This window comes from Amia ocellicauda, chromosome 9 (assembly GCF_036373705.1).
Source record: "Amia ocellicauda isolate fAmiCal2 chromosome 9, fAmiCal2.hap1, whole genome shotgun sequence".
In the NCBI taxonomy this organism is placed as follows: domain Eukaryota; kingdom Metazoa; phylum Chordata; class Actinopteri; order Amiiformes; family Amiidae; genus Amia; species Amia ocellicauda.
In genome coordinates, this window is record NC_089858.1 from 37,967,367 (window position 1) to 38,039,220 (window position 71,854).

At 41.5% G+C, this 71,854-nt stretch overlaps 3 protein-coding genes across 4 annotated transcripts in view; 1 reads left to right on the plus strand and 2 right to left on the minus strand.

Moving 5' to 3' along the window:
* The first annotated feature begins 4,477 nt into the window (after positions 1 to 4,477).
* Positions 4,478 to 21,236, plus strand: LOC136759418 (tumor necrosis factor receptor superfamily member 10B). Of its 2 annotated transcripts, none has more exons than XM_066714408.1 (10): positions 4,478 to 4,687; positions 13,398 to 13,548; positions 13,900 to 14,031; positions 14,299 to 14,410; positions 14,512 to 14,645; positions 14,775 to 14,876; positions 15,280 to 15,317; positions 17,245 to 17,487; positions 18,369 to 18,405; positions 18,753 to 21,236. In XM_066714408.1, the coding sequence occupies exons 1-10, from the start codon at positions 4,664 to 4,666 to the stop codon at positions 19,055 to 19,057; spliced, it is 1,278 nt and encodes a 425-aa protein (XP_066570505.1). In that variant the 5' UTR covers positions 4,478 to 4,663; the 3' UTR covers positions 19,058 to 21,236. The 2 variants fall into 2 exon arrangements, with proteins under 2 accessions (XP_066570505.1, XP_066570506.1); XM_066714409.1 differs by having other exon boundaries at positions 14,512 to 14,609.
* Positions 21,237 to 23,150: 1,914 nt separating this feature from the next.
* LOC136758297 (QRFP-like peptide receptor) lies at positions 23,151 to 31,883 on the minus strand. Its single transcript, XM_066712544.1, has 6 exons — positions 31,553 to 31,883; positions 28,624 to 28,782; positions 27,720 to 27,781; positions 26,749 to 26,981; positions 25,873 to 25,970; positions 23,151 to 25,091 (listed from the first exon to the last, which is right to left on the minus strand). Exons 1-6 carry the CDS (start codon positions 31,881 to 31,883, stop codon positions 24,673 to 24,675), a joined length of 1,302 nt encoding a protein of 433 aa, XP_066568641.1. The 3' UTR covers positions 23,151 to 24,672.
* A 38,112-nt stretch (positions 31,884 to 69,995) lies between these two features.
* The window catches only part of LOC136759419 (uncharacterized), a 6,757-nt gene continuing 4,898 nt past the window's right edge, over positions 69,996 to 71,854 (minus strand). The window contains exon 8 of the mRNA XM_066714410.1: positions 69,996 to 71,854. This exon is cut by the window's right edge and continues 672 nt beyond it. The gene's annotated coding sequence lies outside the window, so the exon portion shown is untranslated.

A 71,854-nucleotide genomic window follows, 5' to 3' on the forward strand; every position in this document is an offset into this window, starting at 1 on the left:
TGCATGTGTCTGGCACTGTCTTTGTATGTATTCAGATATTAAGCGGCCAGTAATTGTGCTATTAGCAGTCCTGCGTAGGAGGGAGGGCCATCCTGTGTCATTCAACGCAACACAGGTGTGCGCTGTCCTAATTAGTTACAGGTGACGTATTTAACAGCCCCCACCCCTCTGCGCCAGCAGTCAGCACCAGCAGCCTCAGTGCCCCCCTGCTGAAGGGCCCCTGCTTACAAAGGTCAGGGACTCTAGCTGTGGGGACTCCAGCGAGGAGGAGACGCCGCACAGCAACAACAGGCAACCATGACGATCTCTCCAATTCCTGTCCTGCTCTCTCCTTCCTCTCGGCGTGCAGCTGTGCGTCATTGTTTCCCTAATCCCTCTAACCTCCTCTCTTTGCCTCTCCCCTCCTCCTCCCTCTCCTCTACTCCACTCTCTGGAGGCCTGTGGAACTGCCACTCCGCTTCCAACAAGGCCGACTTCATCTCTGCCTTCGCCTCCCACCAGTCTCTGGATTTCCTCGCTCTCACTGAGACATGGATCTCCCCAGACAACTCAACCACCCCTGCTGCCTTATCGTCTCTTTGTCCTGTCCCACTCCCCTCGTCTTACTGGGCGGGGAGGAGGAACAGGCCACCTGCTCTCCCCTTCTCTCCTCTTCTCTGTCCCCCCCTCTCTGTACTCTATCTCGACCCACAGCTTTGAATTCCATGCAGTGGAAATCACCTCTCCCTCTCACCTCTTCCTTCTAGTTCTCTACCGTCTACCCGGTCCACTCAACTCCTTCCTGGATGAACTCGACTTTCTTCTCTCCTCTCTCCCCTCGCTTTCCTCACCTACCATCCTCCTGGGAGACTTCAACATCCACCTCTCCAACCCTTCCCACTGTGCTGGATTTCGTCCTCTTCACTCTTTAACTTCTCTCTCTCTCCCCACCTCCCCCCACTCACAGGGCTGGCCACCAGCTAGACCTCATCTTCTCAAGGGGCTGCTCCCCTTCGACACTCTCCGTAACACCCATGGACATCTCGGACCACCACTTCATTTCCTTCTCCCTTTCCCTTCCCTCCCTCCCCTCTCCACCCACTCCCTCTGTCACCTTCCGCCGTAATCTCCGCTCTGTCTCTCCCTCCACCCTTGCCTCCACTGCCCTCACTCTCTTGCCTTCCATTGATTGTTTTTCAAATCTATCTGTCAACTGTGCTACCTCCTCTTTGTTCTCCTCCCTCACCTCCTCCCTTGACTCTCTCTGTCCTCTTACGTTTCGTCCTGCCCGTCCCTCCCCTCCTCAGCCTTGGCTCTCTGCTGTTCTCTGTGCAACCCGAACTAGTCTGCGTACCGCCGAACAAAAATGGAAAAGGACCAAACTCCCAGCTGCCCTCGAACTCTACCGCTCTCTACTGTCCACATTCTCGTCCTCACTCACCTCAGCCAAGAAGTCTTGCTTCCAATATCTCTTCGAATCCACTATCAACAACCCTCGCAAACTCTTCTCCTCCCCCATCTCTCACTGATGATTTCGCCTCCTTCTTCTCCAAGATTGCAGACATCCGCAGGCTCTTCAATACTCCACCCTCCTCTCCCATCACACCGAAACCTCCCACCGATCAAGCTTCCTTTTTCTTCATTCTCACCTCTCTCAGATGCTGAAGTTTCTGCTCTCCTCCTACATCACAAACCCACAACATGCGACCTGGACCCTCTCCCTTCTTGTCTCTTCCAAGCAACCGCTCCTGATCTTCTCCCCTTCTTCTCCTTCCTCCTCAACTCCTCACTCCTCTCTGGCTGTTTCCCCTCTGCATTTAAACAAGCTGCTGTCATCCCACTGCTCAAGAAACCAACCCTTGATGCCACCTCTCCTCAGAACTACCGCCCTGTCTCCCTACTTCCCTTCCTCTCCAAGACTCTCGAGCGGGCGGTCCACCGTCAGCTCTCGGACTTTGTCCCAACACTCGCTCCTTGATCCTCTGCAATATGGCTTCCGGACATCTCACTCCACTGAGACGGCTCTCCTGGCTCAGCCGTGATCGGGCGGCCTCCCTCTCCTCAGTCCTCATCCTCCTTTTCCTCTCCACAGCATTTGACACCGTCGATCACTCCATCCTCCTCTCCTGCCTCGCTGACCTTGGGATCTCTGGGACTGCTCTCACCTGGTTCTCCTCCTACCTCAGCGACCGGTCCTACCAAGTGACATGGCCAGGCTCCTCATCCACCCCCCAACCTCTCCTCACAGGCGTACCCCAAGGCTCCGTCCTGGGCCCGCTCCTGTTCTCTCTCTACACTCGCTCCCTGGGCCCCCTCATCGCATCCCATGGTTTCTCCTACCACTTCTACGCTGATGATGCCCAGATCTTCCTGTCTTTTCCCTCTTCTGACCCTCTCATCCCCTCACGCATCTCTTCCTGCTTGTCTGCCATTTCCGCCTGGATGCACTCGCACCACCTCAAGCTCAACCTCTCCAAATCAGATCTCCTCTTTTACCCCCACTCTTCCTCACCTTCTGCTGACCTCCCCATCTCGATCCCCTTGGAATCCACCACACTCTCTCCTTCTTCCGCTAAAAATCTAGGAGTCACCCTCGATCCTGCGCTCTCCTTCTCCCAGCACATCACCACGCTGACACGCACCTGTAGATTCTTCCTGAGCAACATACGCCGGATCCGTCACTTCCTCACCAACTACTCGACTCCGCTGCTCGTCCAGTCACTGGTCCTCTCCCGGCCGGACTACTGCAACTCCCTCCTGGCCGGCCTGCCTGCAACTACTACCCACCCGCTCCAGCTCATCCAGAACTCTGCGGCTCATCTGGTATTCTCTCTGCCACGATTCGCACACGCTACTCCACTGCTCCGCTCCCTCCACTGGCTCCCGATTAGCGGCACGCATTCAGTTCAAGACTTTAACCCTCACCTACCACTGTCTTGACCACACTGCACCAAGCTACCTTCAGACCCTCGTCTCCCCATACATCCCCTCCAGACCACTGCGCTCCTCCAGTGCCAGAAGGCTAACTCTGCCTCCTCTCCACTCTCCCTCCTCCAGAGCCGCTCCTTCTCATCCCTGACCTCTAAATGGTGGAATGACCTGCCCACCGAAGTCAAAACAGCAGAGTCCTTGACCTCATTCCGGCGCTTACTCAAGACACATCTCTTCCGACAGCACTTGTAATATTAGTCCTCTATCTCTGCTAGATAGCACTTCAGCTTATTATGCTCCTCGCGTTCTTGATTGTTTTCCTCCTTGCTCCCTTTCCCGTAGCCCTCGTCTGTAACCCTACATCTTGACAGCACTTAGCTTTCACCGTCCAGGATGTAGGAAGTCTCTTACTGTACTTGTGTAAATTGTAAATTGGAATCTGTAAAATGTATTTTGAATTGCTATGTTTTAGCCAAATTGAATTTGTAATGATTGATGCCTTGTACTTCTCTGTATTTTTGCACTTATGTTGTAAGTCGCCCTGGATAAGGGTGTCTGCCAAGAAATAAAAATAATAATAATAATCAGTTTGGTGCAACTGAACAGTAATCTGATCTCCAGTTTACTGACTGATGTGTTTGAGTGATGCAAGCCCCCCTCAGGACCTCATTAAGGACACCCTGTTTGTTGAAGTGAACTGTGGAGATTGTGCAGGCCACAGTGAACAGCTGTGCAAATACTTGTGTTTGAACTGGGCTATAGCAGGGAATAGTCTCACTTCATAGAAACAACAGGGGGGCGGCCAAACGTTTCACACCAGCGTCTTAAGTCATTTCAATCACCTGTGGGATCTTCATTTTACTCCCAGCTGAATCGCAGTCCAACAAACCCCGAGTACATAGATCAACACGCGTGATTTAATCCGCATGATTTGATCCCAGCCTTAAATAAAGCCTGCATCGATTTCGGAAATGGGATCTATTTCAGATGTTAGATTGGTACCCAGTTACTGATGTGACGTTGCTGAAACGTCTTGCACAACTCGAAGTCTAATCCACTGAAAGGACTGAACCCAAATCCGGCTTTATATTACGGGCTGCAATATAAACCAGTGGAAGTGTATAGCTTTCCAAAAGTAACCAACATTGAACAATCGGCATGCAGAGCCGCTCTGTGTTTAACTTTACGACGGACATGTTTGTGATTTGGTGGTTTGCCACTGACGGGACGCTGACACACGTCTGCGCAGCCCCGCTCTCTCTCCTCTAAAACTTTCCCGCAACAAGAAAGTTAACCGGTATGATCTGGAGTTAGGTGACGCATTGGTGGGAGAAACCAAACGCACGGGAGGGGGGAGTTAGAATCATTGTGCTTTAATTTTGTAATCAATATAGAAACAAAACTGGTGGAGCAAACAGGTGTAAATGTTTTACGTGTATTATATTATGATGCTTCATCCCGGGGGGGGTACAGTGTCTACAAAGTGAAAATGCGCATTGATGCTATTGCGATCCACACCCTCTATTAAAACGCTGTACGTATCGTCTCTTGAGAAAAGCTGAAAGTTTGGGGACCGGCCGGTTATTTCACGGCAGTCACCAGTGGAGGAAAGGCTTGGATAAAAAAAAAAGCATCTGACATATGTATATTATATGATTATTTAATGTAGAAATAATGGGACAATAACGTTTGTTGTATTTATTTAATTTGTATTATTAAAATAAAATATTGTGTTGTGGAATTACCGGGAAAGATGCAGTTGAGTTGCAGTTTGAGGGTAAGTTTTTTTTTCTTTAACTTCTTTATCTTTTCATGGCGAGTTCAGCACAGTGTGATTGGGGGCTGAATGACGCCGGTTCTGGCGGGGTGAAAGGAAAGCACTGCAGGCGAAGTCCGGGATGAATGAGCCAGTTCGGGAGTTTGGCTTTCGAGACAGCGGCTAGACGGTGTCAGAACTGGGACTGAACTCTGGCGCGCAGGTCTGCGCAGATCTGCGCAGATCTGCACAATCCCCGCGGTCCCATTGGTGGAGCCGCGCAGACCTGCGGGAGTCTCACTGCAAGAGCGCCACTGCAGATCCGTCCGTGCGGGGATCGTGTGCGCAGAAGTGCGTGAGTCGCTCATTAAAACGCTTCCAAATGTATATACAGCGGCCTCGGCGGCGAAAAGCTCCTCGTTTAAATTAATTTATTTAGACAGTAATGCCAGTATGACGCTTGTTTTACACATACAGTATTGACACTGTACTCTCACAATACTGTTTTACAATGCCCGTGTGTTGTAACGGATTGATTAATAGTTTTCCCTTTAAATGTGGTTACTTCATGGATGGGCAATTTTCTGCATAGAGACTAGGCTATGAAACTGGAATGTCATTCGGAAAAACGCTCAATATTTAATTGTTTCCCACGTCCACACCTGCACTTGTTCTGTATTGCCAGTTATGCGCTTTTTATGAATGAAGTGGGAAACGGAGAGAAATCGCCTCCCCGAGTCGGACACGAAGCTAAACGCCTGACAGGAGGCTATTTTCTATGACTGCGAGTGTCAAGCATGATCTAATCGTGTGAGCCTAGTTTCAATTACATTTGATCGATTTGCTGGATTAAAAAAACAATCCAGTCTATTTCAGGCATGTCCTAACATATTCTTAGCAGTGTCCACAGAGGGTTCAACTGTGTCGTTTTATTATTGCGACCGGTAACCCCTGAAATAACCTTTTACCCTTGTTGAGTAGTAAAGAAGGTCGCACGGTATTGAATGCCGACAGGAGCATATTTAAACTAAATGCAAAATCAGGACACCTTACCGACTGTTTTACCCGGACTTGAACCAAAATGGCTGACTTTCCCCCAGTTGCAACATTCCGATGAGCGCAGTTCTTGCATATTTTCTATTTGACGGATTACAAATAAAACCAGCTTTTTGTAGCGTTTCTCATAAGCGTAATGTATGACACGAACAATCAACTCGTTTACGGTCCTATGCAGCGTCAAGACGAGGTTGCATTCAAGTACTTAAACTTGTTTTTTGTTAAAAATATGAAGCATATTAGTGTTTCTGATTAATGCACAATGTAAAAGGACCGACTTGTATTAATATCTTGCTGATGGTAATTGTTGGTTGAATTTGACAGTGCTGTTTTAATTGGGTTTCATGTTTTTAGCCGCAGCTCGCAGTGAAAGGTATGGAGATGACGGAGTGTGCGGTGGACGCATTGGTTACATGTGAAATGGGGAGGTCAAAGTATCTTGTGGTTCGCTAGTGTTCAAATGAAACCACCCACAACGTCCGCTCTATTGCTCTGATTGCTATGCATTGGTAATCTAGATGAAGGGAAATATTTATGTGTAAGATATTTCAGTACTGTTCAACAAACCCTCATATTTCAGATATTTCAGCCACAGCGGTGGCTGAGCCTGTTTCATGGCAAACATAAATATGTTTAGTTAGATAAAAAAAAAAAAAAGTTAGACCTGGAAGTGATCTGACTTGCATTACTTCACAAAAGCTGCTGCTTGGGTTCCTAGAAACCTGTTGATCACATTTCCTCCCGCTCAGTCAGTGCCCACAGTGTTACAAACCTGCTCATTTCTCATCCCAAATCCAGTTTCACTTCAGTTCTGTTCTGTTTCTATTTTCCTTCTGGGTCTTGAATCAATTGTTAGAAGCTGCGGAGATATTATCAGCCTGTGTAGAAGGTACTATTGCCATTCTCGGGTGTTTGGGTGGATCAGTCGATGAGTTATTGTACTGTTTTGGTTATTTATTAGCAGATGTCATCACCCAGGGCAACTTAGTTCTCAAAAGAAATACATTTCCAAAACATTACAAAGTGCAGTAAATACAATCAGTGCAAAGTGCAATAGCATACGTAAATCCTTAAAAAGCTATTGTAATTTGATGTGTAAAACAAAAACTGAAAGATCTGAATGGCAATATATGAAAGAATAACAAGAAACAAAAATTGTATTCTATACCATCAAGGACTGACTGAGCAATCAATTTCACCTCTCGTTCAATTTTTTTCACCAAGGAAGTGCGTAGAACTATTACTGAAGTTGGAATTGGAAATGTACTATATATGGGTGGGAACAATTTTAAATTGATAAAATCCTAAGTTTTTAGTTCTTCAAAGTGCATGTTTACAAAGTCTTGATTTAAGCTCCTAGAGTTCCTGTATGAAACATGATAAGGAACTGAGGAGTCGAGCGTATCGATGGAAAACCACTTAAAAGGTTAAACAAAAAAGATGACCGAATAGGTTGTTCACTTTTGCTGGTGGTGTTTTGCAGCAATCAATTATGAATAAGAAAATGTTCTTAGTTTTGTTCTAAGCTAGTACTTTTTAAATAATTTTTAAAAGTGACTTACTCTTGATATCTTGCTCCAGAATGTTGTTGGAGGTGGGGGTGGGGTGGCTCATTGTCAATTGAATGCAGTTAATCACCACTGATTAAACTGCAGTTTAGTTCACTGTTGGTTGCATTGTTTTTGCATTTTAATTAGGGGCAAAACAATTACACACCTCTAGCCTTGCAGGGGAGTGCAATATTGTCCTAGTGTGAATACAGATAATGCATCAAGAGAAGAGTTGGTATTGGCTGCTGGGTTTCCCAGGTGAACCTTGGCTGACCAGGCCGCTCACCTCACTGATTCAAGACCTCTGTGGTGTGTGGTTAAACCTCAGGGCTTCCCCCTCCAACCCTAGCTGAAGTTTTCTTTGCCGTAACCATTTTAGAACAACTGGAACGTGCAATGTGGCATACAGCTTATTAGCATCATGGCCTGGTAAGTCTTTGTGAGGATGTTTTTGGGCTTGTTTCACAAATCTAGTTTAGCACTTGTACTACTCGGTGTTCTTTTAGGTAGAGTAATCAGCGGTTTGTCTGTCTTTGCAGGATCTCTAGTTAACGGGAAACAGAATTTAAAACTAAAATAACATGGTGTAACCCATAAAAAGTACCACTGTATGCAGTTGAAACATGGAGATAGTTAAAATAAACAGTGACAGTACTCTCTTGTTTTACTTTAAATACACTGTAACTTGTTTTTAACGGCATTCGTTATGGTTTTACTGCACTGAATCTGCATTGTTGGCTTTACTGCCTGTATCGGCCCAAGCTCTGTTAATCTACCCATGCTTTTTTCTAAATTGAAGCGATTCATTCAGAAATGATACAAATTGCTTTTAAACCTCAAGGCGAAGTTTATTTAATGGAGGGGAGTTTCCAACACGCATTCCTGCAGAAATCTCGCTTCTTAATCCCTTGGATTTTGAATAGATTTTTGAACATTTTTTCTTCCCCTCTTTGGAAGCATATCTGGTTCTCTTCTACTTCTTGCATCATCCAGGGAAAGTTTTTCAGTGCAGGATTGAGTGCGGATGGCTAGGCAGCAAAGATGCAAGACAACCCCCACGAATGGGGTGTGGACCAACATTAACAAATTCTTCGTTAGAACTGAAAAAGGAATTGCCAGGACATCTGCGTTCACTTACCAGAACGTTCAATTGAAACCCTACTGTGCAAAGATTAACTCCATTGTTAAAGAATTTCCTGTCTCTCTTAAAAACCGGAATTTGTTTCCCTGTTTTTTGATGGCATGTGGGATCACTGAAGATTACGCTGCACTCACGTCAGATTTTCAGCAGTGCCTGTATTCCCTCCTCCCAATCTTTCCAACCGCCTCCCTGGTCTTCCTACAGTAATCTTTCAGTGTGAAAGTAGAACAGATTTGACCCACCTTGGCTTCCACATCCTGTTGACATTAAATGCTTGCATCACCCAGACTATGTAATATCCCAAAAAGAGTAGCTAACAAGTAGTTTTGCTTTCGTCAGCCTATGCCTGCGCATGATCTCATTGACGTAAACGAGGCATTAATGTGCGTAAATGAGGCCTAATTCTCTGGGAGTCTTTGCTTAAGTGGAAATGTGTAGATACCAAGAGTTTTAAAGGTTATAACTACCTAAGGGGAAACTAGTGCAGTGCTGAGAAGACTAGTTTACTTATACTTTACCCCAGGGATTCCCAAAGTGCAGCTTGGGGGCCAAATGCGACCCTCGAGGATGTTTGATGCAGCCCTCCAATGCCAAATCAACCCCACCTTTTCTGAACCTTTACTATATTTTTACACTTTCCAAACATCTTCTGTTACAAAATGCACATGGAATTTGGGGCAAAATAATAAAACCAATTAAAGTTTATAAATGTTCCCAAATAGAAATGTATAGGAAATAAAAAGGTATGATTTAGGACATTTCGTTTTCATCGGTGGTTAATTTTCTTCTGTGGGCCCCCCCATTCCATGCAACCTGCGGACATTGGCCCTCCATCACCAGACATTGAGAACCCCTGCTTTACACTTGTTAGTAAGAGTGTATCTGTAATGTCTGTCCCATTCAATCTTTTTAGTTACTTTTAAAACTTTTAAAAGTATACATTTAATCTCAATCATGGCTACTGCGTTTTTAAAGGAAGTAAGGAAACCTAGTTGTCTCAAAATATACTTCTCAAAAGTATGTAATACAGTAAATGTACAATTGTTCATTGGGTACATCAGGAAAAATGAATTACACGGTTTAAAATTTATTAATTCATGAGAAGTTAACGTCTCATAATGGCAAACCGTTAAAGACTAATGCCAATGCTTTTTGTAGTAATTCCAATGCATTGTAACTCAATTTGGAAATGGTGTAAATAATGTGATTTAAAAATGTTCACCCTGGGTTTTTAGAATAATCTTTTCTGCTATGCGGTAAGTGTTGCGACATCACATCCTTTAAACACGAGCTCTCCTGGGAAATTATTGGCTGTGATTTGGTTATACTCTTAAAAATGATACAACGGAACAGATATCATGGGTACTTTAATTTTAAAACTCCTAACACATGAGTACATTTGAAACTTTTACTGAGTGCACTAGTTTACCTTTAAGGCAAAGTGACCTACTGAAATGGGATGAGTTTAATGATTTTAGGGGACTTCAAGCTTACTTTTGAGGTCTTGAGGTTCCTTTCAGAGATCTGCTAGTCAGTCCACTTCATTAGACTTGGTTTATGGTAGCAGAATGGGGTTAATTGTACTTCTACTCTGGCCTTTTCAAGTGCTGTGATCTAGGTGAACTTGTTTGGTTTCCTGTGCACAGGGTGTGTGAGGCAAGGCTCGTGACTCATGCTTCATTCTTGTGGAATGCATTAGAAGGAGGGGGTTGACGTCATGGGCACTGTGTCTGATGAAACCTAGCTAATCCCCACTGTTCTACAGCGGCACTCTTGGACTCTCTAATCTATATTGATAATGGTTAATTTGGTCAACAATAATAACCCAAATGTAAGTCAAAGGAACAAACCGGCATAATGGCAGATTCTTTTCTTTAGCTAGAAATGTGAGCGAACTGCTTTTTGTAAGGGTACAATCTGAAAGTGTGTGGGTGGGAATTTGGAAGGAAATGAGTTGAATTCTGTCATTTTTGTCTAAAGGCATCAACATTGTTGATAAATAGTGGACCTTATTATCTAGGCCTTACCGGAAGTGCTGTGGAATTTGAAATGTTCGTAATGTGTACAGGACTTTGTATTGACATCTTGTGCAAAAAGGCCTTTCTACAGTGGAGTTGGTAGAGAATGCCAACTAATTCAATTTACTTTTGTGTCGATACCGATGTTCTGACATTTCTGTAACTTTCTACCCTGTGATAAATTAAATAAAAATGCTGCTTCTGATGAGGCTTCTAATTTCAGCTCATTTTAATTATACAAGTTATTTTTCCATATATTTGAATAAGAAAAGACTTCTACCCCATTCAAACATAGGATAAAAGGCCACCAATTTGACATGGTGTATTTTTTTTTAAATAGACAGTATGCAAGGGGTAACCCGTCTACAAAGCCGATACATTTCTTTCCTGCAATGGAGGTAGTCTATTTTACCTCGGATTTGTATGAATGGGTTACAAGCGTTGGTGGCATTTTGTAATTTATACCGTGATTTCTTTACAGATTATTGTATGTTATTAAATACACTATAGGCTAATGCAGTAGGCATAATTAAATGTGCACTTATTAAAATTCTTAAGATTATTATTCACTGCTATAGTAGCTGGCTTCATACATTATGCATATGTTATCTGAAATGAGTGGGTAAGGAACATTTTATATATATATATATATATATATATATATATATATATATATATATATATATATATATATATCGGCACTTGAGATTATATCTTCCAACATAATGTAGCTGATCTCTTCCCTGTCTGTCTCAAGTCCAGCGCACATCTCGCTTCTGAAAGGTAAGTATTTCCTCAGTGGGGTGATGGGCACTGACGGCACATCTGGCAGCAGATAGTTAATTGGCCACAAAACCTAGACGTGTCCGGACGCTTAAGCCAGTGGAAACGGAACATGAGTGTGAAAGCTCTCACCTATATACAACAAAGCAGCCTGGCACTATATTATCTGTCATTGACACATGACTGGAGAAAAAAATGTTAGGCTATTATAAAAATTAGGTAAGCATGATTTTTTTTTTTTTTTTTTTTCAGACGCCACAATTGGTCCGATTAACATTTTTTGCCTATGATCTGCCGATACCGATTGCTGGCAGATTAATTGGTGCACCCCTACTGTCGACCTAAGAAAAATATATGTAATTTAATAAAAAAAAAAAAAAAATCTATATACATCACTCCACAAGTACTCAGATTTTATAAACAAACCAACATTATGTAAATGAATACCAACATAATTGTTTACATTATAATTGCTACCACAAACACTTCCTATAAACAATATTAACCATTTCATTATCAGTTTGTTTTGGTTAGTCATCATTCTGGGGGCACAGAGCTACACTGAGCCAATAGTAGATTTGCATTTAGTCACACAACGGCAACATTTTTAATACTAAAGAGATTTTCAATTGGGAATTCTTACAATAGAATGGCTGATCAGATTCCACAGCCAGGCAGAAAAAAGGGACCTGCAGAAAAAAGTTAGTATTCAGTGTAACTGCTTATCACCAAACATACGTGTAAGCATAGTTTTTTCTTTACAAATCTATCGGGTCAAAACTTACATCCGAAGTAAACTTGGAGAAGTCAAAGCTTCAGAACTTCTGCCTTTGTCTTTTAAACTTTAAGAGCAAATATTTTTCAGTATTCTACAGTTTGCTTCTTTTGGAGTTTGTCAGATTTAATGAACCCCAGGAGTGTCCATCTTACATGCTAGCTTCTCAGCAGCAGGGTCCAATCCTACTCCAAAAAAAAAAGACGTCAACTTGCCTGGAGGGATCAAAGTGGGGTGATCACATGAGGTGCAATTTCATTGGTTCCTTCCATTGTTAATTTTGCTTGGAAACTGTGATGCCACTTGGCTGTATGTTGTACAGACGGCAGGAAATCCCCATACAAGATCTGTGGCTGGAGTCCAAACGAGGGGTCTTGGCAGTGAAAGGCATTCTTTCCATGGCCATGCACTCATTTTAAGAATGCCTTTGTTGGATTATACTTCACTTTAGGGATGCGAGTAATTTCATGTTAGTGTTTTGCCATTTCATTTTGCCATTTTAAAAACTTGTTCAGACTCTGGCTCATTTAGTTAATTTGTTTGATGGTAAATGATAAAGATGACATAAATGCAATGGGCATATTTTACAGGCCTTGACACATTACTCTGGTCTTCATTGATCTCTCTTAAAAATCAGGGCTATCGGGTTATTTTACGAGAATTAAATGAGAATGAAATGTCTAAAACTTGTTCCACAGTGCACTGGCTGTTGTGTTTCTTGGTGGGGATCACTTATGCTGTCCTTCTTTCCAATTTCTTTCATTAAGACAGTGTGGAAAGCAACTGAATCACTTATGTATTCTTTAATTAATCTTGTCTTGTTAGAAAACAAAGCTGAAACTTTTTTCTGTTATTTTCCCTCCCCTTTCCCCTTATCTTGCTTCCTTGCATTTAACATTTACTGGAAAGGGTTTTGCTTTCAATTCCAGAAAGTTTTTCAAACTAAAGCAAGAGAAAAAAAAACTGATCCTCTTCAACCACTGTAGCCCCCTTCTGTGAAGTGTTTTGACTGAACACTGAACAGAACTGCAGATCCATGGTATTAAGGAGTTGCACAGGAGTCACATACAACATCAATGTAATTGTATCTTAAATACTCCTTTCCTGTCTTAGTAATTAGTGCTGCTACTTTCATTTTAAATGCTTTAATATGAAAATGTACTATTGTGAAAAGACAACTTTCTTGCAATCAAGATATTGTTTAACTTTCTTGAAGTAATTCCAGACTCTTGAGCTTTTGTTTGGGTTTGTTTTGTGCGGAGTAACTTGTGCTTATTCACCTGCCATTTAGAAAATCTAGTGAATATATACTAGACACATTTGTTACTGTAATTGAATTGTATTGAATGCTTTGAATAAGCCTAATCTTTTCAGCACTAGTAATAAAGATTGAACCTTTTGTTTTTAGTTGTGCCTTGCCTGTATCTGCTACATTTTGAGCGCTGCAGTGGTGAAAAACGAACCATTGGGCCCAGAAAGCAATCGGACGGCTCATCAGGTCTCATGTGCCTCAGGACAATACTGGCACAATGGCATTTGCTGTATAGAATGTGAAACTGGTAAGGCAATCAAGTTCCCAATAGAAAAGATCAGTGTTTGCTTAGATACAAATGAGTGCATGTGTAGACTAGCACCTTCACTAAACCTAGGTCTTGAATCAAGTCATTACACATTGTATTAGAATTTGATGTAGTTGTAAGATCTGACTCATAGTCTGAGAGCCTTAAAGAGGTCAAACATTTGAATACTGCTGTGCTAGTGTATGTTTTTTTAAATACTACAATGTGTTTTTTGTTTATTTTCTTGTTCGTTTGTTTTTGGAAAGCTCTATGAGATATGTCACCTCTGAGCTTTACTGTGCTTGTTTTGGCCAACTGGTACTCTTTTCAACTCACTGTTTCTCTGCACAGGCTCGTATGCGAAGTCTCATTGCACTGAGAACGCAAAGCAAGGAGTCTGCGAGAAGTGCGTGGATGGAACGGATTATACGGAGCACCCGAATGGACTGGACAGGTGCTTTCAGTGCAAGCGCTGTCGTACAGGTAAGGAGGGACTGTCGAAGGCTTGGGGGACTGCAAGACCTGTTGAGGAAGGAACTGAATTTCTTCAGAAAAATTGAACTGATGCTTTTTGACTTCTGATATCAACAGTCACTGATGCATTGCTCTCTAACTAAGGAGGTTGAACACTGAACACTAAATGCTGAGAGGAATGTGTAGCTTAGAGCTAGCAGTGGGATCCTAAGCTTGCCTCTCATAACTCCTCTCCACTTCATACATTCATACGTTGTTGCTGTTTTTGTTCCACAGATCAAGAGGAGGTGGTTCCCTGCACCAGAACTCATGCCAGCCAGTGTCAGTGCAGGACTGGTACCTTTTGCCACCACAATGAAGCCTGTGAGGTGTGCAAGAGGTGTAAAAAGTAAGACCAGCATTCCACTCTGTGTTCAGAAATCTTTCTGCTTTCATTTCCAAGAAACTTTAAATTCGATTGTTTATTTTTTGTATGGCTTTCCTTTCCAGGTGTAAAGATGGCATGAAGGTGGTGCACAGCTGTAACGCCACCTCGGATGTCGTGTGTGAGAAGGACACTGCAGTCGACCCAGAGAACCCAAGCCGAGGTAACGCTGACCAAGACAAAAGCAGCGTAGGCCCAGGTATAGTTTGACCATTATAGTAATAATAAAAATAGTTTATTTAGTAAGGGTTGTGTTGATGTAATTAAGTTTTAAAGTATTTACCGAATGGCAACTCTGCAGTTTAATTTAATTCATTTTTTAATACAGGTGTTGCTATCGGCATTGGGTGTTTTGTTCTTGTGTTGATTGGGATTGGGATTGGGATTTACTGGCGGTGGAAGAAGAAGGAACCGGAGAGAGAAACTGCAGGTGAGTAATCGCATGGAAATGACACTAATCAGAAAGCAGCGGTCCCAGCTCAACCTGCCTGCCTTTCACCCTTCTTCACAAGTTCAAATCGCAAGTTCAAACCTGTGGCAGATTTAATAACTTCCATTTGCTTTAGAGGAAAGGAAAGCAGTGTGTCATTTTTAATGACATCTGATTTCAATAGCACTGATAAGAGTGACTGAACAGGGTGAGGCAGGAAAGCATTGAACTTTCTTAGATGCTTTCAAGTGTTCATTGAAATGTACCCATGAGGGCTTGCAAAGGAGGTTTATTTTCAATGCCTGAACACAAGGATCCTCATCTGTATAAATGGAAAACTGGATCACCATGTAACCAATTTTCAAAAATTCTTTGATAATCAAACTGTCATTCTCACTTGTAGGTAACATCCAGCCTACTGAAGATGTGATTATACCAATCGTAAGTGCCTTTTGTCTTATCAGGCTTCTAACTCCCTTACTTAATCGCATATTTGATATTCCATGAGTATGAGTCTAATTTGGAATAAGTGTCTGTTCTTGCTGCAGTGTTGGGGGGTGAAAAAACAAATCCATTAAAAAATGAACCTGAAAATACTTCATTATATAAGAGTTCACCTGCTTTACCATGACACTCCTAAATAAGCTTGGGTGTAATCTAAGTCATGCAATCGGTTGAATGGCGTGCAATAAATGTGGTTTGCATTATTTCAGTTTACATACTCCTGTCTCTGAGGTTCCACAGTTGGGTAGTGCATTCAAAGCAAGAGATCCTAGTGTGAAGATCAATGAGCTTTCAAAACAACTCCAGGAATAAGTTGTGGAAAGGCATAAATTAGGGGAGGGGTATACAAATATTTTAAATGCTGTGAATATCCCTTGGAGCACAGTCGTGTCAGTCACTAAGAAGTGGATGCAATAAGACGCCACCCAGAACCTTCCAAGAGCAACCCGTCCTCTCCAACTGAGCAGCCAGATAAGAAGGGCATCGGACTGAGAAGCCACCAAGAGACTAATGACAACTTTGAAAGACCTACAGTGTTTTCATTGCCGAGATGGGAGAAACTGTCCATGTGTCAACAATAGGTTGCATACTCCACATCTCTGGCCTGTATGGAAGAATAGCAAGAAGGAAGCTGGAAAAAAAAAAAAAAAAAAAAAAAACTTACTTTACTTTCTGAAAAAAGCGCATGTAAAACATAGCTCGGAATTTACAAAGGCGAGGGTTTGGCGCAAACCCAACACCGTGTGCCACCCAGGTAACAATCCTTACTGTGACGCATGCTGGTGGCAGCATCATGCAATAGGAATGCTGTGCATCGACATGGACTAAGAAGCATGTCTGGGTGGGTTGCAAAATGGATGGAGCTAAATATAGGCAAATCCTTGAGGAAAACCTGCTTAAAGTCTTAAGATTTACCTTTCAGCAAGACAATGACCACAAGCACACAGCCAAAATGACACTGGAGTGGCTTAAAATCAAAGTGATTATCAAAGCCTGATTTGAGAATCTGTGGCAAGATCATCCAACTTTAGAGCTTGATCAGTTTTGCCAAAAAAGGGTGAATATTGCACAATCCAGATGTGAAAAACCTGGTACAGACTTACCAGCTGTCATTGCTGCCAAAGCTGATTCTACCAAGTATGTACTCTGGGGGTGAATACTTCTCTAACAGACTTCAGTTTTTCTTTTGTATTTTGTCCCCCATTAACTGTTATTTCCCATAGAAATTCTCTGGCCTCTGCAAAGTGAGTAACTGGTATAAATCAAAGGGTGGAAATCCCATTTAACAGCAATACTAGCAGCCCTGTACTTCTCAGTTTAAATGCATCTGATATTTAATTTCAAAGATTTACGCATAGTCTTAAACAAAACAAACTGATAAGATCACTCATCTGTTTTCATTGTTAATGTTAACTTTCCTTTTCTGAGTAGATGTTGCATAGTTTATAATGCTCATCCATTGTATTCTCACGATGCAGCAATTTGTAACAGTTTCTTGCAGCCAGGTCACAGAATCAGTTTCTAGCAGTGAACTGCCCTAGTTTAACCTTCACTTCCAGTTTAGCCTAGAAGGAATCGATTGACTTTTGAACTGGAAACCTGGCAAGGTGCTCATCAGAACTTTAAGGCCTACCAATCCAGTCCAATTATGTAACGCTGGGCATGGGGTCGCTGAGGAAAACCTGCAACACTAGCAGTGCTGCTCCAAACCGAATGGAAAGCGGCCAGCAAACCATTCACACCAATTTGTATTCGGGAGTGGGTGTTTGTATTTCGTCGATATTGGTAATGCCCAGCCAAAATAAAAGCCAGGAAGGGCGGTGTCTGTTTCAGAGGTAAACTGAAGGTGCCCTTCTCTCGTCAGGAGACCGTGAATGGGGGGTCTGTGGAAGAGGAGCAGAACTCCCAGAATGCTGGGACGGAACAGCAGCGTAGAGCCAGCGAGGGAGAACCTTTGCTCAGACCCAAGACTCCTGGCGAAGAAGATGACGACGGAGGGCTGGGTAGGAGCCTCTCGAACACGGCCACCTCCTCGCAGGCCAGCCTGCCAGGCCTCAGCAGCACCCCTCGACCGAGTCCCGTGGCGCAGAGGGCCCAATGCTCTGGGGTGAGAGCTTCTATATTAATCTAACACAAGATCCCCACCTGCTATAGTAAGTTCAGGGAATTCATGACAATGGCATGTTCAGATCAGGGCTCATGTATGCATGTTAGTATGACTTTTGTATCTTTTTAATGGTGTTTTTATATTAATACTGGGATTACCTGAAAAGTAAACTAGGATTCATCATTCCAGCAGCTGCATCCTTAACTCGCTTTTAAATGGATTTAAGTTTGGAGGAAAAACCTCCAGTTACCCATGATTGCTTATACTCAGTTTCTTAGAAGACCTACTTATGCACTTCTTAAATTTCCATCTCGTTGCCTTATGGAGCCAAGCTGTGGCTGACTGGGAACAATAATGAGGTTGAATGGATACGTGGATGAGCCGGGGAGAGCGGATTGTTGAACAGGAAGATCAGCCAGAAGAGATTTGCAATAAATCAGTCTAGGAAGACCTGAAATCTGGGCTGGGAACTAAGTAAAGTAGATTACTGTGGATCCATAGAGTTTACTTGGAAATTGCTGGCACAAGCTTAATGTGGAAGGGCTGCCTAGGGTGAGAGGAAGAGATGGAGAAATACAAACCCAATTGGTAGTCACTGCTGGAAATGGATGACAAACATGCTATTGTGACATGTACATGCACATGAAATACACGAGTCTGTAGGACCTTTTAAACTGGATTTTAATCCACTATGGGCACTTGTAGGGAGATTTTAAGAGTCCTGTGTGGATCATCGGGGAAGTGTGGATTGAAATTACTATGTGGTCCCGGCCTTCACTACATCCAAGACTTTTATTATATTTTATATGCTGCAAAGAGCCCAAGAGGAGTGAGTTGAGTGGTTGAATTAAACCTTGATGTTTTTTTTTTTTTCTCTGCAGATTACGACACGGAAAAAACATCTCATTCCTTTAAATGGTAAGCTGGTTATTTTTCATTCCAGTCATTCCAAAGATTTAATAGTTTGGTCTAATTCTGTGCTGATCGAACTAATAAACTGGGTACATGGAATTTGTGTAATTTTGATAGTGTCCTCTCAACCTGAGATCAGCGATCCCAATATTATGCAATGGTGCGAGAGTTCAAGTTTACATTGAGAGTACTTGCCTAAAAAAAAGTCCTCACTGATGACGTAGGTGAAAACTAATGACTGATTTGTCTTATTTAACCGTACACCTCATCACCTACTTTAACATTTGAGCAGTAGCTAAACATTACTGTAAAACCTGCAACCTGCTAAATGTTTTTTTCTCTTCTCCACCCAGGGCCAGATACACTTAATTCAGCCTTGCACCTGTTTTCTGGGAATGTGGAATGTAAAATTCATAAGAAGTTTCTGAGGAATATAGGTGTGACTGACAACGCCATAGAAAAGGCTAAAGTTGAACACCCAGAAGGGGTTGAAGAACAATTTTATCAGCTTCTACGAGTCTGGGTACAAGATAAGGGCCTGGACGCCTCTATTGACGACTTGCTGAATGCTTTAATTGATTTAAATCACAAGCGGGACGCTGAAAATATTATGTATCAAGCCGTTGAAAAAAAATATTATCAGCGTGCCGATGATTGATGGACTTGGAGTACTGGCTTCTCTGCCTTGGCCTTTTTGAAATGTTGCTTCAAAAACGATCGACTCCGAATGTGAGCCGCAGAGCAGACCCATCTTTCTCGTGTATCCTGCATCACTTGGTGGTTTTGTAAAGATGGGTCATCTGACTTACTGCCTTTCCTTTATGGATGAATTTGGAAGGGAAAATGAGACGTTCATTTAAAAAAAAAGAGAAAAAAGTGCAGAATGTGTTCAAAAATGAACTGGATTGGCAAACGCACTTTCTTCCAGAACTGGAATTTCCCTGGAGGTCCTTGACGAAACGAAAGTACCTATTCACCTTCATCAAGAACAAAAGGTGATCTCTTCAGGGTGTGGTGCAGTTGCTTTGAATGAGTCACTGTACGTGTTTATTTTTATTTGTAACTTCGAGAACTCATTCAGAACATGGGGACATGGATCTCTGATACAGGTGATGTCAGCGACTGACTACATTGTCTCATCACTTTGATTCTCAGGGAACCTCTGAATCCATTCCTTGTTGTCCAGATCCTGCAATACTGACTCATGGATGTGTACATTTGTGATTTTCTAAATAAAGTAAATATGCAACCATTTTGTAAGGTTCCTGTTGACAGTTGACTGCTGTATTTATATGTAATAAAGTAAACCAGAGTAGTTGGCTAATTGTCTAAGGACATAGTTTGCATCATAGGAATGTACGAGTGCTACTGCAATTGTTCAGATCGCTCTATGACAGAAGCTTTGAGAATCCATATGAATGCCGCCAATTTGTTTTTCTTGCCAGAGTTTGGGCTTCCATTGCCTTTCAGAAAACCAAAACAAATGTAGATGCATATACAATTTGTGTACATGATTTTTAAAGCCAAATGGATTCTTAAGCATCTTTAGGTGCCTTGAAACTTTTTCTAACTGCATCAAATGTTTACAATCCATTCAATGCTTTCGAGGCGTCGGTCAGCTCTCGTTGTTTTAAGTGTTCTGGTCCTGTCAGTGTGAATGAACCAGGGCCAGCAGTGAGATGTGATGCTTACACTAGATGGTGTAGGTTAACTGGAAAAGTGAAACCTTGCTATCTCCCAAAGGATTTCTTTTTCTAGCAGGGCATTCTAGACTAATCTTGTGCACATTGGTAGGTTTGCCTTGCGCACCGTGGGTTACATTCAGAGGTTACCCACATAATTGAAACTTCAACAGAAAGTTTATGCTCTCTGGAAGAGCCATGTGCGGGCTGGGTTTGAGAGCTGAGTGTACCACAGTTTCTCCCAGAGTTGCTCAGCATCTGCCTCTTCACAGATTAAGCAAAAGTGAAAACATAGGACCATGTAATTCAGATGCTTTCACAAGCCACAGTCCTCTGCACCTTCTTATGGAGAGCCTTTAACTCCCTTGACATGTTACTGAATGATTCCTTGTTTCTAGGTGAAAAAGAAATCTGATGGGTTTAAGAAGGATAAATGCACATCCTGAAAAAGTTACTTGGAGCAAGTTTATTGGAGAAGCAGTCGTATACTCTGACTTAAAAGGGATAGTGTTGACAAATTGCAAGTAAATCTAATGAAACCAAAATGCAGTGGCAGTTTGTCCAGAAAGGGACCATGCTCCACCTAGTGGATATAATGGGATTTGTTGAAATTGTAATGCACTGCAGAACTGATTGATTTGCTATACAGTCCATGAAATATATATTTATTTTTATTCATGGAATGTGTTCAGTTTACCCTTGCTCTATAACTTAATTTTTTTAGTTATATATTATTTATGCTGTCTTAGGTCCTGCAGAGAATGCAACACTACCTTGGATCAGGACTGAGGTCTTGATTACTTTTCAGAAGTTTTGAGTTTTTATTTGTATATGTTCCGTCTTAAATTTTTAAAGCTTTTTTGTAACGTATTTTCTACTCGCTGTATGAATGATTCTGTTTTGCACTGTACAAAAAACAAAAAACACCCCCCCAAAAAATAATTGGTTGTAAATTATTGGTATAACAGAAAGGGTAACTGGATTTAACCCCTTCTCCAAACTGTGAAGTATTTAATGACTTTATTTACCCTGTAAATTATGTTTATTATGGAGTTTGTTGAACATTTAAAGTTTAATTTATGTTTAGAAATTTCACCTTTTAAGAATATAGTATTTTTTAAATCCAGCTTTGAAATAAAAATTACTTTTACTGCTTTTGGCATATTGCTGTGTTTTTCAAAGTGAAATGTTATCTCTGTGGAAGTTGAATTTTAATATCCTAAAACAGTGTTTCCCAATTCTGCTCCTGGGGACCCGATGTCAATCAATTCAGGGTGCGGTTGGATTGAACTTAAATTGAACTAATTTGCTTTACTTGATTTTGCTTTACTACATTTTACTTTGGGTGCCTTATATACTTTTATATTCAGTCTGGCACCTCCAATGGTTTAAAAGTATGAATAAACTCTAATTAGGCCAATTATTAGTTCAGTTAAGGAATTAAGTTAAGGAACCAACATTCAGTTCCTAGGACCACCACTGGGAACAACGGTCACAGAAGCACATCAAATTAGAGCGATCACCTAAATGTTCAAAGTGCTGGTCAAGGCAGTGAACGGCGTCCATATATAGAAGCGCAGCATTATATTCTGAAAATGCTAACAACTGGCTCAGTACGAAGAAATAGGTGACCTGCAGTACTATGGCTTTAGTTCTTATACTGAGCCTATGTCTGTAAGACGCAGTACACATTTTATTTGAACTTTATTCACTTTTTCAGTTTAATTAAATGAATCTGATGATTTAACTGCATTTACAGGAGACCTTTTTCAGTACATTCATAATCAAGAAGCTGAAAACGCTTCTAAATAGGTCACAGCTTTTCTCTGCAGGAGGACTGTTTAAGATAAGCAGGTAGTTTGGACAACCCCAATAGACAAACACCGTTGAAGGTAAATGGAGATATTTTGTCCGTGATTTAGTTGATGACCTGGCCTTGTGGGTTAGGCCTTCTGAACCCCCCCACCGCCCAAGTGGATGAAGTCAAGGAGATGCTGCAAAAGTGGTGGTGGTGCTGGAGGAGGAAGGTACAAAGCAAACCATTCTGTGAAAGTCTTTGTTGGAGACGTTAGCTTGGGTAGGAAGAGGTCATGGTTGTGCTCTGAAACTTCAGCTAAGAAATCCATTAAGTAATGCTTGTTAAATGCAATCTCTTATGTGTAAAAGCAACCGAGGCTAAGAATAGTATGTCTACTTCACTTCTCACCAGCTTGAACAAAAGACGTGACAAATGCTACCATACATCAAATGCACTTGGCTATTCATGAAAGTGGGAAAGAATGTACAAAAGTTTTCTAAACATTAAAATATGTCTGTGAGGGGGAATATATAAGGAATCAACTATGCAAAATAGCTCCAAGAACCGCAGTAAATATGAGGGTTTCTGACTGTCAAGCAAGTAACAAGCCAATCTTATCAAAGGGTCAAATGTCCTTTCCTCTCTCTCGCTCTTGGTGTCTTCCTATTGTAATAAACTATAGAACTGAAGGTCAATGAACAGAAAGGTTCACATTAACAGATTATATTAACCTTGAGAGGCCCAATGCAAACCTATAGGCTAGCCTTGCTTCTCAGAAACAATAAAGCAACACAAAAGGCTTCCTGATCAAAATATTTCACATTTCACTGTCCATCCCATCCAGACTATCCTTACTGTGTTCAGATTGGAGATGGATTGGCTATGGGTTTTGTCTCGTCACTGTGCAAGCAACAATGGAAAGTCTTGTGAAATTCATGATTGTTTTTTTTTTGGGGGGGGGGTTGGTTATGAAGCTACAGCCTTAATTCTAGCTGCCCTAGAGTGGCATCTGTGAATGTCCCTGCCAGTGCTGTCTAAATTAGGAGTCCTACAAGCTGCTCTCACTTTGAATCCCATTGCCTGTGTCTAAGCCAGATAAACTGGCAATCTTATTCACACTGTGCATCAATTAGGCAAGGATAACTTTAATCTCTGTGGGGCGGGGGGGGGGGGGAGTCAGCAAATGTATTCAATGACACGCAAAGCTTGGACACACTTTAAACAGTTTTTATTTTTGTTTTGGTAATGCTGTCAACAGCTGGGAAGTAAACAGCAGCCGCCAGAAATGTCTGAGCTGCAGCATTTTAACCCGTTTGGAAGTTCAGTTAGTGAATCGGATGCTGTCCTGCTCTCTGCTTTTATAAAGGGGTATTTTTGCTGGGTCCTTAAGTGAAGTATTGTATTACAGCTGTCTATCAGACATTTGCTTCTTAAGGACAGAGACACAGTTATGCTTCTACAAAAGGCAGCATCTACTCCAATTTAATTGTAATACAATGTAATAATTCTCTGCATAGATCTTCACTCTCCAAACTACAGTTCAGTCTAAATTCTGCCCGTACCTGCACTGCTGTGGGTTCTAGTTTCTATTCAATCTGATTTGAAAGGCCTTTCATTGAAATCAAAATTTCCAAATGAAGATCAAAATGTGTGGGATAACTGTACCTAAAATCAGTTAAATATATCTATTTGTTTTTTTCATGATAGTTTATTTGTGGAATTATGAATTATCATAAGCTTTTACAAGAAAACTTAATTCCACTTTTGTTTTTCATCTCACCTTTATCAAAAGGTAAAACACTGTGAAAATGTCCCACTTGTAAACAAAGAATATTAACAACATACAAAATACATCAATTATATACTTCTTCATGTACAGTGTCTGACAATTTTGATACACCGGTTGTACATATCATTGATATTTTTTCCCACATTACAAGATTATGAGTTTTGGGCCGTTCACTCCTAATTATTGCTAGAGCACTTTTATGCAGTTGCAGTCTTCATTTTCACTCCTCTGTCAAGACAATTTTGCTCGGTACAGTGTTAAATAAACTCGTGTCTCATAGCAACATATCTTGATATTCAGTAGTGAGTGTAGCAATCACATTATTCTCCCATCAGGCTTTTGGAATAAGTGTGTAACACTACAAACAATATCACTTCACAACAGATAATGTAATCACAGTTCACTGTCGTATAATGTCCCTTTTAAGCATGCATGTAAACCTTCTTTCAGAACTACTGAGTGCTGCATTTCAATCAGTGGGAGTGCCAGCCTTCACTAAACTGAAGCACATTCTGTTCAGTGAAGGACAGAGCTGCATCTGCACTTGCTAGTCCCACTTTTTCACGACTCACGGCATTCACAAATCTGTGGCAGCATCTTGTAGAAGGATAGAGAGGTTCAGAAATGGAGAAAGGCTGGCTTCTATAGACTGAAGCCTTCAAAATGAAAGCCAGGTCAAACCACAGCTTTGCAAGTCTACATTGATCAATGTGGTACATTGGCTTGCTTGCTCATCTCCAGTAGGGGGCAAACAAATGATCACTGTTCACAACCACACTGGGCAACTGTGAGGTTATCTGGTATCTCAAGCAAATTTCCTGAACATTTTCTAGTCTCCTTCTAAAGCTGCCACACTGTGTTACATATTTGCCAACCAGGTAGGTTAACAGTCTTGCTTGAAATCTCAATACTGAACCAAAGCTGGCCAATTTGCCCTTAGGAATAATGCAGTTGTTGACAACCTCATCAAAGCTTTATTTTCTGTCAGTCTCTGATTAAAGAGATTAGTTGGAGGAGGTGGTTGTGTGCAGTGGGTCCGTGACACTCACAAGCAAGGGGCTGCTGTTCTGCTTGGAGACGCCTCTGAAGAGATGGACCTGAGGCAAAGAATTGAAGTTGTGGGGCTCCGACTCCCAGGCCACCCTGCTCCACTGGTGTGCCTGAGCTCCCAGCATGCCCTGCTCGGTGTGCTCCCGGAGGCGGAGCATCTCCACTGCAGAGATGCCGACGCGAGCGCGGCCTCCCAGTCTCGGGCCTGGCCAGCGCTGCCGGCGCCTCTGCTGAAGGATAGCCAGCAGACCCTTCTTGAAGTTCTCGTTGAGGACGGCGTACACCACCGGATTGCACACCGAGTTGCTGAACCCCAAGAGTTGAACTGTCGTGAAGACCACAAACTCCTGATCTGACCCCAAATTCAGCTTTCCTGTGAATCACAAGGATGTTATGGTATGTTATCTTATCTTATCTTATGTTAAGTTATGTGTGAATGCTAAGGAGGGGTTGGCTGCTACTTTCAAATTGGAACTGCAAAGTTGGTCTTGTTTTTGCTGACCGACACAATGCTACAGAAAATTGTTTATTGTGTTTGACAATTTCTCAACAGCAATGTTTGACATGAGAACATGAATAAAGTCTTTGTTTTGGACATTGCTTTTGATGGGAACATAGCTTTACTCTGTGTGATGATTCTGGAAAGTTTAATTTTGACTTAACTGGATTGAAAACGGTTGTGTGCAGTCAGATCAGGGTTAAAATAAAATGGCCGCAGTCAAGTGCCTGTCAAAACTGTTCATCCAAGATATACACTGTATGATATTAAAATGTTCCACTTCACTTGAAATGTAATTTCATATCGGTTAACAGTTAAACCCACTGAAATGCCTACAGCTGTTGATTTGTCTTCTGCCGAGGGGAAAACAATCCTTGCATTTTATTCTCAAACTAATGTATTTTAAATTATACAGAGCTGAACATGAAAAATATTGAAACATTTGCGGATACATTTTTTTGTATTTGCACACAGGATTGATAAAATAAATGAAAATCCAAAATGTTGACCAACTAACCCAGCCCAGCTTTTGCTGGTTTACAATTCCAATTTCCTTTGGTTTCCTTTAATATATAATCCTGAACACATCATCAAAGTGTAATGAAATTCATAGTAGAGCAACTCAACATACTAAGTGATTTCAAAATATGCTTACCATAGTCAGAGAGCAGAGAAACCAAATGAAAGGGCATCCAGCAGATAGCAAACAGAAGAACCACAATGGCCATCAATTTTACAGCATGCCTCTTCTTCCTGTAATTGAAAGTAAACATGATTTCAAGGGTCAGTGTGATGCAAAAATGGCAGTTTCCACATCTCTTAGTTTTATTTATACCTTAAACATGAACAGCATAATATCCTGCATATTTTGAGTTGTTTGTTTGCTTTTTTAAATCAAAGGTTAAACTTTTAACATCTTTAAGTCCAACCTTGCTAACATGACACAGAAATGCAAATACATTGATATATATATGGCAGAGGACATCAGAGGACACGTATCCATCTCTGCCAATTCATTTAGGAAAAGGCTACTCGTAATATCATGACAAGAGCTTTGTATATTGTCTTAATGGGTCCAGTATTCGTTTTAGTTCTTCGGTGTTTCAATGCAGCTATTGTGCTGTGAAATGATGTGAGATTACTCTCCAAGTAAACTCAGTCTTGAATACTAAAATCTCATGAGATCCTTGCCCGGTTTACATGGCATTTTAAGTGTGAGAAATCGATTGACCTGAGGGATGTGATTTTGCTTCATCTTGAGAGAACGGGATATGTACATGTACATAAAGACACGACTGTGGAGGCTCTCGGCGCAGTGGTTAGCGCTGCTGCCTCACAGCTCCTGGGACCTGTGGCTCCATTCCAGCCTTGGGTGTCTGTCTGCGTGGATCTTGCATGTTTTCCCTGTGGCCCTGTAGGTTTTTGCCCACCGGTTTAGGCTCCGGCCCACCGTGACCCTGTACTGGCTAAAGTGGTTATTGAAAATGGAATCATGGATTGACAGACTATCCTACAATATTTACACTCTTACCTGGTGATCTTGTTGATCTCAGAGCCTGGCAGGGCCTGAAACATGATGTCATGGACACGGTGTTTGCCCCACAGCTCACGTATGATCCTGCCGTACAACACACCCATGGTAATCATGGGAACCAAGAAGACCAGCACCAACAGGAAAGTGGTATAGGCTTGTCGCTGCTGGGAGTGAGGCCACACTTCCTGGCAACAGGTGTAATGAACATCGAACAGGAAGTCGTACATCACCTACAGGAAATAGAGCCCACCATCACAGAAAAGTAAAAGAAGTAACACCTTGTAACTTAAACGCTTTATTGCAAACATTTAACCGCTTTTAAATAGAATAAGTAGTAAAATAAACATGTGGTACTTATATATGGAGTATTTATGCTTAATCAAAAGGCAAGAGATATGAGTTCACCTGGAATACACCTATGAAAGGAACATTTTTGGATTAATATGGGAATTTATCTTTCTCAAGGTGCAGCTCTCCCCACTAGACTTCCCAAAGATGTATTTTTAGTGTTTCCTTTTAGATAAGATTTGATGGGGACTTGAAAACAGCTGTAGACTACATGCTGAACAGGAAACAAATAGCCTTCCGCTTAGGTACAATCAGTCTTTCTTTTCGATTTTCTTTTTCTACCTACTCTGGCCACTTACACTAACAACAGCTAAAGAAAAATACTCTGTACTCCATTAAGTAAAAGCGGTTAATAATGTCTGTCCTTCCAAAGGGTTACTATGGATACAAAACCATCATGGAAACTCACCAACCAATCCTAAAACAGTGACACATTTCTTAAATTGTCAGTAAACATTTGCATAGACCAATGATTCATCTTGTGTTCTTACTGGAATTTCAGTAAGATTCCCTTCTGACACCTTAATTTTGACTGCCTGGTTTGAATGAACAGATGCATATGTATGTGTATTGTAAGCACTCTTATTAAAGGGTGTTTTTTTCTATCAGTAGAATTGTACCTCAACTTCGTGGGCATACCACATCGGGGAAGCAATCACTACAGCAGCTAACCAGACAGCAGCTGGGAAAGAAAATTAGACACATTTAAGAAACAGTTATGGAGGGTTAATCTTAATTCTAATTAACCCATTGTGAGAAAATTATCTGTCTTGATTTATTTCAACTGTTATTTTTGGTACACACACACACAAATCAGGAATTTGCTAAACCAAAAAATAAATATAATTAAAAAAATCAAGTTCAAATTACTGCATTTGTAATAAACAACATATTTTGTACCTTTTCAAATGTCACAATTGGTTTTACACAGAAGAGTGTATTGTCGTTTTTTTTTCCATCATGGAGGTTAAAAATGACATTCCTCTACACAGAGGTATTCTCAGAGTATTGTGGTGTATTGTGACGCTGTTAAAACACATATTTTAGACCTGCAGTAGACTTCATTCCAGGGATTTTTCATGGGAAATTAGTTTCTTGAGTGTGACTGTAGAAGAGCGGTGAATGGAAGGCTAATTCAGACACTCTTTCATTTCCATTAATGCACAGAACGTGTAATTCACATTAGTAAAGCAAAAACAAACACCAACAAAATCCCTTTTATGCAGTATGTCTTTTCTCAATTTTTTACAAATATTGCATTTGGCCTTGTGTTGCCTAGTGTGTGAACACAGTCTTATTTGGACGTTGTGTTTGGTGATCTGCCCTTCTAACTTTGCAGATGAGCAATTCTATTGTACTGCACATTTATAGGCTAGTGGGGTTCAATTTAACTTAAATTGTGCCTGTAGCTGAGTAATAGTTCATACATTGGTATCTCCAGTCACTTGCAAACAAATGCATCTAAGTTTGTAAAGTGTGGAAGCCCGTTTCTCTATCTGATGCCAGCAGACGTTTGCCCCTTACCCAGCATCTTGATGGCATGGCACGGGGAGTACACCTTGCGTAGCTGCAGGGGGTACAGTATTCCCTGAAAGCGCTCCACTGCAATGCAGGTCATGGTGAGGATGCTGGTGGAGACGGCAGTCACTTGCAGAAATGCCACCAGCTTGCACAGGAACTGCCCTGAAACATAGTAAGCATCATCTGTTTCCTGTGTTTGTTTTTGTTCATATTGGTCACACCAATTGCATGCCACATTGGCACTATTGTTTAAGGTATACTTCTTATTAGTCATGCTTTGAACTTATCTAAAAGTGAGCGAAGAGAGAGACAGAGTAAGAGAGTGAGAGAGAGCGAAAGAGCGCACTGTTGAACTGAGGCTAATTAGTAATGTCTACCTCCTTTTCTATAAAGGTAATTAAGGAAGTAATGCTCCACACACATTATATATATATATATATATATATATATATATATATATATATAGGAAAAAAGACACATTCAACTCAGTAACCACAGCCATTTCAGTCTTCTTTGGAAATGCTAATTGGATCTTTGTATCCAGCAGTCGGAGGGCAAGGCTGCTTGAAATGTAATAAGCCAAGGGCAGCTTCCTTCATTGTTTTATTTGATAGTTGGAAGCAAAAGCTCAACTTTAACTGCAGAGGACAGAAATGTGAACCTTTAATTCACATTGACAGGTAGAAGTAGCTGACAGCAAAAAAAATAAAAATACCTTGACAAAGGTATGAGTGATGAGTGATGAGTTTGCGTGCGTCAGTGTTACATAGAAAAACGATGGACGGAGTGTGTGGTAGAAGAGAAGAAGAGAGGGAGAGAGAGCAAGGTCATCTCCCAACTCCCAAGTGCACGTTGAGGAGACAGAGAGGTGGTCACAAAGGATGGCATAACAGGGAAAGAGAGATCAGGGAAGAGCACGGTAGACAAAATATGGAATATGGTGTTACAGGGAGATGTTGATTTTGCATGGGATTGAGAGTACAGGTGGGAGAAGATAGCTGATTGGTCAAACAGCCTCTGCGCAGACAGGCTATGGTATCAGTACAGGAAGGAGATGAGGAAATGATGCTGTTGTGTCAGTTTTTGATATACAAGGTTCCAATTCCTTCCCTGTCCTTTTTCTTTGTTTTCTAAATACAAAAATGTTTACTATATTCCACCCTATCAATAGAGTCTAACAATTAAGCCATTGTTCAACTGGCACTCATCTGTTTTTGTTTTCAATGCTGGCAGCATTTACACATCGGTGCCTTAGGTTTCTGCACTGCCTGATCCCCTTTTTTGCCCCAGGTTGACTGACTGAAAGACTGGAAAAGACTTTCCTCAAGCTTGCTATCACGTCTCCATTTGCCCTAAATACATGAATGCGCAAACAGATCAGGACTGGAAGGAACCCTGTCCACTGATGTGGTTGTTGTTTTTTCAGTTCGGCCTTGGAGCTGAATAGCAATAATTATAACCCACCCACCCCATCCTATGACACAGGCAACAAATGCTATTAGAAGATCAAATCCCGGAGTAGCTAATACCTCTACTTTCAATCGCTCCAAGCAGAAGCCTGGCTCGGAGAGTGCTCATATGTCTATGTGAGAGACAATTTGCCTAGAGTAGGAGTGGAAGCCCATTTAAACTCCATAATATGTCAATTAAATATTTGTCCATAAAAAAACAAATGTTAATATAAATCACTCCATTAGCCACGTTTTCCACAACCTCTGTTAACCTTAACGCCTTGAGGCACAATATTACCCTGGTGTAAAAGCAGCTGCGCATTCGGCCTTGCAGATCGATCAGCCCACTGTACTCTTAGAAGGTCCCCTGTGTTCAAATTTCCCGGACAGATGAAATTAAGTACATTCACATGCTTCCTTCATTTAAAACAACATTAAAAAAGTTCCCATTCTCAGCGGGTAGGATTTATTCTCCCTCTATCGTGCCTAAAGCCGAACAACATAAAACGTCTCGTATTGTGCCGAAGAAAATCTAAATGAAGTGAAATACAAAAGTCTTCCATAAGTAATTTGCAGGCCATTCTGTGAGTTCCTTCTGTGAGGCAATCATAGTGTCTTTTTTCTTTTTGGATTGCAAGCATAAAAGAAGCAAGCATGGTGCTTTGTGATCCAATATAAGCATTTTAGTTCCATAACATGTGGAATAAAGACCTTGTGCAATGGATGACCTGACCGCTTCGTTCTATTCCTTATAGAGAAGACTTGTGACAGCAGACCGCTTCAAAAATGACAAATGGGAATTACAGTACTTAACATCACAAAAGGAAAGTGTTTCAGTGTGAATGAAGGTTTTGAGGGTCGGTTAGAGAGCAGAAAATATGTTCTCAATTGGGAGAGCTGTTCTTGTATTATTCTTTTCTTCTTCTTTTAAACGGGCAAAAACCGTAACAGATTTATATTTATGTTTAATCCGGAAAAAAATTAATTGCGGGTAAAGTAGGAAATAAACACATCCACTTATTTTGGATGATTATGTGTGTACATTATATTTTATAATAATTTGAATTATATAGTTATTTTTTTATCTAAATGTTGGCATATTTTTTATTTTTTTATTTGACTTATAAACTGAAAATATGAGGCTGTCAAGTTTTGTTTTTCCTCCTGTCTTTGTATGACTCCAGTGCCTCCAGGACAATATACTGGCCGTCTCCTAATTCATGACCCTCACTCCGTGGTTGTGGATAGCCACAGGGTCCCCTGAGGTTCCACTCTATTACAGCGATTTATCAATAACATAATTAATCTGAATCACTGCCTGTTGCCAGATTTTGAAATTGCCTGTTAAACCTACGGGGCAGTGTGCTGTGGCTCTCCACCGCCATGGGCGAACAACAAGTGAAGTGGACAGCTGATAAATGAGAGAGAGGAGACAAACACAGCCGAGACAACTATACCCAGTTGCTGTCCAAGATACCGACCTGCAAGCCAGTTGGTGAAGAAGTGCTGGAGGAAGGTGGTTGGGATGCAGAAAATGGAGATCAGGAGATCGCTCAGCGCCAGGGAGCAGACGAAGAACGTAGTGGGGGATTGAAGAGCCTTTCTTCGACAAAGCAGCACCATCACGACTGTGTTGCCACCCAGCGCTAGTATGAAGATCACCACGTACAGGATGCCAAAGATGGGTTGGAGGGCGGGGGGCAGCCGGGGCACATACACAAGTGGCTGGAGCCCAAACTGCTGGATAAACTGCTGCCTAGATAGGTTGGAAGCGTCCAGCCAGAAGTTAAGCATCTCGGGTGTGAAATTCATTCTCGAAGCCAGGTCTCCCTCACGCCCAAGAGCTCCACAGAAGACTTGATGTAAAGGGCTCTTGGAGATCTTCCTGAGGGTACCTGAGAGAGTGTGCTCCTCTTCTACTGCAAATTCTCAATGGCAGGGTCTTGGAAATTGGTTGAGTTGCACCTCTAAATAAGACAGAAAAATCGTTACTGAAGTGGTTCGCAGGGACAGCTGTGGCTGGCCAAAAACAACTATGACCCAAATGCGCAGTAATATGAAATGAATGTCCAGATGGCCTGGTTGGCTCAACTGCATTCAAATCAGTGCCTTACCAGTGCAGTCTTTCACCACTATCTATGATGCTTCTAATCTGTCTGAATACAGTAAAAAGAAAAGGACCAACATGAATAATATCAAATATAAGACCCTAATACACCGAACATGAAAGGCACACACAGTATTAGTAGGACTGATACATTATGACATGGAGTGTTTGAACTACCACACACAAGCACCCTGCAGTGAAGATATGTTTTAGTAATAATATACAGTAATGGGGACATGAGTTATATTATTCATTTTGAAAGTTTTTGTTCTATTTTAAGCCCAGCGGACCTTAATGAAATGCATGTTCACTAGGCAATTGATCTCTGTATTCCCGAGAGAGAATATCTGAGGTGCCAACACATGACGGCAACACCTTATGGCATTTGTGCCTCTCGATATTGATCACCTGGTGTGGTGATTGCTTTCAAATGACACCAAATTACACTAAAATTGAAGGAAAATGTCTTTAATGACAGCAGTTAGTCCTATATGTTGGCTGGCCAGCAGAATTGAAAGAGAATATGGGGCTTGGGCAGGTGTGGGGGTGTGGGTTTTGTAAAGGGCACATGCCAATCGAAAGCAGCTATACAAAAATGGTAACCTTGTGTTAAGACTGAAAACATGGCCTTTTGCATTGCTCAGTTATTAGAGTTATTACTTTAGGGTTTGCCCTCGGGATATAGCACTTCCGAGTCTGTTATTTCCATTCTGTCATCATCGTGCACTTTGTATTTGTTGGTAGACAGGTGCCATCGCAGTCTGGGTATTGTGTGCAGTTCTCAGTGTGCTGCTTATGGACAGATAACTCTGCCTCAGAGGTGTTTTTTAATGACCCTGCACTGCTGGTAATGCATCTGCTAATCTTGACAGCATGAAATGGGAAAGATGTTGTTATGATGTACACTGAATGTTGTGGGTAGGTGACACTTGACACATTGGCTTACAGGTCTATCAGGCGGCATTATGGCAAAGCAGAACAATATTAACATTGACTCGAGTGTTTCCTTTTTTATAGTGCTGGTATTAAGATTATGCTTTTTGATATGTCGGGATGATAACTATAACAATTCTCTCTCCCTCCCTCCCTCTCTCTCTCTCACGCCATATTAAAAGTGACTCACAGTCAAGAAAGTGTGGGACATTTGAATGATTAACAATTCCATAAACAAATGACACATAATCATAAATCACATATTCAGGAAATAGGATGGTCAGTATGAAATTAATAATACAAAAACATTTTTTTTAATATAATTTAATTATTGACCATTATTTTAAGTACCCTCTTCCATTGTATTACTTGCTCATCCTTCACGTTCCCATGCATTGTACTTAATTGGTAATGGTAGATTATTGATAATTAAGAGTATATAAAAACATACATTTACTTTTTTATTCCAAACTTCATATTTGGAGCAAACAGTTAAAGTAAGTTTTGCAATCATATTTCATTTCAAGAAACGGTTGACATATTTTTGTTTTAATATAGTAAAAGTGCAATTAACTTTCTCGAATACGATACAATACGAGCAAAAAATCTGAAGACAAAAAACAAATCCACCAGAAATAAAATGAAACAGCGCAGCCCCTCCACACACACACGCACACGCACACACAGGCGTTTTAAACCCCCCCTCGACCACCAACTGGAAAGTCGAGAATGAGAATGATCTTAATTGAGATGAGATTCGCCTTAATGAACTCATGAACAATTAAGATGAATCGCAGCTGAAACAGCCCTCTGTCTGCACCACTGCAAGAAGCGACTCACGTCTTTGTCTGCAACTTCAGAGAGGGCTTTTCTTTTTCTTTCTCCTTTCTTCACTCGGGTCACACACACACACACACACACGTCGCAGGATTTTCGTTTTGTCTGGTTTGATCCGGTGAAGCGGAGTGAAGTCCGAGAGATGCTGTCGCCAGATCCAAGGGATTCACATGTGAGAGTCGTTTGCGGTGCTTGCCCTCTGCAGGAAAAATAAAAAAAAATCCTTTACAGATTGAATTTGCTCCCCGTGGTTTACTATAGGAACCACTCCTCCCTGCACACAAACTTCTTTCATCTCATGTCTTTCTTTTTCTTATTTTGCATAGTTTTATTCAAGTTAGTGTCTAAAGCCCATTCATTCCACGACTTTTAACATACATCAGATATAAGGTGGTAACTATACTACTTCTACTGCTACAAATAAAATAAATAATAACACTAAAACTAACACTTTGCATTAAGGGTTATTTTATTTTGTGATGTATTTACATATATAGTAATTATTTTTCAAATTGTATTATTAAATAACCAGTCACCTTGACATTTACACTCATTCAGATAAAGCCACCAACTTACTCAACTATAATGGTAATCCAGAGAAGAGAAAACAGCCAAAGCCCTCCTTTGAAAATCCTGTGTTATGTTGACCGAAAACCACACAATTGAGATCGAAAGCTGAACAAAACAGTAAATATACAACTGGACTGAAAGACCTCAAGCAGAAAATAAATGACACACACAAAAGCAGTGCCTTTAAGAGCTCGCCTCTCACACTGTTTCAACCTTTATATTCAAATTCAAAACTCGGGAGGCACTGTCCTGCTGTGATTAAAAAGGCCAGGATTACGTTTGCTCTGGAAATGTTACTTCAGAAATGGCACGGCTTGCCCTCCTGGGAGTGTTCTGCGGTGCGGAGCAGGTTTGCGATCTGGAGTGGTGAGACACTTCTTTGTCACTTGCTTCCAGTGTGGAGCTGGGAGGGATGGGGGACGACTCTCAGATGAATTCCTCTTCTCAGCACACCACAGAGAGCGCTGAGGAGTATGTCTCCATCCCTGACAGCAGACGTACTTTCTTTCTCCAGATAATAAATTCCCTGCTGCTAAGTGCTTGCGGGGATCGAGCTCCTGTTCTTGAAAAACATCCCCCCACACTGAGCAATTCTACTTGGTCTCCCCTCCCCTAGTTGAAAACAAAAACTACAGACATCACCTTCCGAGGAGATCAGACCAACTAGGCCTCAGAAGGCTGCTGCATGTTTAAACCGGTGATCTTGTTGGCGAGAACCATTTCAATTATTTACACCACTCGCCCTGGTTCAGCGCGCTACTGGTTGCATCACCAGTTCCTGCTCACTGACTTCCTCGGCAACTGATTTTCTTATCACTGATAAATGTCTCTCCCCTGATGTTTTGCGATATTGGATTGGCTTTTGAATTACTGGGGTCAGTGTCCAAGCTTCGGTGGTCAACTGTCCTCCAACTTAACCAGCAAGGGGCCGCTGTGGACTGGTTCCAGCAATCTGTCCTGCAGAAGGTTATGAACTTTATATATCTGTTTGAAAATAAGTGTGCCATGTGTACCTACAACAATAACACACCAAGTATTTGTTTCATATGTGGAAGATGTTGATCGCAGAGGAACTTTTTGTCTGTCTGGAAGAATACAATGAGTTTGTCGACCTACAAGGCAGGGATTACCCCCAGGTGTGGTAATTCAGATTTTTTGGATCATTATTTGGGGACATTGCTGTATAGACACATCAGCTAAACCTGCCAACATGTAGCTGATTTTAGTCTTGGGTGCAAAAGCCCTGGAGATATTGTCAACCATGTTTGTCTCTACACCTTTAATATACATATCTATTTTCCTCATAATTTCTTCACAATGCACCCCAGCAGTGCTAAAATGTATTCTTAATGGGTTTTCTGAATTCCTGTTAGACTAAAGAGAAAACAGGCAGATTGACGGGAATTATGATAGCCTGGACTGTGGTAGCAACTGTCCGGCTAATGCGCAACATTGTCACAACATCTCTGAATGTTGCAGTAAGGTTGTGGTTTGACTGTGGCAGTCAAAACATAGCTGCAACATTTGTGTAGTGCTGGGGATGTGATTCATTCTGACATAATGTTCTAGCAGCTTCACAGAAACATTAGAGACTTGAGATGTATGTATTAGAATGTCTTTAAAACAACTTTACTAGTACAGGACGTTTCATATACATTATTTGAATGTTAGTCTTTTACATTTACACATTTAATAGACACATAATCAATTCACCCTGTTTTATGCATTGAAGCAGAATGTTATTAAACAATGTTGTTAATAATAATTGGATGGCTTAAAAATGTCACACAGTGTATATGTGCCAGGAGTTAAAATGGGTCTCAAGTGCAATATCAATTTGTACACATTTATTAATATATTAAAGGAACCTTACATAATCTATTATTCAAAGATTACATTATTAAAGATGATTTATTTTACTGTTTATTGTTGTCTGTTTCAATGGCCTTGCTTTGCTTCCTGACCGCCATTCTGGCCTTTAAAGACATTGTGATTTTGCCACCTTCTTGGAAGAACCACGTCTGTTAGGAGGAGAGCAATACTAGAACTGGCAACCGGAAGAGGACCCTTGACCTCCTCCAAATGGGATTCTGCAACCCTGATGTTTTAGGTAGCTACTGTATATGAAAACTAAAGCGTATTCTTCTGCTTTGACTTTTCTGTTCCTCAGACGAGATTACGGAGTGACCTCAAGGTTAGTGTTTAATGACATAATTGCGAAATTTTCAAGAAATGTCGGCCTATGACATGGGAAAGAAAAGTGTCGGGCTTTAAGGTTCCACGGCATAGACTCGGGATTCAGAAAATCATTCTGGAAACAATATGTGAGAAGCACTTCAATACATGTGGGTAAAAAGCAGGTTTATTTAGTTATTTCGTTCAAATTGTATTTCTTAAGATCCGGTGTCTCTGCCCTTCAAATTGTGTTTCATTCAAGCCAGTTAGGGGCCTTCATATTAAGACTTTATTCAGAGGGGCAGGTGTGCACACTCACTTCTTGGCAATCAGCTCTAAGTGTTGTGGGGGAATAGTCTGGTATTAATATGAAACTGATTACAAAAGAAACGTTTTTTTGAAGAAGTCGTGACTACTGTTTTTTCCACCCCGAATTTTCTGGCTACCCTGCCGTGTGTGCAGCATTCAATTAACTTGGTGGAAACAAATTATAACCTGCATTGACATGACAAGGCCTGTGCGCCGTGCACCTGTTCCACTGATTGCTGCTTATCGTATGCCTTGCACTCGGCTGTACATAAAATGCTACCAAGCCCTTTATCATTGCAGGACCCGTATAACAACAAACCTCAAGAAAATATGTCCTCGGAGATGGAGCTCTCTTGTGTGGTTTGAAGTGGACATCTGAATGAAAGGTATTTGATTCCCTACCAAACTCATTTCTACAATATCAGTTCAGGATACTTATAAAGATGTTCGTTGTCAAGCTACCTGTATTTTCTCAAGAGATAACAAGTCTTGTCAGCTGTGTGTATGTGGTATCCACAGAGATCAAACAGAAATGTAACAAATTATATTCTTTGTTGGCTGGGCAAGGACAGTTACAATCGATGTGCATCTTATACCCATAATCCTTGTGCTTAAACTGCATATTTGTGTGTGATTGCTGTTGCTGATAAAGTTATACAGAACAAATATATGTTTTTAATAACTGGTAGACATAGGCAACGATTGGCCCCTTCTTTGTATGGTAAAAAAAAGGATCTATTTTAAACATGTTTTAGTCTGTATTCCATGTATTTATTTTATATGTTGAAAATATATTGTAGAAACTAACCTCATTATATATTTGCACCGTAAAATTACAGACTAAAGTACATTCTTCTTCCTCTTCTTCTTCTTCTAGCTGTATTAGGGTTCTCATGAAAACCACAATTTGTGTAAATATTTGTGCCAAAACTGACACCTTTTTACTTATTTAAAATATGTGGAATATATTTAAAAAAACGAAAAGGTGTCAATTCTGGCATTAAAAAAAAACAAGGATCACACAGTCCTACCATATGTTAAAAGTATATGTATGTTCCATATGGGTATGAATACAATTTCTGTCTTTATGAGAACACTAATAAAACTGGAAGAGGAAGGATAATAGGAATAAGAATAAGAAGACTGAGAATGAGAAGAATAAGAATGAGAATGAGAAGAAGAATGAGAAGAAAAACATTTTGCAGAAAGTTGTATCCAATACAGTACAATATTCTCCATTTCCACAACATTTCAAGTGTAACAACGTCACCAAAAATAAAAATCACCCACACATCACAGTGAGTAAGAGGACCAGAGTGCTCTGGGGGTGTAATCTGAACAGATGTGACTTAAGAAGGCATCACAAGGTGATCAGACAGTGCAGTCCCAGCGCTCACAGGCAACACTGTGGGGCAAGACAGGAATGAGGTTGATCCCAGGCAGTGAGACACTCGAGAGACATACATAATCAACTCGAGGAAAATGAGGAACAGGTAGGAAAGATTAGCTTGGTGAAGGGAGCTTTTATTTTCTTTTTTTATAAATTACCTTTCTTGTCACAAACATACTCAATTGTTATAATCCACAGACCACACACAGATTTTATTCTCAAACAGTGTGAATCTGATCTCCCTCGACATTTATATGACATTTATATTAGTTAATCAATTTCTGTTCAGACATGATTTAATCCCATCCTATGAATTAATTATTTGCACAATATTGCTTTTGAGGATTGAGACAGTGAATGTGACAATACACATGTTGACGGTTTTCTTGTTTTGTTTTTTGTTTGTTTTGTCTTTAATGTGTACAATATTTACAGTCCGTATTATTTAATATTATCTGTACATAACATGAAATTACACACACAGGTTGGTATGAATCCACAAAAATGTAGAAATAAATCAGTACATTTCTTTCCAGTACTATCTGTATTTTTAAATATCTAAGGGTTTCAGCTATCATTTTCTAAATATTGTTGTTCACACAAAATTATATATATGTGTTTATTGAATTATTCCCTGGACCATCGGTTATTTTGATTTGAAAGATTGCCTCCTAGGAAAAAGGAAATTACATCTTTGGCAAATATCGATAGCAGATCAATATTTTATTAACACTTTTAGACAAACAGTAAACACTGTGCTCTGTATGGAATTAGACACCTCCAGTTCCCCCAGTTGTGGTTATTTAAACGTGCTACTTTCTTTTATAACTCAATCAGTCGCAGTTTCATTCAGTTTATATTAAGTTTGTGTTATTATCAAATCTTGTTTGTACTTCTAATGGTACGATGTTCATTTTTATTATCCCATGATGTATTATTATTCCTTTATTTTATTAGTATTTTTATAGTGAAGTGCCCTGAGTTGCATCTCACTAAAGTTCCTTTAAATTATGATTATTTTATTTTGTATTTTTCCCTGCTACATCTCTATAATGTCCTTCCATCATAACAGCTTCTAAGTGTCTCATGATGGACTGATAATTCAATTATTAAAAAGGGTGCAAACACCTTTGTTTGCATATAATCTAAAATGGTCTGCACCTTCCAAAAAAATTAACACATCCTAAATGTTTTTTTACACTTCTCCATGAGAACCAGCCGGCCAGGGGCTTACTTTTGCAAGTGTACCCATATTTTCAGCACGCATCGCTGCAAAGATCTTTGGGCATGGTGAGCGAGGCCTTTGCAAATATGGAAACCAGCTGAAAAAGCTTGTCTGCCATGGGGGCGTCTTCCCATTCTTTCTTTCTGGCCATACTTGTGCTCTACCATGCTGTGGTGAATGCTTAAAGGCTGTATTCCATGTTTGTAGTTTTGACCTGAACCGCTCTCTACTCCTGCGCTCCATTGCTGCAAATAAGCTGCATTCCCCACATTTCCCAGATGGCGGGACGTGAGCAATTCACTGTGACGTTTCTGTGTAAAGGTGCTTTCTATAGCTGTGGGCTCTTGTGTGTGGTTTGATGCCTGAGTAACTGAGCCTTTGCCCTGCGGAAGATCATCTTTCTCACTGTGTAATCCTGAGTCAGGACTGTCACTAGAAAAACTTGTATGCAGCTGCTGACTGGAAGCATTTTCTTCTCCTGGGTAGGAAGATATTTCCCTCTCTGTCTTCTGTTTCCTGTCCTGCTGCTGATTGGAAATATCTCTACTTCTGACATTATGACTAGATGTTTCCTGTTCAGAATTTCCATGCAGGCTCTCAGGTTCTTCAGTTTTTAACCAGTGAGGGGACATTTGTGAATGTGTTGTGTGTTGATTCATGTTTTTTTCTATTTCGTCACGTTTAATCAGATGGACAAATTGCGTTTGTGCATCTTGTCGTCTTCTCACTGATGTGTCCTTTTGGCTGTGAGTTTGTGTGCTTGAGTGGTGACGTGTCTTGTGAGTCTGATTTATTGTGTTTTGTGTACTACTTTTATGGAAAGAGTTTGCAGTTTCCAGGTTTTGTTGCTGGCTCAATCTTTGAGAAGTCGTACTTACCTTTTGCCTATGACGAAGGCGACTGTCTTGAATTTGCACAGTTTTTTGAGAGATCTTCTGTGCTTTTGAATTTGCCTGCCTGTGATGTGCCTCTGTTCTCATTTGTTGGTTACCACTGCTCTTTCCTGTACTCGTACTACCTTGTTGGAAAGACTCTGATGAATCTATCATATGGTTGTGGTGGGAGTGTGCAGTCTGGGTTTCATGTTGATTATTATTACTGTGACTTTCAAGGCTTTTCTGCTGGCTAGAGCTATGGGAAGCTCTATTTAAAGCACCATAGTGGTTTTTAATTGTTATATGTCTTTCTTGGCCGGTCTGGTGATGCACCTCTTGAATTTGGGAGTTCTTCTGGTGAGTGTTCACCTGTGATCCCATTGTATGATGCTCAGTGGAGGTGTGTGTTTGTGCTAAGGTCTCCTGGTGAACCGTGTCTGTCTGTGCATGCTGTTTGCTGTTGGATGTTCCTGCGTGCGTACTATCTTGATGGAGAGATGATTGTGAATTGACTGAACTGTGATGAGCAGAGCTTGCAGTTTCAGTGTCATGGTACCCCTGTCTGCTGCCACCTTCTATGTTTTGCTGCTGCATGGAGCTTTCAGTTTTAACTGAGTAACATATATAAACTGTATCCTCTGCTGGACTCGACTTTGGCTGTTTGATGCATCTTCTTCCTGCAGTGCCTGACAATTTATCATCCTGTAAATGCTGATGGACATTAGTCGACACGCCTTGTTGCTGACTGAGTGTTTTAGTGCCCTGCTCACCTGAGTAGCAAATGTACACGGTTTCCTCGTCTGGTGTGGTCTTTGGTTGTTTGATACACTTTTTTTTTTGCGCACTCTGCTTTGATATTTGCATCTTCGTGTGTGTTTCCTGGTTAGTAGCTTGTTTCTCTGTGTTCTCGTGCTGGCTGTGAGATTGAGTGTCTGAATACTGTTGCTGACTGGATTTGTGAGCTTCAGAGGTCTGGCTCTGGTGGTAGATTTCAGAGTTCTGCTGGTGAGTGTTCTCCTGTGATTCCATTGTATGATGCTCAGTGGAGGTGTGTGTTCCTGCTATGGTCTCCTGGTGAACCGTGTCTGTCTGTGCATGCTGTGTTGCGCTGGACATTCCTGCACTTGTACTATCTTGATGGTCAGATGATTGTGAATTGCCTGAACTGTGATGAGCAGAGCTTGCAGTTTCAGTTTTGCCTGTCTCATGACTGCTGCCAGTTTCCATGGATTGCTGCTGGTTAGAGCTTTGAGAAGCCATACTTGAGCCACCATAGTGATTTTCTGTTTCTAAATGGCTTTCTTGGCCTGTCTGGTGGTGATCCTCTTGAATTTCAGAGTTCTGCTGGTGAGTGTTCTCCTGTGATTCCATTGTATGATGCTCAGTGGAGGTGTGTGTTTGTGCTAAGGTCTCCTGGTGAACCGTGTCTGTCTGTGCATGCTGTTTGCTGTTGGATGGTCCTGCGTGCGTACTATCTTGATGGAGAGATGATTGTGAATTGACTGAACTGTGATGAGCAGAGCTTGCAGTTTCAGTTTCGCCTGTCTCATGACTGCTGCCAGTTTCCATGGATTGCTGCTGGTTAGAGCTTTGAGAAGCCATACTTGAGCCACCATAGTGATTTTCTGTTTCTAAATGGCTTTCTTGGCCTGTCTGGTGGTGATCCTCTTGAATTTCAGAGTTCTGCTGGTGAGTGTTCTCCTGTGATTCCATTGTATGATGCTCAGTGGAGGTGTGTGTTCCTGCTATGGTCTCCTGGTGAACCGTGTCTGATTGTGCATGCTGTGTTGCGCTGGACATTCCTGCACTTGTACTATCTTGATGGTCAGATGATTGTGAATTGCCTGAACTGTGATGAGCAGAGCTTGCAGTTTCAGTTTCGCCTGTCTCATGACTGCTGCCAGTTTCCATGGATTGCTGCTGGTTAGAGCTTTGAGAAGCCATACTTGAGCCACCATAGTGATTTTCTGTTTCTAAATGGCTTTCTTGGCCTGTCTGGTGGTGATCCTCTTGAATTTCAGAGTTCTGCTGGTGAGTGTTCTCCTGTGATTCCATTGTATGATGCTCAGTGGAGGTGTGTGTTCCTGCTATGGTCTCCTGGTGAACCGTGTCTGATTGTGCATGCTGTGTTGCGCTGGACATTCCTGCACTTGTACTATCTTGATGGTCAGATGATTGTGAATTGCCTGAACTGTGATGAGCAGAGCTTGCAGTTTCAGTTTCGCCTGTCTCATGACTGCTGCCAGTTTCCATGGATTGCTGCTGGTTAGAGCTTTGAGAAGCCATACTTGAGCCACCATAGTGATTTTCTATTGCTATATGGCTTTCGTAGCCTGTCTGGTGGTGCACTTCTTGAATTTCAGAGTTCTGCTGGTGAGTGTTCTCCTGTGATTCCATTGTATGATGCTCAGTGGAGGTGTGTGTTCCTGCTATGGTCTCCTGGTGAACCGTGTCTGTTTGTGCATGCTGTGTTGCGCTGGACATTCCTGCACTTGTACTATCTTGATGGTCAGATGATTGTGAATTGCCTGAACTGTGATGAGCAGAGCTTGCAGTTTCAGTTTCGCCTGTCTCATGACTGCTGCCAGTTTCCATGGATTGCTGCTGGTTAGAGCTTTGAGAAGCCATACTTGAGCCACCATAGTGATTTTCTATTGCTATATGGCTTTCGTGGCCTGTCTGGTGGTGCACTTCTTGAATTTCAGAGTTCTGCTGGTGATTGTTCACCTGTTCACTTTTGTTAGATTTTTTACTTTCCTGGTAGTGGCTTGTGTGCATTTTCTTTTTTTTTTCATAAGTTTCTGTCTGTGATTCCATGTGATGTTTCTGACTGGAAATTTGTGAGTTTTGTTGATTCGAGTAGCACATAAACACCGTAATGTCTTCTGGATTGGATTTTTGTTGTTTAATGCATTGCGTTTTTCTCTCCATTTGCTCCACTGACAATTCTTCCTCCATGGACTCTTCTTGGTCTAAGCCTCCTGTTTCAGTGTTCTGGTAAGTGTGTCCCTGTGATTCTGTGTTATGCTGATAACTAGAGGTTGTTGTGAGGTCTTGATATGAGAAGCATATATAAATGTTAATATCTTCTGGTCTTAAATTTGGCTGTTTGAGGCATGACGTTTTGGTCTCCCTTTCCTGGCTTGTTGATTGCTGCTCTGTATTATGTTGTTGGTTAGAATCTTCTGAATCTTCTTTCTGGATAAGGTGAGAAGCACTATCTTCCTCCTGGTTTGCCTTTTGCATCTCAGCATATTCTGCTTGTCTAGACTGGTCTGTCAAGTTCACAAAAGATATCCGTACTGCATTCTGACGGTGCCTCAATCCTTTTCTGGGAAAATGCTTCTGTATACCAACAGGATGGTGCATAAGACCCCTGTCTGTACTTGTGGCAGTTGGATGCATTTCTAATCCATTCTGTGCTGTGTATGTTTTTGGTTCAATGTGCTCTTGTTGCTTTGCCTCATGCTCACCTGAGACTGCTTGAGGTGGGAAAGATTTTTTTGCCACTTCCTTGGAAGAGATTTCAGTAAATGAGGTCATAGCTTCATAGGTATTTTTAGTTACAATTCTTGGATTCTGGCGAGAATAAGTATTATTCATGTCTTTGAAATATTTCTGATCATTCTGGCTCAGTTCTTGAGAATCTATGACAGTTCTCTCGCTGAAGACTGAGTACTGCTGCTGCCATACTTTGCGTCTGAATAGGCATCGATGTATTGACCCTGTTACACGATGAAACAGACCCCGACAGACATGAAAATCTTTAAAAGTTGACAACTCTGCATCAGAGGTTGAGGAATTTGCTTGCATTGAAGAATCATCTGTTGTTTGCACCACTGCATTAGTAACATTTGTGGGCCACTTCCCTGCAATAATTGATTCTGTAGTAGCTGATTCCTGACCTGTTATTCCTTCTGTCACAGTAATTGTGGTTTCCTGTTGCTGAGAAAAAAACATTGATGTTGGTGTTACAGTAGTGACCATGTTGACTGTGGTCTCCTGCGGAGAAGTGGACATTTCTGCAGTTGACATGTCCTTATCAGATTTGATGGCTTGCGGTTGCTCAGAAACACCAATTGATGTTGGTGAAACTGTTGTGGCTAGGTTGACCATGGTCTCTTCCATTGCCGTGGACACTTGTGCAGTTAATGTATCTTTGACGGATGGTGTACTTGTTATGGATGTTGTGGAATGTGGCATATAAGAGGTGTCCATTAATGTTGGTGACAGTGTTGAAGCTATGTTGACCGTGGTCTCCTCTATTGCTGTGGATATGTGTGCAGTTGATGGCAGTTCGACAGAAGTTGTTGCTTCTGTTAGAGATGATGTGGATTCTGGTTGCTGAGAGGTATCTCCTGATGTTGATGATGCTGTTGTAGCTATATTGATTGTGGTCTGCTCCATTGCTGTGGAAATTTCTGCTGCTGAAGTTTCTTTGCCAGATATTGTTGTTTCTGTTTCAGTTGATGTGGGTTCTGTTAGCTGAGAAGTATCCATTGATGTTGGAGACACTGTTGTAGCTAAATTTATTGTGGTCTGCTCCATTGCTGTGGAAATGTGTGCAGTTGATGGCTGATCAACAGATCTTGTTGCTTCTGTTAGAGATGTTGTGGATTCTGGTGGCTGAGAGGTATCTCCTGATGTTGGTGACACTGTTGTGGCTATGCTGAGAGTGGTCTCCTCTACTGCTGTGGGCACTTGTGCACTTGATGTATCCTTGTTAAATGTTGTTGCATCTGTGAAAGATGTTGTGGGTTCTAGTGGCTGAGAAGTATCCATTGACATTGGTGACACTGTTGTAGCTATATTGATTGTGGTCTCTTCTATTGCTGTGGGCACTTGTGCACTTGATGTTTCCTCGACAGATGTTGTTGTTTCTGTTTCAGTTGTTGTGGGTTCCATTGACTGAGATATATCAATTGATGTTGGTGATAATGTTGTAACTATATTGATTGTGGTCTCCTCTACTGCTATGGGAACTTGTGCACTTGATGTTTCCTCGACAGACACTGATGCTTCTGTTGGAGATGATGTGGATTCCAGTGGCTGAGATGTATCTGCTGATGTTGGTGACGCTGTTGTCGCTATGTTGATTGTGGTCTCTTCTATTGCTGTGGGCACTTGTGCAGTGGATGGCTGTTCAACAGAAGTTGTTGTTTCTGTGACAGATGTTGTGGGTTCTGTTAGCTGAGAAGTATCCATTGACATTGGTGACACTGTTGCAGCCAAGGTAATTGTGGTCTTCTCCATTGCTGTGGACATTTCTGCTGCTGAAGTTTCCTTGCCAGATGATGTTGTTTGTGTTTCAGTTGTTGTGGGTTCCATTGACTGAGACATATCTCCTGATGTTGATGAAGCTGTTGTAGTTATGTTAAGAGTGGTCTCCTCTACTGCTATGGACACTTGTGCACTTGATGGTTCCTTGACAGATGGTGTTGCTTCTGTGACAGATGCTGCAGATTCTGGTGGCTGAGAGGTATCTGCTGATGTTGGTGATACTGTTGTAGGTATATTGATTGTGGTCTCCTCTATTGCTGTGGAAATGTGTGCAGTTGATGGCTGATCAACAGATGTTATTGCTTCTGTTAGAGATGTTGTGGATTCTGGTAGCTGAGCGGTATCTCCTGATGTTGATGACAGTGTTGTAGCTATATTGATTGTGGTCTCCTCTACTGCTATGGGCACTTGCGCACTTGATGTTTCCTCGATAGACACTGACGCTTCTGTTGGAGATGATGTGGATTCCAGTGGCTGAGATGTATCTGCTGATGTTGGTGATAATGTTGTAGCTATGTTGATTGTGGTCTCTTCTATTGCTGTGGGCACTTGTGCAGTGGATGGCTGTTCAACAGAAGTTGTTGTTTCTGTGACAGATGTTGTGGGTTCTAGTGGCTGAGAAGTATCCATTGACATTGGTGACACTGTTGTCGCTATGTGGAGAGTGGTCTCCTCTACTGCTGTGGGCACTTGTGCAGTTGATGGCAGTTCGACTGATGTTGTTGCTTCTGTTAGAGATGTTGTGGATACTGGTGGCTGAGACGTATCCCCTGATGTTGGTGACACTGTTGTCGCTATATTGAGAGTGGTCTCCTCTACTGCTATGGACACTTGTGCACTTGATGTTTCCTTGACAGATGTTGTTGCTTCTGTTTCAGTTGTTGTGGGTTCCATTGACTGAGACATATCCCCTGATGTTGGTGACACTGTTGTCGCTATGTGGAGAGTGGTCTCCTCTACTGCTGTGGGCACTTGTGCAGTTGATGGCAGTTCGACCGATGTTGTTGCTTCTGTGGCAGATGCTGCAGATTCTGGTGGCTGAGAGGTATCTGCTGATGTTGGTGATACTGTTGTAGGTATATTGATTGTGGTCTCCTCTATTGCTGTGGAAATGTGTGCAGTTGATGGCAGTTCGACCGATGTTGTTGCTTCTGTGACAGATGTTGTAGGTTCTGGGGGCTGAGCGGTATCTCCTGATGTTGGTGACACTGTTGTAGATAAATTGATTGTGGTCTCCTCTATTGCTGTGGAAATGTGTGCAGTTGATGTTTCCTCGACAGATGTTGTTGTTTTTGTTTCAGTTGTTGTGGATTCTGGTGGCTGAGACGTATCCCCTGATGTTGGTGACACTGTTGTCGCTATATTGAGAGTGGTCTCCTCTACTGCTATGGACACTTGTGCACTTGATGTTTCCTTGACAGATGTTGTTGCTTCTGTTTCAGTTGTTGTGGGTTCCATTGACTGAGACATATCCCCTGATGTTGGTGACACTGTTGTCGCTATGTGGAGAGTGGTCTCCTCTACTGCTGTGGGCACTTGTGCAGTTGATGGCAGTTCGACCGATGTTGTTGCTTCTGTGGCAGATGCTGCAGATTCTGGTGGCTGAGAGGTATCTGCTGATGTTGGTGATACTGTTGTAGGTATATTGATTGTGGTCTCCTCTATTGCTGTGGAAATGTGTGCAGTTGATGGCAGTTCGACCGATGTTGTTGCTTCTGTGACAGATGTTGTAGGTTCTGGGGGCTGAGCGGTATCTCCTGATGTTGGTGACACTGTTGTAGATAAATTGATTGTGGTCTCCTCTATTGCTGTGGAAATGTGTGCAGTTGATGTTTCCTCGACAGATGTTGTTGTTTTTGTTTCAGTTGTTGTGGATTCTGGTGGCTGAGACGTATCCCCTGATGTTGGTGACACTGTTGTCGCTATATTGAGAGTGGTCTCCTCTACTGCTATGGACACTTGTGCACTTGATGTTTCCTTGACAGATGTTGTTGCTTCTGTGACAGATGTTGTGGGTTCTGGGGGCTGAGCGGTATCTCCTGATGTTGGTGACAGTGTTGTAGCTACATTAAATGTGGTCTCCTCTACTGCTATGGGCACTTGTGCACTTGATGTTTCCTTGACAGACACTGACGCTTCTGTTGGAGATGATGTGGATTCCAGTGGCTGAGATGTATCTGCTGATGTTGGTGATAATGTTGTAGCTATGTTGGGAGTGGTCACCTCTACTGCTATGGACACTTGTGCACTTGATGTTTCCTTGCCAGATGTTGTTGTTTCTGTTTCAGTTGTTGTGGGTTCCATTGACTGAGACATATCCCCTGATGCTGGTGACAGTGTTGTCGCTATGTTGAGAGTGGTCTCCTCTACTGCTGTGGGCACTTGTGCAGTTGATGGCAGTTCGACCGATGTTGTTGCTTCTGAGACAGATGCTGCAGATTCTGGTGGCTGAGAGGTATCTGCTGATGTTGGTGACACTGTTGTAGCTAAATTGATTGTGGTCTCCTCTATTGCTGTGGAAATGTCTGCAGTTGATGTTTCCTCGACAGATGTTGTTGTTTTTGTTTCAGTTGTTGTGGATTCTGGTGGCTGAGACGTATCCCCTGATGTTGGTGATGCTGTTGTAGCTATATTGAGAGTGGTCTCCTCTACTGCTGTAGGCACTTGTGCACTTGATGTATCCTTGACAGATGTTGTTGCTTCTGTGAAAGATTTTGTGGGTTGTAGTGGCAGAGAAGTATCCATTGACATTGGTGACTCTGTTGTAGCCAAGTTAATTGTGGTCTGCTCCATTCCTGTGGACATTTCTGCTGCTGAAGTTTCTTTGCCAGATGTTGTTGTTTCTGTTTCAGATGTTGTGGGTTCCATTGACTGAGACGTATCCCCTGATGTTGGTGACACTGTTGTAGCTATATTGAGAGTGGTCTCCTCTACTGCTGTAGGCACTTGTGCACTTGATGTATCCTTGACAGATGTTGTTGCTTCTGTGAAAGATTTTGTGGGTTGTAGTGGCTGAGAAGTATCCCCTGATGTTGGTGACAGTGTTGTAGCTATATTGAGAGTGGTCTCCTCTACTGCTATGGACACTTGTGCACTTGATGTTTCCTTGACAGATGTTGTTGTTTCTGTTTCAGTTGTTGTGGGTTCCATTGACTGAGACATATCCCCTGATGCTGGTGACAGTGTTGTCGCTATGTTGAGAGTGGTCTCCTCTACTGCTGTGGGCACTTGTGCAGTTGATGGCAGTTCGACCGATGTTGTTGCTTCTGAGACAGATGCTGCAGATTCTGGTGGCTGAGAGGTATCTGCTGATGTTGGTGATACTGTTGTAGGTATACTGATTGTGGTCTCCTCTATTGCTGTGGAAATGTGTGCAGTTGATGGCAGTTCGACCGATGTTGTTGCTTCTGTTAGAGATGTTGTGGATACTGGTGGCTGAGACGCATCCCCTGATGTTGGTGACAGTGTTGTAGCTATGTTGAGAGTGGTCTCCTCTACTGCTATGGGAACTTGTGCACTTGATGTTTCCTCGACAGACACTGACGCTTCTGTTGGAGATGATGTGGATTCCAGTGGCTGAGATGTATCTGCTGATGTTGGTGATAATGTTGTAGCTATGTTGATTGTGGTCTCTTCTATTGCTGTGGGCACTTGTGCAGTGGATGGCTGTTCAACAGATGTTGATGTTTCTGTGACAGATGTTGTAAGTTCTAGTGGCAGAGAAGTATCCATTGATGTTGGTGACACTGTTGTAGCCAAGGAAATTGTGGTCTTCTCCATTCCTGTGGACATTTCTGCTGCTGAAGTTTCCTTGCCAGATGTTGTTGTTTCTGTTTCAGTTGTTGTGGGTTCCATTGACTGAGACGTATCCCCTGAAGTTGGTGACACTGTTGTCGCTATGTGGAGAGTGGTCTCCTCTACTGCTGTGGGCACTTGTGCAGTTGATGGCAGTTCGACCAATGTTGTTGCTTCTGTTAGAGATGTTGTGGATACTGGTGGCTGAGACGTATCCCCTGATGTTGGTGACAGTGTTGTAGCTATATTGAGAGTGGTCTCCTCTACTGCTATGGACACTTGTGCACTTGATGTTTCCTTGACAGATGTTGTTGTTTCTGTTTCAGTTGTTGTGGGTTCCATTGACTGAGACATATCCCCTGATGCTGGTGACAGTGTTGTCGCTATGTTGAGAGTGGTCTCCTCTACTGCTGTGGGCACTTGTGCAGTTGATGGCAGTTCGACCGATGTTGTTGCTTCTGAGACAGATGCTGCAGATTCTGGTGGCTGAAAGGTATCTGCTGATGTTGGTGACACTGTTGTAGCTAAATTGATTGTGGTCTCCTCTATTGCTGTGGAAATGTCTGCAGTTGATGTTTCCTCGACAGATGTTGTTGTTTTTGTTTCAGTTGTTGTGGATTCTGGTGGCTGAGACGTATCCCCTGATGTTGGTGATGCTGTTGTAGCTATATTGAGAGTGGTCTCCTCTACTGCTGTAGGCACTTGTGCACTTGATGTATCCTTGACAGATGTTGTTGCTTCTGTGAAAGATTTTGTGGGTTGTAGTGGCAGAGAAGTATCCATTGACATTGGTGACTCTGTTGTAGCCAAGTTAATTGTGGTCTGCTCCATTCCTGTGGACATTTCTGCTGCTGAAGTTTCTTTGCCAGATGTTGTTGTTTCTGTTTCAGATGTTGTGGGTTCCATTGACTGAGACGTATCCCCTGATGTTGGTGACACTGTTGTCGCTATGTGGAGAGTGGTCTCCTCTACTGCTGTGTACACTTGTGCAGTTGATGGCAGTTCGACCGATGTTGTTGCTTCTGTTAGAGATGTTGTGGGTTCTGGGGGCTGAGCGGTATCTCCTGATGTTGGTGACAGTGTTGTAGCTATATTGAGAGTGGTCTCCTCTACTGCTATGGACACTTGTGCAGTGGATGGCTGTTCAACAGATGTTGTTGTTTCTGTGACAGATGTTGTGGGTTCTAGTGGCTTAGAAGTATCCATTGATGTTGGTGACACTGTTGTAGCCAAGGTAATTGTGGTCTTCTCCATTCCTGTGGACATTTCTGCAGATGAAGTTTCCTTGCCAGATGTTGTTGTTTCTGTTTCAGATGTTGTGGGTTCCATTGACTGAGACATATCCCCTGATGTTGGTGACACTGTTGTCGCTATGTGGAGAGTGGTCTCCTCTACTGCTGTGGGCACTTGTGCAGTTGATGGCAGTTCGACCGATGTTTTTGCTTCTGTTACAGATGCTGCAGATTCTGGTGGCTGAGAGGTATCTGCTGATGTTGGTGATACTGTTGTAGGTATACTGATTGTGGTCTCCTCTATTGCTGTGGAAATGTGTGCAGTTGATGGCAGTTCGACCGATGTTGTTGCTTCTGTTAGAGATGTTGTGGATACTGGTGGCTGAGACGCATCCCCTGATGTTGGTGACAGTGTTGTAGCTATGTTGAGAGTGGTCTCCTCTACTGCTATGGGAACTTGTGCACTTGATGTTTCCTCGACAGACACTGACGCTTCTGTTGGAGATGATGTGGATTCCAGTGGCTGAGATGTATCTGCTGATGTTGGTGATAATGTTGTAGCTATGTTGATTGTGGTCTCTTCTATTGCTGTGGGCACTTGTGCAGTGGATGGCTGTTCAACAGATGTTGATGTTTCTGTGACAGATGTTGTAAGTTCTAGTGGCAGAGAAGTATCCATTGATGTTGGTGACACTGTTGTAGCCAAGGTAATTGTGGTCTTCTCCATTCCTGTGGACATTTCTGCTGCTGAAGTTTCCTTGCCAGATGTTGTTGTTTCTGTTTCAGTTGTTGTGGGTTCCATTGACTGAGACGTATCCCCTGAAGTTGGTGACACTGTTGTCGCTATGTGGAGAGTGGTCTCCTCTACTGCTGTGGGCACTTGTGCAGTTGATGGCAGTTCGACCAATGTTGTTGCTTCTGTTAGAGATGTTGTGGATACTGGTGGCTGAGACGTATCCCCTGATGTTGGTGACAGTGTTGTAGCTATATTGAGAGTGGTCTCCTCTACTGCTATGGACACTTGTGCACTTGATGTTTCCTTGACAGATGTTGTTGCTTCTGTGACAGATGTTGTGGGTTCTGGGGGCTGAGCGGTATCTCCTGATGTTGGTGACATTGTTGTAGCTACATTAAATGTGGTCTCCTCTACTGCTATGGGCACTTGTGCACTTGATGTTTCCTTGACAGACACTGACGCTTCTGTTGGAGATGATGTGGATTCCAGTGGCTGAGATGTATCTGCTGATGTTGGTGATAATGTTGTAGCTATGTTGAGAGTGGTCACCTCTACTGCTATGGACACTTGTGCACTTGATGTTTCCTTGCCAGATGTTGTTGTTTCTGTTTCAGTTGTTGTGGGTTCCATTGACTGAGACATATCCCCTGATGCTGGTGACAGTGTTGTCGCTATGTTGAGAGTGGTCTCCTCTACTGCTGTGGGCACTTGTGCAGTTGATGGCAGTTCGACCGATGTTGTTGCTTCTGAGACAGATGCTGCAGATTCTGGTGGCTGAGAGGTATCTGCTGATGTTGGTGACACTGTTGTAGCTAAATTGATTGTGGTCTCCTCTATTGCTGTGGAAATGTCTGCAGTTGATGTTTCCTCGACAGATGTTGTTGCTTCTGTGAAAGATTTTGTGGGTTGTAGTGGCAGAGAAGTATCCATTGACATTGGTGACTCTGTTGTAGCCAAGTTAATTGTGGTCTGCTCCATTCCTGTGGACATTTCTGCTGCTGAAGTTTCTTTGCCAGATGTTGTTGTTTCTGTTTCAGATGTTGTGGGTTCCATTGACTGAGACGTATCCCCTGATGTTGGTGACACTGTTGTCGCTATGTGGAGAGTGGTCTCCTCTACTGCTGTGGACACTTGTGCAGTTGATGGCAGTTCGACCGATGTTGTTGCTTCTGTTAGAGATGTTGTGGGTTCTGGGGGCTGAGCGGTATCTCCTGATGTTGGTGACAGTGTTGTAGCTATATTGAGAGTGGTCTCCTCTACTGCTATGGACACTTGTGCAGTGGATGGCTGTTCAACAGATGTTGTTGTTTCTGTGACAGATGTTGTGGGTTCTAGTGGCTTAGAAGTATCCATTGATGTTGGTGACACTGTTGTAGCCAAGGTAATTGTGGTCTTCTCCATTCCTGTGGACATTTCTGCAGATGAAGTTTCCTTGCCAGATGTTGTTGTTTCTGTTTCAGATGTTGTGGGTTCCATTGACTGAGACATATCCCCTGATGTTGGTGACACTGTTGTCGCTATGTGGAGAGTGGTCTCCTCTACTGCTGTGGGCACTTGTGCAGTTGATGGCAGTTCGACCGATGTTTTTGCTTCTGTTACAGATGCTGCAGATTCTGGTGGCTGAGAGGTATCTGCTGATGTTGGTGATACTGTTGTAGGTATACTGATTGTGGTCTCCTCTATTGCTGTGGAAATGTGTGCAGTTGATGGCAGTTCGACCGATGTTGTTGCTTCTGTTAGAGATGTTGTGGATACTGGTGGCTGAGACGCATCCCCTGATGTTGGTGACAGTGTTGTAGCTATGTTGAGAGTGGTCTCCTCTACTGCTATGGGAACTTGTGCACTTGATGTTTCCTCGACAGACACTGACGCTTCTGTTGGAGATGATGTGGATTCCAGTGGCTGAGATGTATCTGCTGATGTTGGTGATAATGTTGTAGCTATGTTGATTGTGGTCTCTTCTATTGCTGTGGGCACTTGTGCAGTGGATGGCTGTTCAACAGATGTTGATGTTTCTGTGACAGATGTTGTAAGTTCTAGTGGCAGAGAAGTATCCATTAATGTTGGTGACACTGTTGTAGCCAAGGTAATTGTGGTCTTCTCCATTCCTGTGGACATTTCTGCTGCTGAAGTTTCCTTGCCAGATGTTGTTGTTTCTGTTTCAGTTGTTGTGGGTTCCATTGACTGAGACGTATCCCCTGAAGTTGGTGACACTGTTGTCGCTATGTGGAGAGTGGTCTCCTCTACTGCTGTGGGCACTTGTGCAGTTGATGGCAGTTCGACCAATGTTGTTGCTTCTGTTAGAGATGTTGTGGATACTGGTGGCTGAGACGTATCCCCTGATGTTGGTGACAGTGTTGTAGCTATATTGAGAGTGGTCTCCTCTACTGCTATGGACACTTGTGCACTTGATGTTTCCTTGACAGATGTTGTTGCTTCTGTGACAGATGTTGTGGGTTCTGGGGGCTGAGCGGTATCTCCTGATGTTGGTGACAGTGTTGTAGCTACATTAAATGTGGTCTCCTCTACTGCTATGGGCACTTGTGCACTTGATGTTTCCTTGACAGACACTGACGCTTCTGTTGGAGATGATGTGGATTCCAGTGGTTGAGATGTATCTGCTGATGTTGGTGATAATGTTGTAGCTATGTTGAGAGTGGTCACCTCTACTGCTATGGACACTTGTGCACTTGATGTTTCCTTGCCAGATGTTGTTGTTTCTGTTTCAGTTGTTGTGGGTTCCATTGACTGAGACATATCCCCTGATGCTGGTGACAGTGTTGTCGCTATGTTGAGAGTGGTCTCCTCTACTGCTGTGGGCACTTGTGCAGTTGATGGCAGTTCGACCGATGTTGTTGCTTCTGAGACAGATGCTGCAGATTCTGGTGGCTGAGAGGTATCTGCTGATGTTGGTGACACTGTTGTAGCTAAATTGATTGTGGTCTCCTCTATTGCTGTGGAAATGTCTGCAGTTGATGTTTCCTCGACAGATGTTGTTGCTTCTGTGAAAGATTTTGTGGGTTGTAGTGGCAGAGAAGTATCCATTGACATTGGTGACTCTGTTGTAGCCAAGTTAATTGTGGTCTGCTCCATTCCTGTGGACATTTCTGCTGCTGAAGTTTCTTTGCCAGATGTTGTTGTTTCTGTTTCAGATGTTGTGGGTTCCATTGACTGAGACGTATCCCCTGATGTTGGTGACACTGTTGTCGCTATGTGGAGAGTGGTCTCCTCTACTGCTGTGGACACTTGTGCAGTTGATGGCAGTTCGACCGATGTTGTTGCTTCTGTTAGAGATGTTGTGGGTTCTGGGGGCTGAGCGGTATCTCCTGATGTTGGTGACAGTGTTGTAGCTATATTGAGAGTGGTCTCCTCTACTGCTATGGACACTTGTGCAGTGGATGGCTGTTCAACAGATGTTGTTGTTTCTGTGACAGATGTTGTGGGTTCTAGTGGCTTAGAAGTATCCATTGATGTTGGTGACACTGTTGTAGCCAAGGTAATTGTGGTCTTCTCCATTCCTGTGGACATTTCTGCAGATGAAGTTTCCTTGCCAGATGTTGTTGTTTCTGTTTCAGATGTTGTGGGTTCCATTGACTGAGACATATCCCCTGATGTTGGTGACACTGTTGTCGCTATGTGGAGAGTGGTCTCCTCTACTGCTGTGGGCACTTGTGCAGTTGATGGCAGTTCGACCGATGTTTTTGCTTCTGTTACAGATGCTGCAGATTCTGGTGGCTGAGAGGTATCTGCTGATGTTGGTGATACTGTTGTAGGTATACTGATTGTGGTCTCCTCTATTGCTGTGGAAATGTGTGCAGTTGATGGCAGTTCGACCGATGTTGTTGTTTCTGATAGAGATGTTGTGGATACTGGTGGCTGAGACGCATCCCCTGATGTTGGTGACAGTGTTGTAGCTATGTTGAGAGTGGTCTCCTCTACTGCTATGGGAACTTGTGCACTTGATGTTTCCTCGACAGACACTGACGCTTCTGTTGGAGATGATGTGGATTCCAGTGGCTGAGATGTATCTGCTGATGTTGGTGATAATGTTGTAGCTATGTTGATTGTGGTCTCTTCTATTGCTGTGGGCACTTGTGCAGTGGATGGCTGTTCAACAGATGTTGATGTTTCTGTGACAGATGTTGTAAGTTCTAGTGGCAGAGAAGTATCCATTGATGTTGGTGACACTGTTGTAGCCAAGGTAATTGTGGTCTTCTCCATTCCTGTGGACATTTCTGCTGCTGAAGTTTCCTTGACAGATGTTGTTGCTTCTGTTTCAGTTGTTGTGGGTTCCATTGACTGAGACGTATCCCCTGAAGTTGGTGACACTGTTGTCGCTATGTGGAGAGTGGTCTCCTCTACTGCTGTGGGCACTTGTGCACTTGATGGCAGTTCGACCGATGTTGTTGCTTCTGTTAGAGATGTTTTGGATACTGGTGGCTGAGACGTATCCCCTGATGTTGGTGACACTGTTGTCGCTATATTGAGAGTAGTCCACTGTACTTCTATGGACACTTGTGCACTTGATGTTTCCTTGACAGATGTTGTTGCTTCTGTGACAGATGTTGTGGGTTCTGGGGGCTGAGCGGTATCTCCTGATGTTGGTGACAGTGTTGTAGCTATATTGATTGTGGTCTCCTCTACTGCTATGGGCACTTGTGCACTTGATGTTTCCTCGACAGACACTGACGCTTCTGTTGGAGATGATGTGGATTCCAGTGGCTGAGATGAATCTGCTGATGTTGGTGATAATGTTGTAGCTATGTTGATTGTGGTCTCTTCTATTGCTGTGGGCACTTGTGCAGTGGATGGCTGTTCAACAGATGTTGTTGTTTTTGTGACAGATGTTGTGGGTTCTGTTAGCTGAGAAGTATCCATTGACATTGGTGACACTGTTGTAGCTATGTTGAGAGTGGTCACCTCTACTGCTATGGACACTTGTGCACTTGATGTTTCCTTGCCAGATGTTGTTGTTTCTGTTTCAGTTGTTGTGGGTTCCATTGACTGAGACATATCCCCTGATGTTGGTGACACTGTTGTAGCCAAGGTAATTGTGGTCTTCTCCATTGCTGTGGACATTTCTGCTGCTGAAGTTTCTTTGCCAGATGATGTTGTTTGTGTTTCAATTGTTGTGGGTTCCATTGACTGAGACGTATCTCCTGATGTTGGTGACGCTGTTGTCACTATGTTGAGAGTGGTCTCTTCTACTGCTGTGGGCACTTGTGCAGTTGATGGCAGTTCGACCGATGTTGTTGCTTCTGTGACAGATGCTGCAGATTCTGGTGGCTGAGAGGTATCTGCTGATGTTGGTGATACTGTTGTAGGTATATTGATTGTGGTCTCCTCTATTGCTGTGGGCACTTGTGCAGTTGATGGCAGTTCGACCGATGTTGTTGCTTCTGTTAGAGATGTTGTGGATACTGGTGGCTGAGACGTATCCCCTGATGTTGGTGACACTGTTGTCGCTATATTGAGAGTGGTCTCTACTGCTATGGACACTTGTGCACTTGATGTTTCCTTGACAGATGTTGTTGCTTCTGTGACAGATGTTGTGGGTTCTGGGGGCTGAGCGGTATCTCCTGATGTTGATGACAGTGTTGTAGCTATATTGATTGTGGTCTCCTCTACTGCTACGGGCACTTGTGCACTTGATGTTTCCTCGACAGACACTGACGCTTCTGTTGGAGATGATGTGGATTCCAGTGGCTGAGATGTATCTGCTGATGTTGGTGATAATGTTGTAGCTATGTTGATTGTGGTCTCTTCTATTGCTGTGGGCACTTGTGCAGTGGATGGCTGTTCAACAGATGTTGTTTCTGTGAAAGATGTTGTGGGTTCTAGTGGCTGAGAAGTATCCATTGATGTTGGTGACACTGTTGTAGCCAAGGTAATTGTGGTCTTCTCCATTGCTGTGGACATTTCTGCTGCTGAAGTTTCTTTGCCAGATGCTGTTTTTTCTGTTTCAGTTGTTGTGGGTTCCATTGACTGAGACATATCTCCTGATGTTGGTGACACTGTTGTCGCTATGTGGAGAGTGGTCTCCTCTACTGCTGTGGGCACTTGTGCAGTTGATGGCAGCTCGACCGATGTTGTTGCTTCTGTTACAGATGCTGCAGATTCTGGTGGCTGAGAGGTATCTGCTGATGTTGGTGACGCTGTTGTCGCTATGTAGAGAGTGGTCTCCTCTACTGCTGTGGGCACTTGTGCAGTTGATGGCAGTTCGAACGATGTTGTTGCTTCTGTTAGAGATGTTGTGGATACTGGTGGCTGAGACGTATCCCCTGATGTTGGTGACACTGTTGTCGCTATATTGAGAGTGGTCTCTACTGCTATGGACACTTGTGCACTTGATGTTTCCTTGACAGATGTTGTTGCTTCTGTGACAGATGTTGTGGGTTCTGGGGGCTGAGCGGTATCTCCTGATGTTGATGACAGTGTTGTAGCTATATTGATTGTGGTCTCCTCTACTGCTATGGGCACTTGTGCACTTGATGTTTCCTCGACAGACACTGACGCTTCTGTTGGAGATGATGTGGATTCCAGTGGCTGAGATGTATCTGCTGATGTTGGTGATAATGTTGTAGCTATGTTGATTGTGGTCTCTTCTATTGCTGTGGGCACTTGTGCAGTGGATGGCTGTTCAACAGATGTTGTTGTTTCTGTGACAGATGTTGTGGGTTCTAGTGGCTTAGAAGTATCCATTGATGTTGGTGACACTGTTGTAGCCAAGGTAATTGTGGTCTTCTCCATTCCTGTGGACATTTCTGCTGCTGAAGTTTCTTTGCCAGATGATGTTGTTTGTGTTTCAATTGTTGTGGGTTCCATTGACTGAGACGTATCTCCTGATGTTGGTGACGCTGTTGTCGCTATGTGGAGAGTGGTCTCCTCTACTGCTGTGGGCACTTGTGCAGTTGATGGCAGTTCGACCGATGTTGTTGCTTCTGTGACAGATGCTGCAGATTCTGGTGGCTGAGAGGTATCTGCTGATGTTGGTGACACTGTTGTAGCTAAATTGATTGTGGTCTCCTCTATTGCTGTGGAAATGTGTGCAGTTGATGGCAGTTCGACCGATGTTGTTGCTTCTGATAGAGATGTTGTGGGTTTCATTGACTGAGACGTATCCCCTGATGTTGGTGACGCTGTTGTCGCTATGTTGAGAGTGGTCTCTTCTATTGCTGTGGGCACTTGTGCAGTGGATGGCTGTTCAACAGATGTTGTTGTTTCTGTGACAGATGTTGTGGGTTCTAGTGGCTGAGAAGTATCCATTGATGTTGGTGACACTGTTGTAGCCAAGGTAATTGTGGTCTTCTCCATTGCTGTGGACATTTCTGCTGCTGAAGTTTCTTTGCCAGATGCTGTTTTTTCTGTTTCAGTTGTTGTGGGTTCCATTGACTGAGACGTATCCCCTGATGTTGGTGACACTGTTGTAGCTACATTGATTGTAGTCTCCTCTATTGCTGTGGGGACCTGTGCAGTTGATGGCTGTTCCACAGATGTTTCTGTGACAGATGTTGTGGGTTCTGTTGGCTGAGAAGTATGCATTGATTTTGGTGACACTGTTGTACCTATGTTGATTGTGGTCTCCTCTACTGCTGTGGAAATGTGTGCCACTGAAGTTTCTTTGCCAGATGTTGTTGTTTCTGTTTCAGTTGTTGTGGGTTCTGTTAGCTGAGATGTATCCATTGATGTAGGCGACAGTGTTGTGACTATATTGGTCGTGGTTTTTTCCATTGCTGTGGTTATGTCTGCTGCTGATGTTTCTTTGCCAGGTGTTGTTGCTTCTGTTACAAATGTTGTGGATTGTGGTTGCTGAGAAGTATGCACTGATGTTGGTGTAACCATTGTGACTACATTGACCGTGGTCTCCTGCATTGCCTTGGATGGTTTGGCAGGTGAAGTTTGTTCGAAAGAAGTTGTAACTTGTGTTACAGATATTGTGGTTTCCTGTTGCTGAGACATGTCTATTGTTGGATTGTTGGTGGAGTATCCATCAGTTGTTTTTTCTGTCCACAATGTTGTTTCTTCTTGTTCAGCAATTTCTGATGATGGGATTGTCACCATAGTGACTATGTTTTGTGTTGTTTCCTTTGCAGTAGAAGTGGCTTCAGTAGGTGTTCTCCCTTCCGTTGTTTCTGTTGTTTTTTCCATAACCGGTATATGAACATCTAAATCTTCGTTACCTGAATCTTTCTTTTCTCCATTATTTAATATTTGTATATTTGTAAACTCAGAGATTTTCATCTGAGATTTAGTCTCTTTTAGCTTACTGGAAATAATTTGTGGTCCATAGTCATCTTTACTGGTTTGAACTCTTCCTTTGTAGTTTTGCTTGGTTTTTGTACTTTTACTTGAGTATCGTCGGTCACTGAAAATTTGCCCTTCTGCTTTCGTGTCATGCTTCTCAGTAAAATGTTGAGTTTCAATCCCTTGAGAAGTCAATGTCTCCTGCCTATTTGTTTTGCAAATGTAAACAATTTCTTTTTGTGTCTTCGAGTTTGGCATCAGGAGATCCTTTCCCTTTTTTATACACATTCTCTTTCTCTCCTCTTTCTTGGTTGTTGTTCGTATATCCTTTTCCACTGTGGTGCAAAGATACACAGTGTCCTCTTCAGGGCTTGCCTTTGGTTGTTTAATGCATCGACTCTTTGCCTCATATTGTTGTAGGGATGTTTGAGTTACAATGTTTGTGTTCTTTCTGTAGATTTTGGATTGGTGCTGCAGTTTGGATGTCCTGATGCTGTGGGTGCCCTGTGACTGTTTGAAGCAGTGAAATTCAACATTGTATTGATTGCTGGTGCTCACAATCGTCTTTACATGTTTAATGCACTTCCATAGCTTCTTTCGTCGACTTCTTTTGGTTTTTGTTGATGTATTTCTTTGCTGGATGGAAGTTTTCTTTGTCCGGAAGCTGGCCACTCGCTTTCTTCCTGTGTGCCCTTCCTGGCTGGAGGTTTGAATCCATGGGCTGGAAGAGTCCATGAATATTTCATTTTGTTCACTGCAATTTTGAATTGGAGTCTCTCTTTTCTGGTAGTTGCTTTGCTTGGACAGGTATCTTCTCTTTCGAGAAGATTCTGACTCTACATTTTCTTGCCGCCTGTATATGTCTTTGTGTCTTTTCTGCTTTGATATTTCTGAAGCCTCGTCTTTCTCCTTAGATATTATTCTATCTGCATTTTCTTGTTGGTTTGGAATTCCTTTTGCAGTGACCTCTTGAATGGTCAATATCTCTGTTCCTTTTTCCTTACTGGGTATTTCTGTGTCCATGACCTCTTCCTGTATAGAAGGTCCTTCTCCCTTTTCCTGCTCCAATACTAGTATGTCCATTTCCACATCTTTGGGACTGAAAGGATTTTTTACTGTGCTCTCTTGCTGTGCAATTATTCTTACTTCTATGTCTCGCTGGTTACTGACTGTATCTGTAGGTTGCTGCTGGGCTGGTTTTTGCATTAGCCTATGTGATTTGTCGGTAGACATTTCTATGACTGGGCCTTGGTTGTGGTGAAAGATTTTAACATGTCTCCCTGTAGCTAACGTCTTGGTGAGAATCTCTTCCAGTTCTGCAACACTCAGTGGCTTCAAACCGAAAGGTTCATTATTGCTGTGGAGGAGGGCACCTTCCAGCACTGCTTCTGCACTTTTGTGATGGTAAGCACTCCAGGAAAATGCAGGCAAATCCTTCTGGCTTTTTTCCACCTCTGTCCTCTCTTCTAAATCAATTTGAAGGTCAGAAGGAATGATTCCACTTACTATGTAGGTTACTGCATTAATTTCTGTGGCTGGTCTTCTGCTTTGCTGTGCCTTGTTTAATTCAATGCTTCTTTCTTCTCTCATGTACTTGCTTAAAAGCTTTAAAAAAAAAGCAGAAAAAAAACGTATTAAATTTGAAAACAAACAGACACAGTTATACAAGGCCACATGCATCTAACTGGAATTATGTGTTTGTGGAAAGCACAATCCTATCAAAATTAATTTCCCAGAATGCCTTGGCTACAATGAGCTGTAGTATTGGCTACACAGTGGCTCATTATACAGTGCCTATGGGATGTCTACACACCTTTTGAACTTGTTTGCATTTATATTAGGATTTGTTTTTACTTATCTACACACCATGTTCTACACTGTTAAGGGGAAAAACTTTTTATTGTGAATATACACTAACAGTTTCAAAAGTTTTGGAACACTTACATTTTTCCAGTTTTTATTGATATTTATGCAGTTTAATGTCTCAATTTACTCTGAAATTAAAGCATAGAACAATTAAACAATTGGAGAAAAAAAAGAATTCATGGGATGGTTTTGTTTAACAAAATGTAACCCCTTAAGCTGACCATCCCCTCTGGTACCCTTAAAAGGCACCAAATCCATGTGCTTCTCTTTAATCCCATGTGTACTCTTAACTGTTGTATTGTTTGCTAAGTGTGGTATCCCATGAAAGCTGTTTTTGTTTTTTATAAACCCCCCCCCCCCCGCATTTACGCCTACTATCATCAAATCAAATCAAATCATGAACTGGATTAATCATTAGGTTGTTCTGAACAAAACAAGCTTATTTGCATCTGAATGACCTCCCGCATTAACCCCCAAGGCTCTGAATGACGGCGGGCGACACGGAAACTGTAAATCGTACGTGTTTGAGAATGAAACGAGCTGGTAGCCAAGAGAATAAGCTTTCAAACAATGTGTGCCAAATAATGCTTAAGAGGGTGTAGTAACAGTATATAACTATGAAATGTAAATTATTTTTCAGTTTTCGGTAACCTAAACTTTTTTTAACCCCTGCCAGTTTACTGCTTACCTTTGTACTATTTCAGGTTATTCACTGGATTTGATCTGCTTAAATTTCATTAAAAAATGGAAAAATGGGGGATGTTCTAAAGCTTTTGACTGGTAGCGTATACAAGACTGCAATATCATAACTGGATAAGTGACCCCCCTGAGTTAATACTGGTGGATGCACCTTTGACTGCAATCACAGATGTGAGTCTGTTGGGACAGGTCTCAACCTACTTTGCAAGCTTAGATTTGACAGTTTGATCATTCTTCTTTACAAAACTGAACTTCCATTCCACTCTCAGTTTTCTTGCCGTTTTCCTCAATGATTTTTCTGTTATTTGCTACATTAATTTTTCCTTCAATCCTGACCCCAGTACCTGCCGATAAGACACATCCACATAACATGATTCTCACAACACCATGCTTCACAGTAGGGGTGGTGTTCTTTGGGTGATGCCCTGTGTTGGGTTTGCTCCAAACATAATTCTTTGCATTTAGGCCACAATAGTCAGACCACAAAACTTTTCGCCACATAGCTTTAGAACCTCCTGAACGTTTTTTGCATATTTCAAATGGGATTCAAGGAGTGCTAAATGGACAGCGTTATAAAAAGGGAGCACCTTAGCCAGGTCACAAGAGAATGCTGGGCCTACTTCCATTTCCAGGAGTCATTGGAAACACTTCCTGTATATCGCTGCAGGTAAGCAAGTTACACCGCACTGCTTTTGTTCTTATGGTTTTATTTTTATTTTATTTGGGAAAACAACCAACTCATTTGTGATTGTTTGGTAACTTGTAGGGTGAGCTGTGAGACATGTTTTTATTACTTCTGTGCTCCACAGCCTACCTGAGGTATGTTTTGGTGGTTTTATTCCCTTGCGGTTTTAAATTGTTATGGGTAATGTAGGACAAAAGACTTGGTAAATCGCTTTTGCCTGAGGTATTTTATTTTATTATTATTATTATTTTTTTTCTTATGCGCTCAACTACATGGTTTCTCGCATCTTTTCCTGGAAGTGAGCACTGATTACTGTTTACTAATGGCTTAATAATTTTACTATTGTTTTTAGAGTATGGTTTATTTTTAGTATTGGTTTTTATCACTGTCGTGATTTTATTTAGTGCAAGATACTGATCCTCTGTCTGCATTTTATGTTCAGTCAGTATTAGTAAGAGTGATGGCTATTTGTTAATATAAAACAGTGCCTTTTGCACCATTTAACTATAATTAGAAGTACAACCTCCCCACAGTCTGCATGGACTGTTTTGATATAATATGGGGGTTTGAATTGATTTATCACTTTAATTTTTTTAGTTGACTGTTGCACTTGGTGTGGTTTGCTTTGATTTATTTTGTTCTTCACTTTCATTTATTTCTATATATATTAATCACTTCTCCACAGTCTGCCCTCCATGCATTCTGTGGGTTAGTTGTCTGTTTAGATTTAGCCTCTAACTTATGGTCAGATTCTTAAACATCAGTTGCAGCTAAAACTATTGCAGTCCAGATCTGATTCATTCTGATATCGGTGAAAGTGAACTAGTACTCTTCTAACTTATTTAGGAAACTACTTTGACCTATGGTAATTTTGTATTCTTCTGTCTTTTAATAAAACTGGTTTGTAAAAGCAAAACCAAAACTGTATTTGTGACTGACTTTCATTTGATTGAAGGGACTTGTGCGAGGAAACCCATATTATTGGTCACAATTCAGAGGTCCCATACCTCTATATAAACTAAAGGTGGCGTATAATCCACATAAAGAAAACCAGTTGTTGTACTATATTTCCCTCTGTCCACACTACGGTAGATGCCACACTTTCTTGAGTACTATATAGGCCAGATTTGTGTATTTGCGACATGGTTGTCAAGTGCACACTTTGACCAGTCTTGGCCATAAAAGCCTGGAGCTCTTGTCGAGTTGCCATTGGCCTCTTGGTAGTCATCTTCTTGCTTGATCATCCAGCTTGAGGAGGAGCCGCCTGGTCTAGGCAGTGTCTTGGTGGTGCCATATACCTTATGCTTCTAAATAACCATGCTCCAAGGGCTATTCAAGGCCCTTAATATGTTTTGTATCCCCTGATCTGGAGTATTTTGAAAGCTCCTTGGTGCTCATGGTTGAGTCTTTGCTTTGAAATGCACTACCCAGCAGAGGGAACCTACAGGAATTGCTTAATTTATCCTGAAACTTGCTTACATCTGAGCTAATTTAGGATTGGTATTACACAGTGGGTGGACACTTATCCAACCAAGCAATTTCAGTTTTAATTTTTAATAACCCTTTTACACATTTCTGCAATGTTTTTCACTTGTAGGTTATGGGCTAGGATGTGTAGATACATGAAAAAACAACAATTTAATTCATTTTAATTCCAGGTTATAAGGCAACACAATGTGAACATTTTAAAGGGGGAGTAGACTTTCTATAGGCTTTTACTGATGTAACTAAAGCTGCAGATTTTAGCATGTTTTATCTTAAAAGTCTGTCTACCTTCAATGAAAATTACCAATAAAAATAAAATAAAATAATGTTATTGATGTTGCAGCTAGTAGGCACTATCCTACCAAAGACACTGGCACACCCTGCAAGAAATATAACAACATTTTCAGTTTAAAAACTAAACAGTCACTGCATTTAGTTCCTTTTGTGTTGTCTTCTTTATTACCATTTTCTAATGGTGACAGGCTTGCGATTATATTTCAATTATATTGATATTACTTTTGTATTGTGACTAATCATGTAGTCACTGAATGGTTGCTCAGTCTGAGACAGCGCTGTGTTTAACACGGGTAAGTTACTCCAATGTAACAGGAGCACGTTGGCTGCGTTATTCAAAGTGGATCTGTATCTGAACCGAGATTAGAATAGAAACGATTACAGCTAGCTCACTTTAAATTCAAATTCGAAGTGTGATCTGAAGTACAGCAAACATTGCAAATGTCAGAACGCTACAGATAGTCAATTCATTTTCATGAATCCACACCTCAGTGCAGTGTAGCAGGGTGTTGTCCTTCTGAGCATGTGCACTTAAAAAATATAGATCAATATATGTAGATCCATTTACTGGGATATATACTATGATCATTCACTCACAAGTCTTAGTATTAAGACACTGATGGGCTATTTTGCACCTTCTTTCATTAATTTAGACTTAAGTTTTGTTATGCACATCTAAGGTCTGTCTTGGATAAATTGTGTAATTTTCTGCTTGGTGTAGTAAATGCTCAGAGTGAAAATCAATAGTGGAAGAGGAATTATCTTTGAATACCACTAGACCACAGCTATGTTACAAATTAATCTTAATCACCAAATATAGCAATTATGGAATTACAGTCATGTATTCAAACATTGTATAATTAATTATAATAAGCATACAAAAACATCTTTACTAAAATAGTGAAAATATGAACAGATGATAGAGACCTTGGCAAGAAAAAGGGGCATTCTTAAAAGCAAATATCAGACATTTTAAAACCTTAAAAAAATGCTGCATTGCAGAGTCCAAATCATTGGTATTCTATGTAATGTCTTCTGTTATGTGTCACTCAAATTTCAAACTAAAAAGGAGCTGTTAAAAGACTCAAATATCTAAAACAATTGTTACAGCTAATATGAAAAGGCAGTGAAATCCTGAAGAGGCAAATGCCTGACAAAGGCTGACAGAGAGGAAAAGAAAAGACAGGAAGGGGGTTATAACAATAGAGACAGGAGAGGTACAGAAGGCAGATTAAGATTTTTTTGAGAAATTGCAGTGCTTAAAAAAGCTATTAAAGACCCCATAACCCATGCCTATCTGCCTCCTTAATATGAAATTCTGTTCAGTTTTAACCCTCTTTGGGGTTGATAACCACTTCTTAAGCAAAAAAAATAAAAATAAACAATAAACTTACCCCTGGATCAATGTAGAAATTACTGATATCTGTAAACAAATCAGAATTTGAAGGATCTGGCGTCCACTCCTCTTCGACACTATGAGCAGAGTATATGGGAATGCGCCTCTTTTTGTCAAGCAACGCAATGTAAAAACATTTGCTTCCAAAACACCGGCAGATTCTGTCTGTTTTTCCCATAATTAGCTCCAAGCCCGAGGGTTCCTTGCCATTGAGTAGATGTCTCTTGCAAGGATCCCCATCCACAGTTTTGCTAAACCATTTCAGCACCTTCCCATTGAGAAGAAAGGGGAATAGGTTGGCCGTCACAAGAACTAAACGCCAGTACCTCATTTTGAGCCGTGAAAAAAAAAATACATGCCAGAGCAATAGGGACACAGCAGAAGACAGGGTTTTATCTCTGTTTAATATTCAGCAGCTCAATTTGAATATTGAAAACCAACTTGAACCAGCTTTGGCCTAGCTTATGTTTTTTAAAGTGACCCCTAGGTGGACACTTTTACCACCATATGTTTACCATTTCCACATCTGTCATTGTGTGGAAAGTCTGATTGAGAGTAAACTTTGTGTAAACGTTGTTTTGCACCCATTGTCAGCCTAACTTTAATGTTTCAAGGGAAATATTGTCTTTGTTTGTGGGGGTGGGCCTTGTTCAAAGTACAGGGTGGAATTCTGAACTGGGACGTGGGGTCTTTTCTTTATATATACACTCCAGGATTTGTTGAACATAAGTTATTTTGGTGGCTTTTGTGCATTTAGAAAAAGTATCTTCTGAGAGTTGCCTAGGCATCTTCGTGTATAAAATTGCAGCCTTGAGCATGAACTGTTTTCTGATGTTCTTTCTTAGTAAGATCAGGGTGATTCTTTAACAAAACTCAAAAAAGAAACACCAAATATGGACCTCCAACAGGGCAATACTTTAATTTTAAAATCCTTTACTGCGGACATGTAAATGAGTTCAGAGTTGTGGACATGTGACTGTGTTCAATATTTTATTAGTTCAGATAAGACCCTTTCAAACCATACGCCCAGATATATGAAGAATATAGCCTTGTCTAGCTTATTGCTTTTAAGCAAAGAACAAAAATACTTGAATTTGCATGTATGGAAGTCCAGTGTGCTGGATTGCATGAGCATTTCTGTTGCATGATCTTCCTCTGTCAGCCTGGACTCAGTTTTATATTTCTTGCTATCAGGGATGACGATACACTCTAATTCATGATAACAGATTCTAATCCTTGAGGGCCGAAGGGGTTTCTGGTATTTATATATTTCACCTCAGGCCTTAATTACGTAATTGATATTAGCATAAGAAGTCAAACCATCTGCTTATTCCAGATCTTAATAAATTGCTCATTGAAAGGTACCTGTAAAACCAGCAGGAACCAAGACATTCAAGGACTGTAACTGCCTACTTAAGCACAAAATAATCACACACCCATTGAATATGTCATTACCCTAATGGATTACAATTATTGTTTTTAAGTATGAAGCAGTCATATACATTTTCCCACCATTAAAAGGAAAGTTAAAGATATGAATTTGATTCTAGGTGATTCCATCAGTCTTCTAATCTTTAGAACAATGGGTCAGAACATAAAGGATACAAATTACTGAAATTGTTTTGTTTTGATACACACACACATATATTCTGTGTAACTATAGCAAACTTGTATCTACACTTTATGTGATTTAATGTCAAGATGTTTTACAGGATACGTTAAAAGCTGTTAAAAGTAAATATATGTCAAAAAGAAGTGTAAAAACATAAGATGTATAAAAAAGAATTAGAGGTATTTTAAGACAGTTCTTCCAAATTCCAACAACAACAAAGTTTTGGTCCAAAGTAACTGTTTATTTATTTATTTTTGGTCATGGTTATAACCTTTAGAGATGCTATGAAGCTAAAATGAAATGGTCATCCAAGGAAGTGCTGTGTTTTCTTTGAATGTTTGTTTGCTTGTTTGTTTGCTTGTTTGATTGAGGATGAGGAGAATGAACTGCCATTCCTTACCGTTTGTTGCCTCCAGGACAGATTGGTCTGACACTTTTGTGGGAAGAATGGCTTAGATTGAGGCAGTATTAGTTTGGTCTCTTCTTGAACCAAAACATTTTAGCCACACCTTTACCCTGTCCACCTCTTTTGAAAAAAATGTTATCTTAAAATTTTTATAAAACTAACTACACTGTAGGACTCAGACACTGCCTTTTTCTTATGTAGAGAGAAATTAGAAATTCTGCCAGCGGAGTGCAATTAAGTGGCGATATTGTCAGGTGTTCTAGAAGTGGTGGAATCAAAGAAAAACAACCTTGAGAAAGAAGAAGGAGAAAAGGGTTTTGTCTCTATTAGAAGCAGGAACGAAAGGTTTAAACAAAGACCTGTCTGCACCTTTTCTTTACTGCTAATCTGAAATAGGAATGAAATCTCCATGAATACAGGCTTTCATGCTGCAAGAAAAAATGCAAAGCAGTGTTAGGCAGCCTTAGTAACTAGTCATGTCTTTTATCTTAAATAATAATTTTAAAAAAAGCATCAGTACATTTGCACAAAGGCTGGTTGAAAATAGTAATCTATTAGTAATCTAGATTTTTGCAGAATTACCGGTAGGAAAATCATCCATGTATGCCTTTTTTGGAGACTTTCTGGAGGAGAAACTATGTAAGGGTTGCTTTTTCTGTGCACTCAGGCAAGACAAGGTTGTGTATTCCCATTAACCATGACACTTGTATCTCATACTGAATGTTCTCCTCATATTCAGTCTGATTACAGTAAGAAAATAAATTGCCTTTTTTGTTTTCAGATGGAAACACTTGAGTGCAAATGTTCAAAGCCAGGAGAAGCAAGAGGGGGAGATTTATTCTAGCTCTGTGCAGAATTCATATTTAATCTATTATTTCAAAGCAATTTCTAATATATACATTTTTGGATTTCCGTCTTTCATTCGCAGTTCAATTATCACACCAATTTTGTTTCATTTCCCTACATGTTCCAGCATTAATGGCTTAGCAGTATGATAAGATACAACCAGCCCTGTCCTCTGCTAGGTCTGCCTACTACTCTAATATAATAGAGATGCATAAGAATAACAAATACTATAGTCAATGTGTGCAGTCCTTCTCAGTCCCTGCCTACCTTAGACTTGTTTCATCCAGTAAATCACCAGGAATCAGTCTCCTTAATCACTAAAATGAAAACTACATCCTGTGCAATAGACCCTATACCCACTAAATTGTTAAAACAATCTCTGCCATTCATTATTCACCTAATACACAATATTATTAACACCTCTTTATCCTCAGGATCTGTTCCCAAATACTTTAAAATAGCTGTAATTAAATATAATATAAACCTCATTGTACACTTTGCTGAATCCAACTTTTTGTTACATTGAATCAGGTATAAAATAAATCTGGAGGGCAGTATACATTTACAATTAGTCACTTTTAAACGTGATCTGCTACTGTGGAGATGCAGAAATACATGTAAATGTGACTAAAATGTCTAATTATTGTTTTTTAGACCCTTTCCTCATTAAAAAACTAAAAAACAGTGTGTTGAGCAAGGATGCAAAGCAGAATCTCCCCTGAACCAGCTGCAGTATACATAGTAGCAGCACCAGTGAGGTTCAGACGGGTTGGAAGTGGTGATTATTATTATTAAAACTGAAATAGTACAACAAGACCAAATAAATGCTTTTGAAATAAATTTAAGTGGAACCATGTCAAAAGCTTCAGTTGCAATGACATTGACTTAATTGTTCTTATAGTTAATACAGTATGCACACAATTTTGAAGGACTTTTTTTTAATAATCAGAAACGGAGACAAGTTTATGCCAAAAGATCGACTGGCAAAAGATGAATATATAAGAATGGGTCCCACTCCACCAGTGTGAGATGCTGACCCTTACACTTCATTTGGAACCAAGCAAAGATGTTTTAACAGTAACTGGTTTCAGAAATACCAGTGCCGAGAATACAGCAACACTATTGAATATGTGTGTAGAGCAGTACATTACAGTACACTTACAATGACTTAGGATACTGTATAGATGTAGTTTAAAGCATTAAATACCAACAATTTGTAACAATCAAAATTAGTTTTCCGACCGTGCCCCCCCAACACATTTAGCTGCATGACCCCTCTGGACGTTATACAATAAAAAATGACTGATTGATTGATGATTGAAAAGACCTGAGAGAGCTGAATAGTATGACAATACATGGCAAGTTCAGAAAAATACAACCCAACTAAACAATGGGGCAAGTCTAACTCAAAAGGCATTGGATTATACAAGAGGTGTTGTGCTGTGAACAGGTTAGATTCCTTTGGAGGGCATTATAACCACCTAAAAGTAAAACTAACATGGAAATCTACACAACAAGAATCTTTTCATCTGAACCACAGCCAGTTGCTGCTGGAGCTGGACCAGTGGAAACTTATTGACCATGTTATGCTTTCTTGCCATTGCTAGGGCCCAACATCGTAGTACTTGGTCATGACGCCAAGTAAACTGTCCTTGTAAAGAGCCACTTTACATCCGGTCAATGAACACAGAGGACACAACACATCCTCTGAGATCCAGAGGTTTAGGTTCTGTGGTGATGGGAGCATGTCATACAATGATCTGATGAGGAAATTAATTCAGCTCTGCTCCCTTGACCAGAGGTCCTACCAGCCAATATTACGTGGTTCCACACTGTCCCATCCTGTAGTTCTACAACAAATGTTTTTATTGTGGATTTGCTTCTTCACTCTTTATGGCATTTAGGCTAAACCTCTCCACTCTACAGTACTAAACTGTAATGTTTGTGCCTTTATGTGCCTTTTCTCCTAACAGTCTATTTACTTGACTCCATTGTGTTCAGATGAGAAAAAGCAGAACTAAAGTGTATACTAGAATTCCTAAATAAAACTATTAGACCTGTTATTAATTGTCAATGTACATAACAGGTTACAGACACTGTTTCAACATCACTGTGTGTGGAAGCCCTTGGAGGATGAATAATGCTATGAAAGCACCTGAAACACAGGACTTCCCTGATTGTCCGGGTTCCTGCATAAAAGTACCCTTTGTTCTGGTGTGAAGGAGAGAGATTAAGAAGAACTATAACCGAACTGTAACTGAACTGTAACTGAAAAGACTTGGTAATTGACCTTGATTTATGGACTTTTGGATTTGCGATTTGGACTTGTTGGCTGTTCGTCTTTTGTATGTTTTGCTTAGCTGTTCATATTTAGAGAGGGATCTGTTTTCACAGTGTTGTTAGAATCACCAAGGAGCTAGGGTTTTATTTTAGTTTTGTTTTCTTTCACTCAAGCTCTATAAATAAATCTTCACCATTGCACCATCACCCCGCTCCCTGTTTCCTTTAACCTTCTACAAAAAACTGTATAATTGTACTATTTGATTAACAGTAGGCTATAATTTTCTTACAAAATCCAATATAAAAAATAAGTTTATAGTTATCTTTCGAGTTAGAAGCACTGTCCAAGGGGGAGGGGTTTTCAGTGTGCATTGCTGAAACTTATCGAAGACATTCGTCTATCAAAGCTGCCATTGGCCCTTGTGCCCGTCACTCAAATGGGACCCTTCCACTTCCTGTTTGTTTAAATGGTAATTTCTGCACAAAGACTTCCTCTTTTTGCCCTT

What these genes read in the sequence shown, in the direction of transcription:
- LOC136759418 (XM_066714408.1), top strand. Translation starts at nt 4,664, where the DNA reads ATGCAGTTGAGTTGCAGTTTGAGG. An exon ending in GTGCAAGCGCTGTCGTACAG is followed by an intron (nt 14,032 to 14,298) that starts GTAAGGAGGGAC and finishes TTTGTTCCACAG; the next exon opens with ATCAAGAGGAGGTGGTTCCC. An exon ending in ACATCTCATTCCTTTAAATG is followed by an intron (nt 18,406 to 18,752) that starts GTAAGCTGGTTA and finishes TTCTCCACCCAG; the next exon opens with GGCCAGATACACTTAATTCA.
- LOC136758297 (XM_066712544.1), bottom strand. Translation starts at nt 31,883, where the DNA reads ATGAATTTCACACCCGAGATGCTTAACTTCTGGCTGGACGCTTCCAAC. An exon ending in CTTCACCAACTGGCTTGCAG is followed by an intron (nt 28,783 to 31,552) that starts GTCGGTATCTTG and finishes ACTATGTTTCAG; the next exon opens with GGCAGTTCCTGTGCAAGCTG. An exon ending in GAGATCAACAAGATCACCAG is followed by an intron (nt 25,971 to 26,748) that starts GTAAGAGTGTAA and finishes TTTCAATTACAG; the next exon opens with GAAGAAGAGGCATGCTGTAA.